At 40.8% G+C, this 72,089-nt stretch overlaps 1 protein-coding gene across 2 annotated transcripts; it reads left to right on the top strand.

Annotated features, from left to right (window-relative positions):
• Positions 1–24,285: 24,285 nt before the first annotated feature.
• Positions 24,286–28,256, top strand: LOC137017744 (uncharacterized). 2 transcript variants are annotated; one of them, XM_067382333.1, is made up of 3 exons: positions 24,286–25,408; positions 25,621–26,479; positions 27,013–28,256. In XM_067382333.1, exons 2-3 carry the CDS (start codon positions 25,960–25,962, stop codon positions 27,093–27,095), a joined length of 603 nt encoding a protein of 200 aa, XP_067238434.1. In that variant the 5' UTR covers positions 24,286–25,408; positions 25,621–25,959; the 3' UTR covers positions 27,096–28,256. The 2 variants fall into 2 exon arrangements, with proteins under 2 accessions (XP_067238434.1, XP_067238424.1); XM_067382323.1 differs by having other exon boundaries at positions 25,621–28,256.
• The last annotated feature ends 43,833 nt before the right edge of the window (positions 28,257–72,089 follow it).

The raw sequence follows: 72,089 nt of genomic DNA, 5'->3' as shown, positions 1-72,089 counted from the left end.
AGAGAGAGTGCGTATATTGCATTGACCCTATTGGTAAAATATTATTTTTTCTCATTGAGACGAAGAGGATGTCCACATACAAAAGCCCCTGTGACGGAATGCGACAGCCCCGAAATATCTGTTCAAACAACCGGGTCAAACGATCATTCACTCCCGGAGGTCACGGGTCAACAGCCAGATGGACAAACACAAACAACATTACATTCATCCTAATATCCGAAGGTCACAGGTCAATGACATCGGGGTCAAAGGTTGTGTTGACACAGCTGGACACTCAAGGTCATGTGGGGAGGGGGGACGACATGGGTGGTCCGGAAGGGGGTGGTACCGGAAGCAATAAATCACTTTTTGACACATGCCCCAGGGTAATAACTACTTTTGGGTCTGCCATGTGCTCCTCTGTTCCCTCCTCCTTGTTTGTTACCACGCCCTTTGGTCTAGTCCTTGTTTAGTCCTTGTTTGTTATTAGTGTTCTCACCTGTTCCCTGCTCCCTTTCTTGTTGAGTCCTCGTTAGTCTAAAGCCGAGTTCAGACTGCACGATTTTAGCCCCGATTTTGGCTTGCCGACAGGTTTTGAGAAATCGCCGACAAATGCCCGAAATCACAGGCAAATCGGTGCTCGTTCACGCGAGTGACAATCACGCAGTGTGAATGAGCAAAGACGCGATCTGATAGAATCGCCGACGAGTCGACGACACCCGTGAGATATTTGGCATGCTAAATATCTGGACCTGTCGGCGATTCAAAATCCTGCAGTGTGAAAAGTGTTCTGACTGAAAACTACATCGGCGATGACTGACAGCCAATGAGAGAGCAAGATACAGAGCAGCGTGGAGTTCGGGGAGGAGTTATAGACCACAATATCAGCAAGCATGGCTTCATTCACATAAACATTACAATTCTATCAAACAGAAACAAAGCACAAACATTTGCTTGACCATCCGCAACAGCAGCACATTGAAAAGTTATGTATTTAGCTCCAACTGTCATTGCAGAACACACTATCCTTGTACTTTGCGTCTCCCCAAACATTTCCTCCATATTCTTCTTTTCTTTGTATTGTTTTCGCTGCAAATCAGCGCACAGGCAATTCGTATTTCAAGCTTCATGCGGGCTACTATTTTTAATAATAATCCCACTGTGTGTCTCAATCAGCTCCCTAGTTCAGTAGTCAGGGCACTGATCAGGGTATCAGCCACATTCACTTTCATTATGTACTGATTCACTACCTAGGGAGCTAGGGAGCTGATTGAGACGCAGGGCCAGTCTCACGTGAGAACTCTGGTCTTGCGCGCGTTGTTTCCTTGTCAGGTCTCACGTGTGTTTGGTTGTGAAACGTTGTTTGCGTGCCAGACAGAGTTGTCGGCGATTCTTCCTATTGTAAAGTCACGCAGTGTGAAACCTTCTTTCGCCGATCCATCGTGCAGTATGAACGCAGCAGCGACTGAATGCTGGCCAAGATAGTCATGCAGTGTGAAAAGAGCAGTGACCCGACTACTTTGAAAATCGTGCAGTCTGAACTCGACATAAGTGTTGTCACCTGTTCCTCGTGTTCTTTGCCTCCTTTATATTGTGCACTCTTTCCCTCATGTCTTTGCCAGTTCGTTAAACTTTGTGCCTGTAATCTAGTCTTTTGTTCACCTAAGCTCATAGCGTTTTGTGTAGAAGATTCTCGTATCCATTTTGTCATCGTTGTCTTTCTTGTTTCAGACCATCTAACCACCTGTCTTGTCTAGCCCTGGTAGTGTCTCTGGTGTCCCCCTGTCCTGTCCAACACACTCTGAGGATCCCTGTGGCTGCTATATCTCTCCGCCAAGCAGCCAGACTGGTTCAGTGCCTGATCGTATCTGATGGTTCAAGCTACTTATGCTGGTTGATCCTGTCTGGCTCCCGCTACTGCTTTGGGCCTCATACTGCGCACATGCCAATGTTCACTGGCCTGCTCACTACCTGGGCTGTTCTCAGTGGCTGTTCCCTCAGCGTGCTCGTCTTTGTGTCTCACCCCCTTCCTACCGTTAGGACTGTGTTCACCTCCTCACCCTCTATATTCCAAGTCTGTCAATAAACCTGTAAAACTCATCCTGCGTTTGAGTCCTCCCTCACAGATCCCTGACAGAACGAACTGGCCAGTATAAGACTCAGCAGGATGAGCATCAGAGTCCTACCACCTGCTAACGCCCGGGAGAGAGTGGCTCGTCAGCAAGGTTTGACTCGTCTTCGCCAACAAGGTTGGGAGATAGGATGCTTCGCCCAGACGTTCTGGACTATGTCTAGGGGGCTAGATTACAATGACGCAGCTCTCAAAGACATCTTTAACGCCTGCTTAGATGATCCCCTACCTGCATGGGAGATGGATTCTCTCAGAGTTCTAGATTTCTGGAGTTTCACCAGCTATCTTCGTCATCGCAGCCCACGGAGAGTGTCTAGTCGTCTAGTATCTGCCTGCAGCAATTCTCCTGCCCTTCCTTGTCTGTCACGTCAAGTCTTTGATCCTCCTCTGACTTCTACCAAGAAGCTAAGGTTCAGAAAGAGAGTGACTGAGTCCACCACATCTACCTCAGAGACTCGTCCAATCACCTCTGAGCGAGTCAAGTCTACCACTGTCATCCCCCAAGCAATCAAGTCTGTTCCAGTCATTTCTGAATTAACTAGATCTGATTCTACCATTCCTGAATCAGTCACATCCGCTTCCGTTATTCAGGAGCCAGTCAAGACAAGCACCGTCATCTCTCAATACATCAGGTCAGTTCCAGTATCTTCCCAATCTGAGTCAACCCCTATTCAAGAAACTGTAACGTCTACTTCTGCTGCCCGAGAGCCAGAGAAGTCTACCACTGTCATCTCTCAGTCAAAATTTGTTTCTGTCATTTCTGAGCCTGCTGTACCCGCTTTTGTCATTGCTGAGTCCATGGGGTTAACTACTATGCCGTCTGTGTTGGCCGAGTCAGTTACAGATACTACAGAGGCGGTCAAGCACATAACATTGACCCCTCAAGAGCAGAGGAGCGGAGAGGCCATAGTTATTCAGTCTAATACCCTTCCTTCTAAAGCCCCAAACACAGCAGTTTCTGAAGCATCTAGTCTAGTGGAATCAATTTCAAGACCGCTTGGCATTCTTGTCACACCGGAAGTGGGTGTTCTAGCCAGCCATGTCCTGTCCAGGAACATCCCTTGTGTGACTCCAGAGCCAGTCAAATCAAATGCTGCCTTTTCTCAGGTTACTAGATCAGCCACTCCTGAGTCTGCTGAACTAACTACTGATTTCCCTGTATCTGCCAAGAGTTTTTCTGTTATTCCTGAGCCTGTCAAATCAAGTGTTGTCCCTCAGTCAATTAAGCCTGTTCTTACTGAGTTTGCTGAGTCAGCTTCATTCACTGCTGAGTCTACAGAGGTCACTGCTGTTTCGCCTGAGGTGGCCAAGTTAACTGCAGATACTACAGAGGCGATCACTACAGAGGTCACTGCTGTTTCGCCTGAGGTGGCCAAGTTAGCTACAGATACTACAGAGGCGATCAGGCACACACCATCGACCCGTCACAAACGGAAGAGAAAGACCCATGCAAGGCAGTCTACTTTTCCCCAATCTCAAGCCTCAAGTCCAGTGGTCGAGAATACTCAAGTCTGAGTGCCCAGAACCGTGAGGTCCTGGAGGACCCTATTATGATGGTCTCAGATCCAGTGGTCCCTGAGGTATCAGGTCCAGTGACTTTTTCTAAGCCACCTGTCAGTCAATTCATGCCCTCCAAGACCGTTTCTACCAGTGCTGTCATGTTTACAGAAGTCTCTTGTCAGTCAATGTCTGCTATTACCGCCAAGGAGGCCATTCCCAAGTTGCCTGTAGTCATTGCTGCAGAGGCCTTTTCTGAATGTCTTACAAGTCTCATGTCCATAGTAAAGATTCCTGTTGTGTCCACGGTAAAGATTCCTGTTGTGTCCACAGTAGATATTCCTGTTGTATCCACAAAGGATGAAATTCCAGGAGGAATTCCTGAGTCTGCTCCTGAGAGAGCAGTCCCAACGCCCGCTCTGTTGAGAGCAATTCCTCAGCCTGCTTTAGATGTGGTTTTTCCTGAGCTCGCTGCAAAGAAAGCTGTTCCCGAGTCCACTCCCAAGGGAGATTCAGTCCCAGAGCCCACTCCAGAAGGAGCAGCCCCAGAGCCCGCTCAGATGAGAGCAGTTCCTGAGCCCGCTGCAGAGAGGGCTGTCCCTGAGCCCAGTGCTGAGAAAGCTGTTCACGAGTCCGCTCCCAAGGGAGAATCAGTCCCAGAGCCCACTCCAGAAAGAGCAGCCCCAGAGCCCGCTCAGATGAGAGCAGTTCCTGAGCCTGCTGCTGGGAAAGCGTTCACCAAGCCCGCTCCAGAGAGAGCATTCACTGAGCCCGCTCCAGCTCCAGAGAGAGCGTTCACCGAGCCCGCTCCAGAGAGAGCATTCACTGAGCCTGCTTCAGCTCCAGAGAGAGCAATCACAGTACCCATTACAATTCCAGAGAGCGCGTTCACCGAGCCCGCTCCAGCCCCAGAGAGAGCGTTCACCCAGACCACTCAAGAGAGAGCGTTCACCGAGCTTGCCCCAGCTCCAGAGAGCGCAATCACAGTACCGATTACAGTTCCAGAGAGAGCGTTCACCGAGCCCGCTCCAGCTCCAGAGAGAGCGTTCACCGAGCCCGCTCCAGCTCCATAGAGAGCGTTCACCGAGCCCGCTCCAGCTCCAGAGAGAGCGTTCACCCAGACCACTCAAGAGAAAACATTCACCTTCCCTGTCACTTCAGCCATTGCCCCTGATTCTGCCACTGTCTCCAAACCCAGTTGGAGGTCCAGACCAGTGAGGCCAGTCCCCGTTTCAAGGAGTGCTCCCAGTCAAGTTTTCAACCCTCCCACCCCACCCTCTGTATTTGCTGGTTGTTTTGGCTCTCCTAAGCCAGCACCACCCTGGTCAACCAAGAACTTTGTGCCCAGTGCCGTTCCCACCCGCCCCTTCCCACCCTCTGTGTTCCCTGGCCAGTTTGGATCCTCCAGTTTTGTTCCCCACCCACCCACCCACCCTCCCAGTTGGTACCTCCTTGGGCCCCTTTACCCTGTGTGGATGCCTGGAGGAGGGGTACTGTCAGGGTTCTGCCCTGACAGCCCTGTCTGTTTTGTCTTTGTTTAATGTGTCCATGTTTATGTTGTGTCTGAGCACATGGCTTTGTCTGTGTTTGTGTCTGCCATGTGCTCCTCTGTTCCCTCCTCCTTGTTTGTTACCACGCCCTTTGGTCTAGTCCTTGTTTAGTCCTTGTTTGTTATTAGTGTTCTCACCTGTTCCCTGCTCCCTTTCTTGTTGAGTCCTCGTTAGTCTAAGTGTTGTCACCTGTTCCTCGTGTTCTTTGCCTCCTTTATATTGTGCCTCTAATCTAGTCTTTTGTTCACCTAAGCTCATAGCTTTTTTTTTTTGTAGAAGATTCTCGTATCCATTTTGTCATCGTTGTCTGTCTTGTTTCAGACCATCTAACCACCTGTCTTGTCTAGCCCTGGTAGTGTCTCTGGTCTCCCCCTGTCCTGTCCAACACACTCTGAGGATCCCTGTGGCTGCTATATCTCTCCGCCAAGCAGCCAGACTGGTTCAGTGCCTGATCGTATCTGATGGTTCAAGCTACTTATGCTGGTTGATCCTGTCCGGCTCCCGCTACTGCTTTGGGCCTCATACTGCGCACCTGCCAATGTTCACTGGCCTGCTTACTACCTGGGCTGTTCTCAGTGGCTGTTCCCTCAGCGTGCTCGTCTTTGTGTTTCACCCCCTTCCTACCGTTAGGACTGTGTTCACCTCCTCACCCTCTATATTCCAAGTCTGTCAATAAACCTGTAAAACTCATCCTGCGTTTGAGTCCTCCCTCACAGATCCCTGACAACAACACCCCAACATGAAAAGTGAGTCTTGCTGTTTTTCTGTTATACAGCTATTACACTTCAAACTTTTCTAACTATTACACTTGAAGTTGTGCATTTCATGGCACAGTCATAGATACACAGTTCTTTTGTGTTTGTCTTTAAGTAAATTAATTATAGTTGATAAGTAGTTTTAAGTGTAAGGTGGGATAATTCAAGCCCTTTTTTATTCTGTCAACACCAATAATTTGACACCAGTGTTTTTCGGTGGCTGTCCTTTAAATCTGATCCAGAAAACAGACATTTTGTTCTATGTCTATACCATTTGTTATTCTTTTTATGAAAACGTGATAAGTAGTTTTTGTCCTCGGCACCAAAATACTAAAATGTTCTAACATATCATAAATGCTAATAGTTATAACTAGCAAATGCAAAATATAATTTACAAATAGAGATAATTTACAGTTGTATGTGAAACAAACTCAGTCTCAGTCAGTTGGATTCTTGTTTCTATTGAACATTGTTATTGTACCGCATGTTTAACAATGCTGGTGTTCTCGGCCTCATCAAACTTCACACAAGTCACAAGATTTTTCCCAGCAGTCAGTTGACTCTGAAACCAGCTCAAATATTAGGATGTAACAGTTTGGAGACATTTGTGTTTATTATGCTTCTTCGATTTGTTTGCACTTTTCCTGAAACACACTGCTTTCGAAATTGTTTACCAATTTTTAATATCAACATTTTCAGCATATTGCTGTGTGCTTGTATTGTTTGTGTGTGTGTGTGTGTGTGTGTCTGCTTTCCTTACACATGGCAAAACAACTTTGAAAAACAGTTTTTTTTTCCTTGAATCTGGTGTAATGTTAGTGAACTCTAGGTGTTCTTAGCTTGTTTGTCCATGTACGTTCCCCATGAATTTGCTTGACTTAATAAAATAATGGTTTGAATCTTCGTCTTCGTCATCCAAGTTTTTAAATAGCGCTGAAATAGATTTTTTTGGGGCGGTATGTGGATACTGAATATAGCACAAGGAACTCTGAAATATGTTATCTTGTAAAACACATGTATTGTTTTTAAAAACGCTGTAAAACAATTGTATGAAGACCTCTTTCTATCAGCAACCCCTGACTGCTGAAGGTGTCACATCCTTGGAGCATTACATCCTTGGATGTTTCACACCTACAGCCCCTATCTCCTGAATTTGGCATTTAAATAAGTTTTAAGATAAAGTAACTAAAACACAGAGACATTCTACAGCTCTAGCATTACAACGGCTACTCCAAAAACTCTTAAAACATCTGTGATGTCTGTAACACCGACAAGAAGTTCTGTTGAAAAGGATCAGTTTCATATAGATGTCCCAATCTCTGTGTTCATTGCTATGTTTGTTTTTGTTTAATAAAACTGTGATCGGATCTAATGTCCCTGACTTCTAAGAATCTCTATTTTATAGAAATAATAATGGTTTATTCAGATTGCAGAATACTGTTTAAAAGTGTATATTTTGAAAAACACTAAAATTACCAATATGCAGTGTTATATTCAATATGTACAGTGCATTTTAATTTTTCTCAAAACAATTTAATATGTCAATGTTACTAAAAGTCTTAAACTGAACATCTTTCCATTATCTTCAGTATAGATGTTAACTTAAAGTTGCCATAGAACGAAATTCCATCCTATCTACATGTTGTGGATCTTATTTTGAACAATTCATTAGCGCTGGTTTTGTTTTGATCATTTTATTTAGTTTTTTAATCAAAATATCATAAGTAGATTGAATGAGTGAGTAAACTTCTCTCTGGTGATGTATGCAGGACTTTTACATTTTGCTATTTCTGTTGCACATTGTGTCGTAAATTTTATATCATTATTTATGACTTCCTGACGACAAACCCCCATACACCCTGCACAACAGGGGGCAAGGGTGGTCCCCAATTGGCTGTCCTGATAAGTTCTACAGAGAGCTCAGTTATCGAAAGAAATCTGGGTTTCCTAACCGATCTGTGTGAGGGAGCTGGTGCTGCAACCTATAGACAACTGTACCAACGTGGACTGCTGTGCTACTGCAAACATCTCTTTGAGCAAAATTTGAGGGAACATTGTCTGGTTGTTACATAGACCGCCAAAATCAATTTCAACATTCCTGTTTGTCTGAGCCTGACGCTTCTTCGACTCACACTTAAATCCAAAACCTAAACTTCAAACCGTGAATGCAGAAGACCTACGTTTAAGGACTGACTCACGGGAGATTCCAGGAACTATTAGAATCTTTCAACAATGAATAGGGGACAAAGTTTATACCATCCACCAAGTTGAGTTCTGAAAAATCCATCTTCAATGCAGAGGATTTCTGAAATGTCTACGCAAAAGCTGATTGAGAACGACCCACCTTTGAGTTCTGATGAGGCTGTGCACCAACACCCTGCATGCCAGTGTGCCACGGGCAATGAGTGCCCTCTAAAAGGGATCTTGGACTGTATGTTTAAAGATTATTTCAGAGGACAGATGGTTAGCTTGATGCACCAGATCATCGATGCTGCATTTGATTCGAATAAGGACTGTGAGGGGGATACCAAACGTGTAACAAATCTCAAAAATGAGATGGATGTAGTAAGAGACCTGGCAAATTCATGGTATTCTGATGTGACGAGTATGTGTGTTTATACCAAAGAGCCAATCTGTTTAATAATAAGAAAAGTTCTGGATGTGATGTCTGGATGTACTGAAGAGTTAGGAGTTACTGTGATTCTCTGTATGTGTACAATTGTTACAGATGTTTGTGTCTCACTGCGTTCAAACAATGCTGTTGATACTACCATCGGCGAAATTGTCGAGACGCTGGTCAATTACACCCTAGGCCGAAACATGATAGCCTGCCAAGATTTTCTTTTATGGTTAGACCACTTGTAATTTCATGATTACAGTTTTACTTATGTATGTAATGTCATTCTTCAAACTTCAATGTATACAGTAGGTGGACAACCAAAATGGGTATTACCGCCGCGCATACCGCCGCCGCAGGGCCGCGGCGTTAACTGAAATTCAGTCGCGTGTAAAAGACTACCGCCAGGTGGCGCAAAGGGATGGATTGGAAAGTGACTGTAATGATAAAATGTCGGTTTGTAAACGGAGATGAAAGGACGAAGTAAAACAACAACATTACAGTATAACCTTTTAACATCCTTAAAAACCATTAGAAATTTTAAAGTGAGAGTTAATTTCAAAACGTGGGATAGTCTTAGGCTACTCTATGCATCAAAAATTAAAAGAAAGACCTTTACACAAAGTCTTACTGCATGGTATTGTCATTAAACAGTCATTAGGCATATATATATATATATATATATATACATATATATATATATATTATATATGCTATGTAATGTTTAGTGATTTTGATGTCGCAGACTAAAATACCGGCAGGAATAAATATTTAGGCAAATTTACTAATTAAAACCAAAGGTGTTCATCTGTGATTGTACATCAAGAGCAAGGACACGTTGTGTGCATTTTTTGTTTTGTTTTGTGCTTTTACCAGACCGAAACGCTCGATTGTCTGTGTGAAAACTGCGCGTGTGCACGAGCGCCAAGAGAACTGATAACAGCAGCAACGAGCACTGGCCATTATTTCAGAAACAACACGTTCCAGCGGATAGATCGCCTCGTATTTAACAAAGACCTAACAGTTATATCTTATCGAATTGAGATATTTCTTTCTATTTAGGTACAATTATTGCTGAGTTTAAGTTCACTTTTGAGACGTTTCAGATTCTCGCAGAGAGACAGCTGAAAGCGCACCCTGTTTGTTTTATTTTATTTTATTATTCAAAAGTACAAGGTTGTGTTGTTATTGTGAGCGTACACAAATAAAAGTAGACCATTCGTAGTCTTGCATCAATCTGTAAGCTATCGCCCAAAATGACGGAAGGCTTGTTTTTGTTTCAGCTGTCATGAGGAAAAAATCCACCAGAACGCGCCGGCGCTTTCGTCAGCCAGAGGGATAAAAATGTAGCCAATTTAGTTTCATATTTATATTTAAATATTGGACTATTGACTATTATTTTTAAATTAATAAATTCCACCTATGTTCATTATGAAAAGGGAATAGCATGACGGATGCGCAATGTCGGAAGACAAATGCAACGGGTCAGACGTAAGTTTGACCACTTAATTAAGTTTTGTTTTATAGTAAGTCTTTCTTTAAAGTGAATTTCGTTTTGTAGAAATTGTATCTTAATTTCAATCAATGTTTCATCAACCAATTGCCTATATTTAATAAATAGGAAGAAAACCAAACGTAGGGTGTGGAATGGAAACGAAACCATGAATAGGAACCTTTGAAACCTTTGAATAAGGCTGAAGCAATATACGTCTTTCTGTTTTAATTAAATTTATTTATTACTTTATTACATGTCTTTATTACTTAAATAATTGATAAGATGTTTTTGGTCGAACAATATATTTTAGCTGGTCTACTTAGACACCAAATTGCGTAGTGGCTTATTGTGCAAACTTTTTTTTTCCTACCACACGCCAAACTCATAACATTTCTTGCAGATTTAAAAAACAAACAAACAAAAAAACACGACGCTCCGGCTTTTACAAAATCCCTCCTCGCTCCAGTCAAAACTTTGCACATACTCTGCTCGGCAGCAGCAGACGCTGGCAAACGCGTGGGGGGAGGGTCGATCCCATTCGGAACTTCTGGAGTGGAGCGTGAAACGCAAAACACTGCAAATCTCCATAATACAAACAAATAAAGAAACTTACTGCAAATACTCATAACAGAGTATAACAATTGTGTATTTCGTCAGCTTATTTCATATGATCAGATCAGGATGTTAAAATTAACAAAAAGCTCTAAGATTGCAAAAAGGTCTGTCACGCGCATAGCTTAGGCTAATATTTTGAGTCTCCCGCCCTCTGGATTAATGGCTTTGGTGACAAACATTTTAAACAAAGCGCCCTTCCCCCATCTCAAACTTGTCAAGCACTGTTGGGCGAGTGCTTTTTATACACACAAGATAATGTAAAAAAATATACATTGATATATAAATGGAACACAATCGGTTTGTTGTTTTTGTTTGTTTTTCTTTAACATTTTTATTTTATTTGGATGGCAGATTATGTACAGTTATTGTTCTAATAATATACGGAACCATAATGTTACATATCTTGGTCAATTCTTTCGAGCTGCTTTACAGCTTAACCACAGTTTGCAACATCAGCAGTTACTGAAATGAACTGAATCAACACAGATCTGCTGATATAAATAAATAGGTCTAAATAAATAGCAAAAAACAAGATTGGGTTTGTACGGTTCATCTGAACTATAATTTAATGATTTATGTTATGTTATAGAAGTACAAATAACAGATGCCTATATGTTTTGCACAAAGTATTTAATAAAGAATCTTAAACTTCCAATGTTAAACATGTTCTCGTCATTTTGCTCTTAACTGCAGTCGAAATACAAATAGGCCTATATTGTGTAGTCCATTGTGTAGAGTCAGATTAGGCGCAAACTCTACAGCAGGAACTTTTTATCTTAATAGCCTAGCACTTGTTGAATAACAAAATGTTGATTATTGGGATAACGTTTTTTTTTTTTTTTTTTTCATAATTGTGTAGGCCTAGCTATGGCATGACATTTCTTTTTGTAATGATTATGAGCATGTTAATGGATACAAACTGCCCAATTGCAGTTTGTCAGATTGTTACATAGCTATAGTTGAAACATTAACACATTAAAATCGTCTGATAATCATACAGTAGTTAACATGAACCCATTGTAAGCGATGTATTACCATTACATCATGGGCGTACGGGACACCCCCCACCCTATGAAGGGCCCCGGCGCAGATTATTTACTATTTAGCCTTTGCTTTTTTTAGAACTAAACTCAATTGACTAAAGATAAAAATAAAGCATCCAACTGAAGCCCAAAAATGCAAGCAGAATACCATAGAAACTAGTGCTAAATTACCACAAAAGGGGGAAAAATTCACTGTTGTTTCCATCGCCGTTTGTAAGGTAGCCAAGACAACAGCAAGCTTTGATGCGCTGTGCTGTGTTACTGTTAGCGGTCCTGTGCCGAGACAAATATATTCGGTCTTTGCTGAGATATTATTATTATTATTATATTCCCCAAACGTAAATAGCATATAAGTCTAGAGTTAGGCTATTTCTTTATTCTTTTACTGTAAATACATGAATTTAGTTTTTAAATTTGTGTCTAACTTAGAATTTAGAGCAGCTAAAATATTTTGTTAGACCAAAACATCTTATCAATTAATTAAGTAACAAAGACATGTATTTAAGAAATTTAATAAAAACAGAAAGACTTCTATTGCTTCAGCCTTTTTCAAAGGCCGCGGAAACATGGTTTTGTTTCCATTCCACTCCTGACGCTCATGGTTTTCTTCCTAATTAAATATAGGCAATTGGTTGATGAAACATTGATTGAAATTAAGATACAATTTCTACAAAACGAAATTCGTTTTAAAGAAAGACTTACTATGAAACAAAACTTAATGAAGTGGTCGAACTTATGTCTGACCCGCTGCATTTGTCTCCCAACATTGCGCATCCGTCATGCTATTCACTTTTCATAATCAACATTGGTGACATCTTTAAAAAAAAAAAAAAAAAAAATACGCTATAGCCCTTATATTTAAATAGGAATATGAAACTAAATTGGTTACATTTTTATCCCTCTGGTCGACGAAAGCACCGGCGCGTTCTGGTGGATTTTCTCCTCATGACAGAAACAACTTAAAACAGGCCTTCCGTCACTTTTGGCGATAGCCTACAGATTAGTACAAGAATACAAATGGTCTACTTTTATTTGTGCGCTCACGATAACAACAAAACCTTGTGCTTTAGTACAATAAAATAAATAAAAACAGGGTGAGCTTTTAGCTGTCTCTCTGCAAGAAACTGAAACGTCTCAAAAGTGAACTTAAACTCAGCGAATAATTACCTAAAAAGAAATAAATATCTCAATTCGATAATAAATTCGTAGGTCTGTGTTAAATGAGAGGTGATCTATCCGCTGGAATGTGTTGTTTCTGAATTTGATATTTGATATTTTAAGGAATAGAATAGGCTACACTCCTGCATTTAAATGCGGCTGCAGGAGTTGCAGTTGTTTTATTAATCCTTCCATTCTTTTTAGTTTCAATGATTTAGCTAAATCGTGCCTTAATAATGGGAGCGAAATTATTCAGTGACTCACGTTTTACTAAAATAAAGGGATATAATTCATGAAACACGCAACAATTTATTAATCACTGTCCAAACAGATAGGCTATATTTTTCCTAAGTAGTTATCTGTCAAATAGGCTAAAGGACAGGTAAACGAATAACAAAGTATGTGCGAGTCAAAAATCCATGCTGTTTTATTAAAGGAGTTTAAAATATAAATAAAACATGTATTTGTGATAAATATAGGCCTAATATGTGACAAAACTTACATTTTGCATAAAGATAAATGTGCTTTGATGCATTTGTTGGATAACATGTGGTCAAAGCGCCACTCAGCGGTCAAAAGCTGCAAATGCACTTTGCGACGCGGCGGCGGCAGCAGGCGTTGCGGTAGAAACAACGTTTTGGATGGCCACCTACTGTATTCAACAATGTTGAAATAAAAGTTTGAATCACCACGTTATTTTATGACCATGTCTGAGCTCATTAAAAAAAAAGAGTATTACACAACTTGCAATCCTGATTCTATATGTGGTAAAAAAACAAAATAAAATGATCAAAACAAAACAAACAAAACAAGCGCTTATGAATTGTTCACAATAAGATCCATAACATGTAGATAGGATGGAATTTCATTCTATGGAAACTTTAAGTTAACATCTATACTGAAGATAATGGTAAGATCGTCTTGTCAACAGAACTTCTTGTCGGTGTTACACACATCACAGATGTTTTAAGAGTTTTTGGAGTAGCCGTTGTAATGCTAGAGCTGTAGAATGTCTCTGTGTTTTAGTTACTTTATCTTAAAACTTATTTAAATGCCAAATTCAGGAGATAGGGGCTGTAGGTGTGAAACATCCAAGAATGTAATGCTCCAAGGATGTGACACCTTCAGCAGTCAGGGGTCGCTGATAGAAAGAGGTCTTCATACAATTGTTTTACAGCATTTTTAAAAACAATACTTAGATGTTCACTAACATTACACCAGATTCAAGGAAAAAAACTGTTTTTCAAAGTTGTTTTGCCATGTGTAAGGAAAGCAGACACACACACACACACACACACACACACACACACACACACACACACACACACACACAAAAACAATACAAGCACAAAGCAATACGCTGAAAATGTTGATATTAAAAATTGGTAAACAATTTCGAAAGCAGTCTGTTTCAGGAAAAGTGCAAACAAATCGAAGAAGCATAATAAACACAAATATCTCCAAACTGTTACATCCTAATATTTGAGCTGGTTTCAGAATCAATTGACTGCTGGGAAAAACCTTGTGACTTGTGTGAAGTTTGATGAGGCAGAGAACACCAGCATTGTTAAACATGCGGTACAATAACAATGTTCAATAGAAACAAGAATCCAACTGACTGAGACTGAGTTTGTTTCACATACAACTGTAAATTATCTCAGTAAAAACAGTTCACTTGCATTTGCTAGTTATAACTATTAACATTTATGATATGTTAGAACATTTTAGTATTTTGGTGCTGAGGACAAAAACTGCTTATCACGTTTTCATAAAAAGAATAACAAATGGTATAGACATAGAACACAATGTATGTTTTCTGGATCAGATTTAAAGGACAGCCACCGAAAAACACTGGTGTCAAATTATTGGTGTTGACAGAATAAAAAAGGGCTTGAATTATCCCACCTTTCACTTAAAACTACTACTTATCAACTATAATTAATTTACTTAAAGACAAACACAAAAGAACTGTGTATCTATGACTGTACCATGAAATGCACAGCTTCAAGTGTAATGGTTAGAAAAGTTTGAAGTGTAATAGCTGTATAACAGAAAAAACAGCAAGACTCACTTTTCATGTTGGGGTGTTGTGTCTTGTCATAGACAGACCAGAAAGATGACCTAAAAGAAATATCATTTGTTTAGTCTTAAGCAGTGTCATGTCAAAGAACTAGAAGAAGCCGTTTAATTCTCTTTATGATGTATTCAATAGTGTTTTCATTAACTCCTATGAACATGTTTGACCACATTCTGAGAGTAGTCTTTACAAACTGTACAAACATACAAAAACAAAGAAACAAAATTTAAATAACATCATTGACTAGTGGAAAAATGTCATTTACAAAACAACATAAACTTTCACAATATACCAGGAGAGAGGATTTCTGTATTCTTTATAGCTAATTGTTTTTTTCCTAATATGCCTTACACAAGTTCATAGTAAATTAGTCTCTTGAATGTACTTTTATGCAAATATAATACCTGTACAAAGATTGTTTGATTTTATATATATCCTTTACAAGGACATGTAACTTTATGGTTCTTAATGTGTTTGCAGCATAGCCCCTCTAACAAATTTGACAGAAGAGCACAAATGCACAAAGATTTTTAGCACATACAATAGCTTTATTTGAGACAGAGAAGATGGTGATAATAGTCGAAAACATACTATAATCTTTCACCTCAAGCGGGATGTTGAAAGAAATTATTCTGCAGACATTAAACAACTTAGGAAAATAATTTGAAATGCTGGTTTGTCAAATAAGAAAGTTCAGTCATACCGGTATATATAAAAGGTTTCATCACACATGCTTTCCCATGTGGGGAAAAGCACTTACACTGGTTTGTCTTCACCTAAAACAAAAACACATCCCAACCAATACAATGTGAATAGTTTTATCTGCTATCTGAACAAGATGACTAAATTTAGTGGAGTAATAAAAACGTCATTTACAAAACCAGATTTACAAACTTGTAACAACCTTAGAAATCGCTCACAAATGGCTTTTTCAGTTTTCTGTATTTATTATAAATGGTATGTTTATATGGTATGTCTTGTATGTTGTACCCTTTTCTTAGTGATTTGACACTTGAATTTACATGGTGATTTGTGCATATATTTTTAAATTTTATCTTTGAGTTTTACCAGAGTGTAAAATGCTGTTGAACAACCTCAAACTTTAATGAATATCCAGCTTTCAGGGCGTTGCTTAGTGTAAGTGATAGTGTACTTAATTGTAAAACAGCAAGACTTACTTTTCGTGTTGATGCTTCATATCATAGATAGCTGGAAAGCACTAAAAGAAACATCAATTTAATCAAACACTCTCAAGCAGAAAGATGATCACTTAAATTCTTCATTTTTATTCCTATTCTGAATGTTGACAGCAAAAAACAAAACACAGTCTAACAAACATAATATGAACAGTGTCATCTGCTATCTGAACAAGATGACTAAAACTAGGAGAGTAATAAAAATTTGCAAAACTACATTTACAAATTTTTACAACTGCTCACGAATGTGTTTCTGTATTTTTATTATAACTATACTTTTCAATGTGTGCTGTACCCTGTATTAGTGATTTCCTCTTTTTTGGAAAGAGGAACTAATAAACATACTAAGCTACTTTCTTTATTTTGTGCTGGATGTTGAAGTTAAAAAAGTGTTAGTAAAAAACAAACAAACAAACTAAACTTTAAAAGCAACATGAAACCGTAATATCCCTATTGAAAATGTTGTATAATTGAGTTATATAATAACATGTTGAAGCATACTTTCAGTTTTTTGAAAATGACTTTCATAGTATTTTCTATTAGTATAAAGTCTGGATCACCCAACACAAAGTTTTGTGTTCCCGACCTCAAAAAGATCACACCTAGATTAGTTTTCTTGAGCCTTGCAAGTTTGTACTATATGCTTAAAACTTAATGATCAACATGATTCCCTTGTGGTTGTTAAACACCTCAGGTAAATCATTTTAAATGTAGTTTTGTCAAAAGAAAAAAGGTTCATCCATACATTTAAAAAAGTTTTCTAAGTGGGAATTATGTATTTGTCACAAACAAATTCAAACTCGTGAAATTTTTTTTACTCGTGTGAGGAAACCAGTCGGCTACATTAGTAATAAAAATGCTGGTCATCAGACTGTTTTAAAAGAAATTAAAGAATAAAATAAAGTAAAAGTTTTGTTTAAACATGCCTTGCTTTTAATGGCAAACAGATGTATAAATGTTTAAATGATTAAAATCACTTATGTCTTAACTCAAAAATTTGAAGTAAATGTGTATTTGTTCTTTTGCAACACGCGCACACACACACACACACACACACACACACAGAGAAAAATACCTGTTTATTTGGGGTCAAAGACGATGGTAATAGTTGAAACATTCTACACTCATCTCTTTAATTTTGTGCTGTGTTGAAGTTAAAAAAGTGATAGTAAAAAAAAAAAACTAAACTTGACAACATGAAAACATAATATTCCTATTGAAAATGTTGTATAATTGAGAATATTGTATAATTACATGTTTAAGCATACTCACAGCTTTCTTTTAGTATGAATCTTGATCACTCAACACAAACTTCTGTGTTCTGCCCTCACAAAGATAACACCTAGTTTTTGCTCATGTGAGGAAACCACTCAGCTACATTAGTTATAAAAATGCTGGTCATCAGACTGTTTTAAAAGAAATTAAAGAATAAAATAAAAGTAAAAAGTTTAAAGAAAATAATGTCAACATGTCTTGCTTTTGTGGCAAACAAATTTATAAATATTTAAACTATATTATGTATATTAAAAATTGTGTGTCTTATTTTACTGTATTTGTATGTATTTGTTCTTTTGCAACACACAGATGTGCGCACACGCACACACACACATAAACACACACACACACACACACACACTAACTATTAAAACTAAAACATTTAAAATGTATCAAAAGTAAAGACACATTCAGATCTGAAGAAGACTTCAGATGCCTCAACCCCTGTGGAGATATGACCCCAACCCCCTGCAAGGACCCCCAAACTCTGGATCAACATGCACCAGTAATTTTTCTATATATCCTAATTATTTGTTAACATATTCTCATAACTTCAGTGAGCACATTGTTTCTGCCATAATTTAATACATTGTTTAAATTAATAAATTGTTAGCTAACTGGGTGATTTGTATATACATTTCTGAAATTGCACAACTTGCACACTCTGATACCAGATTATTGAAACGTTGACATGCACTCCCTGTAAAGCTGCTTTGAAACAATGCATATTGTGAAAAGCACTATACAAATAAATGTGAATTAAATTGAATAATGTTATGTAGACTAAAATAGGCATAAGATGTTTTTGAGTGAGAACCCAGCGAATCACCAGAAAGGTTTTGATGAAGACATCTATGTCGTAAAACCATTAATACAAACACAGAGGATCCCCCCACCGGTGTTGACTCAGAATCACCTTCACTGTGAGTTAAATAAATGTTTTTCATTCTTTTGTCTTTTTAACATAGATCATATCGGTGAGTTTGGAAACATAGATACAGATGCTCCAGAAAGAACATCTCCTAAACAACACCTATTCTGGGGTGTGTGGGTAATGAGGACTCTTTGGCTTGATGAATATTTCTGATTCTTTGTCTTAGGAACTAACATTAATCTATAGTTTTGGTATTACTGATCATCCTATGGTGCCAACACGCGCACACACACACACACACACACACACACACACACACACACACACACACACACACACACACACACACACACACACACACACACACACACACACACACACACACACAGTTGTTCTGAAAAAGAACATGCCCAGACATGTAATTTTAAATAAATAGAGCCAGTGTGGTGTAGGGGTAATACATCCTTAATGTCTTGACTCAGATATTCTGACTCAATTAACATATACCCCATTGACCCCAAACAGCACTGATTTTAACACTGAGGTGTGAAATTTACTAGGGTGACTTCCACCCCACAATCAAAGGAAAAACATGGCAACCATCAGTTCCCAACAGACTGAAAGGAGCCAGATACCCAGGATTCACCAAAGTGTCATAAAAATGCCAAATCTGGGGCTGAGATACAACCACCATACATTTACCCATATATCTAACTATAAATCAAACTCACCCTATATCTCATTGACACTCTTGACCTGCCAATCAGGGGACAACAGCTATAAATTCAGCCATAAAAAACAACCATTGACATCCACTGTCCAGTCAGCTTGACTGACAACACACAGAAATTTGGGTCATAAATTAAGCCATAAATTAGGGTAATAAATCATCATTCTGACACAGTGTATATGATACTCTACTTACGAGCATATACAGCTGATTGAGTGTTTAAACCACAAGCGGCACGTTAATTAGAACGGCAAACTGATATTGATACAGATGTCATAATGTGGAAATTAATTCAGGGACGGAAAACGAGAAGGATTTTAACTGTGCTTTTATGGGGTTGAGCCGATGGGGAGGAAAGTCCGAGCTGGCTGGGATTGAATCTGCGCTGCGGCGGGGCTCAGGCTTGCTGAAGGCCTGCTGCGGCGGCCTGATGCTGGAACAAGGCCCCTTCCTTCGCAGGAAGAGGCGGCATTGCCCGAGACTCGAGCTTGGTGCTCGACTGCCTTGTGGTCCATTTCTTTATGGCAGAAATGATAGAATGGGCAGGACCAGGAAATGCACGGAAGGAGATCGCGGATGTTTCGACCGCAGTGACGAGAGTTGGCCTTGGCGTCTTGGCATGCGGGGACCCGTTTGTTTGGGCTGACAATAATTACATAATTGTAATTACATAATTGTGAGTCGATAATCGCAATTGCAAGATAGAAAGACAGAATTGTGTGATATAAACTTGCAATTGTATGTTATAAAGTCACAAAAACTGATTTTTGTATAGACTTTATAGACAGACAGATTGAGAGTGACTCTTGAAGGACCAGCGCCACATGCTCTTGTACCATTGTTTGAAGAATTTATCTTCCAGAATCTGGCAGTATGTTTTGGAAGATCATTATCTCTGCAAGATGGACTTTTCAGGATAGAATATGGGAAATATGTGTGGGTAAATGAGATGTAAAGGGAATATAAGAAACAAAACAAAACAAAGTCAATTAGGGACAAACCGTTTTGACAGCTCTGACAGTAATCTGTGGTCACGGTCCAAGTAGTTTCAGGGAACAGAGCACAGATTGCTCGGAGTCAGATTTGTCCCTGAAACTGATCGTGTATAAGCGGGCAGATGCTAAAATTATAATTGGAAGGGGAAAGAGTCCCAAAAAAAAAAAAAAAAAATTGTTTCCTGAATTTTGGAATAGCCTGCAGAGCACAGATTGCTCCAAGTATAGATTGCTCAGACCTAACCGATTGGGGTTGAACTGAAGAGCAGTTCAAACAATCGGATCTGTGGAGACGTCCACAGATTACAGACGCGCGTCGAAAAGAAATCCACAGAAGTTGGGAGGGTCAAGATGGGGAAATCCCAGAGCAAGCTTGCAAAATCGGGGAGGACAGGGGGTGTAGTGGAATATGACACTCCTGTGTTTTCTCAGATGAGGAAAATGTATGGACGTACATGTTTGAGGGATATAGACAAATTGGTCAAATACCATGATTTCCCACCAGAGGGAACACTGAGTGTAACACGACTCACAATGATTAAAACTGATATAGAAGCAAAAGATGAAGTGAAAGCGGGTTGTTGTAAAAAAAAGCATGTATGCGTAAACTGTGTTCAGACAGTGAACTATTGGCTGCAGGAAGCAGAGAAAAGAGAGAGAAGAACTTTACAGAAGCAGTTAGTACAACCAGTAGAGATGGAAATGCAAAATGAAGAAAAAATAGAAAAAGGAAAAGATACGAAAAAATGTGAGGAGATAGGGAAAAATGCAGGGTCGGATGAGGCAGAAAACAGAGAAACAGAAAGAGATTTGAGAAGGGAAGTGGGGGTGATGCTCAAAGAACACTTGAATACTTTTCATCCATCTAACCCCTTTTATTCTGTTCCTTTGTCTCCATCTGCCCCTCCACCGAGTTATCAACACCCACCACTCGTCCCAACATGTATGCAGTGCCTGACCTGGGTCCCCGATGACGATGGCTCCACCCAAAGGCGGCTGAACTCAAGTGAGAGACCAAGAGCAACAATAAAGCCCCTCCGGGAAGATTCTGAAGACCCAGACATGATCCCCGAAACACCAACCGACATCGCCGAAAGCAGACAGCAGTCCAATAGAATAATGACAAGACAAAGGGTAAAATCTGAAAATGTGAGCATTTCTATTCCAACAGACAATATCAAGGCCCCCATGCTAGAAGTATCAGGGCCAGAGGAACCGGTGCTTTTGTACAGACCCTGGACTTTGACTGAAATGAAGCAGGCCATGGAACACCTGCCAAATCCGGAAGAAGCAAGTGACAGGTTTGCAGTAGAACTTGGTATGTTTTGCAGAGAATTCAGTCCGACAACGGATGAACTGAAACGCATGATGGCCCTGAAATTGGGCCCGATGAACTGGTACAAAGTTAAAGGGCAGCTGCGCAGGGCAGACTGTCGAAGAGAACACCGTGACTGGGATCATGGAGAGAATGCAGAATACCGAGAAGTGGTACTGAAACTGGCTACAGCTGTTAAAGAGGCATTTCCCGTGCGCATCGGGATAACGAAGATTAACGGCTGCATGCAGGAAAAAGGTGAGAGTGTACGTGCTTTCTATCATAGACTGGTTGAACTGTTTAACAAACACGGCGGCATACCAGAGCCAATGGTAAGGGGTGCTGAGCCCGATGTTTGGTAATGTTATATGTGTAACTGGTTCACAAAGGGTCTGCGAGAAGAGATCATGAAGCGAGTGAAGGTCAGCCTGATCGGCTGGGCAGAGGCACGCCTGGCTGAGCTGCTGAGATACGTGCTGCATGCGGAAACCCAGCTGGAGGAGGACAAGGCGGAAGCTGCACTGCGCGCGGCAGAGGACGAGCGGTCTGCAACAGTGAAACGAGAGAAAGCACGAGCCAAGGCCGACAAGGACTTCCAACTGGCCATGGTTAATGTGGTAAGAAGAATTGGGGGAATGTCTGGGGGCAGAGATGAAAGCAGAGACCGAAAAGGACGAAACGGGAATAAAGGAGGGGGCCGAAAAAGCGAGTGGAGGTGCTACATCTGTGAGTCAAACGATCATGCAATCTATGAATGCCCAAAGTGCCGAGTGTGCAAACAGGCCGGCCATTGGGGTGAAGATTGCCCACAACTCAAAGAAAACCAACGTGCATGAGCCGTGGGGGAGAGCGGAGAGAGAGAGCAGGCAAGGGGGACCCAGGGAAAGCATCCAACTGCATCAGATAAGGGAAGTGAATATTTACTAACCACACACATTTACACATACACTGATATCTGTTCTGCTCTCTGCAATGAAGACAATGCTTGCAATTCTGCTCTTTGCAATGAAGAAAATGCTTGCAATTCTGTTTCTGTGTTTAAGAAAAATGAGGATGTTAATGAACAATTACTTTTGTACAATACCAAATGACTCAAGAGATCACCCAGATATACTTTGATTATTAAAGGTACACCAGTTAGATTCCTAGTAGATTCTGGGGCAGCAAGGTCCGTGCTATGACCATGTGACTTACCATATAAACCTAAATTGTCAAATAATATACATGAGTCCATTTCGGCTACTGGTCATACAACATTTGAAACCTTTACAGAACCTTTGACCTGCGAAACAGAAAGGGGAAGGGTGTTTGAGCACGCCTTTCTGTTTTCAAAAGTATGCCCAACGCCACTATTGGCAAGGGATTTAATCTGTCACCTGCAATTAAGTTTGGTTCCTACCTCCTTAGGTATTGAGGTGACAGAGGGGGAGGAGTGTTGTATGAAAATTGAGGCCGAATGGGCTTATGAATGGCACATAACAAATTCTCTCTGGGCTCGAAAAGTATGTGACTTGGCAAAAAATCGAACAAAATCGTTTGATACAGATCATATGTTGCCTGACAATTTGCATTGTATGTCACATGTCATAGCAGAAAGAGACGAACATTATGAAAAAGATTGGTTTCAGGGAGAGGAAGAAGAGACATTGAAATGTTCTAAAATATTTTGGACAGATAAAGTGTGTGCGCTCTCAGTAGAGCTCACAGAGAAACAACACTCAGTTTATCTCATGACTGGCCAGTCGGCGCCCCATATCTCACTCGTGAAGGCCGCGGGGGGAGATGAGAAGAAGTAGGGCTGTTTATAAGAAAATGTGTTGAAACAACTGATTGGGTAAAGAAAGATGAGAACGTGAGTTTCAGTGAAAACTTAAATGCATTCATGTGTAACTTTGAGGGGAAAATTAGGGTGAAAAGAGTCATAGTACCAATTGAAAAACAAAGCAAGGGAAATCATCGCACAGCACCTAACCGTGTTGAAGAAATACATCCAGTTTTGGCTGAAGTGCCTGAAAGCCTGTGGGCAAAACATAAGTATGATGTAGGTTTGATAAAAAATTGTGAACCAGTGGTCATTGTTCCAAAGTCAGATTACAGACCATGTCAACAACAGTATCCTTTAAAAAAGGAAGCTATACTGGGAATTACCCCAGTTTTTGAATCATTATTGAAGGAAGGGGTTATTGTACCGTGCAATGATTCTCCTGTACGCACTCCTTTCTTTCCTGTAAAGAAGATTAGGGACAAAGGTCAACCCACTGAATGGCGGTTTGTGCAAGACTTGCAAGCAGTCAATTCAGCAGTCAGACAAAGGGCTCCCTTGGTAGCAAATCCTTATACAATTTTGTCACAGATACCACAAAATGCTGAATATTTTTCTGTTGTGGATCTGGCTAATGCTTATTTCAGCGTGCCAGTTGATAAAGACAGTACATTTTGGTTTGCATTCAATTTTAATGGGAAGGGGTATAAATTTAATCGATTGTGCCAGGGCTTTGCAGAGAGCCCGACTATCTATAATGAGGCACTCAGGAAAAGTTTGGAGCCATTACGTTTGACTGAAGGGACTGCTTTGCTACAATATGTGGATGATTTGTTGATTTGTGCAAAAGATGAGGCTACATGTGTGGCTGACACAGTCACCCTCCTGAAGCATTTGGCGCAGGAGGGTCACAAGGTCAGCAAATCAAAACTGCAGTTTGCAAAGAAACAAGTAACCTTTTTGGGACATGTAATTTCACAAAGTAGTAAATCACTGTCAGAAAAAAGGGTGCAAGCAATAAGAGACGTACCAAAACCAATCACCAAAAAGCACATGTTGTCATTTTTGGGAATGTGTTCGTATTGTCGAACATTCATCCCCAACTATGCAATATATGAACAACCCTTAAGAGCCTTAACAGTAGGAAAGGGACTAAGATCATGTGACAAGGTCGAATGGACCAAACAGGCAGAAGATGCCTTTGAATTTTTGAAGTGCCAATTGGGTCAAACTCCCACTTTGGGAATTCCGGAACCAACAAAACCCTTTATTCAGATGGTTGACGAGAAAAATGGATATATGACTTCTGTTCTCTTGCAGTATCACGGAGACAAACTTCGACCTGTGGCATATTTTTCAAGCAAATCAGATCCCGTTGCAGCCGGACTGCCACACTGCCTGAGGGCCGTGGCGGCAGCAGAGAAGGCCGTGATGGCGTCTAGGGAGTTCATGGGGTATGCTAACCTAACCTTGATGGTGCCGCACGAGTGCCACACGGTGTCTCCATGATCCTGCAAGAACAGAAAACATCGCATTTATCAACTGCTAGATGGTTGAGGTATCATACTATCTTGCTTGATATGCCAAACGTTGTAGTTAAGCGTTGTACGACATTGAATCCTGCCACCCTCCTCCCAACAGAGGAGGATGGGGAGGAGCATCACTGTTGTCTAACAGCTCTTGAACAAGTGTGTACACCACGTCCAGATCTTTCTGATGAACCAATTGATAATTGTGACAATGTCCTGTTTGTGGATGGGTCTGCGTTTAAAGATCCACAAACAGGGAAGAATCGAGTTGGGTACGCAATCACGACTGAATTTGAACTTATGGCATCCGGCGCACTGCCATCAAATTACTCTGCCCAAGCAGCAGAACTTGTTGCTCTGACCGAAGCGTGCAAACTCATGACAGACAAATGCGTTACAATTTACACAGACTCACGGTATGCGTTTGGGGTGGCTCACGACTTCGAGGCTCTGTGGAAACACAGAAAATTTCTAAAGTCTGATGGGCGTCCGATATTAAATGCTCCATTGGTGGCTGCTCTCTTGGAGGCCATTATGCTGCCCAAGAGACTAGCTATCTGTAAGTGCGCAGCACAGAAATCTGATAACACATCTGTATCAACAGGAAATAGACTGGCTGACGCAGAAGCGAAGGCTGCGGCCTCGTCTGGTGAGACAAAGGAGGCGACATGTGTCCTGGTACCAATGATAAATAAATAACAATGATGATTCTCTTTCGTTACAGAGTATGCAAAAATTCGCAACAGGGGCAGAAAGGAATCAGTGGAAACGAGCTGGCTGTACGCTGACAGAAGGAGTGTGGAAGAGCAGTGATGGCAAGCCTTGTTTACCCCGACACTTTTACCCCCATTATGCAAAAGCATTGCATGGGAAAGACCATTCATCAAAAATGATAATGGTAGCAAAAAATGAAAGAATTATGGTACACTAGGGTAAACAACTGCTGCCATCTACAGAACTGTGTGAACATGACATGATAAGCTATTGTAAAGAATTGTCTTCTTTGCTGTCTAATGTCTGTGTTCAGGTGAAAGCTGCACAGGGGAAAGTGGCAGAGACCACCCTCCATAACATCAGGCCAGGTGACTATGTCGTTGTGTGAGACCTAAGGAGGAAGAGTTGGAGGGCGAAAAGGTGGCTAGGGCCGTTCCAGGTGCTTCTGACGACCCACACGGCTGTGAAAGTAGCAGAAAGGGCCACTTGGATCCATGCCAGCCACTGTAGGAAAGTGCCAACCCCGTCTCGAGAGGAGGATCAAGAGGAGTAGCACAGTGTAAATTAAACTAGAGACAACCCCCCCACATCAAGAGAAGAAAGTTCAGGTCGAGGTGATCTAAGCCAATATAAACACCACAATAAAAGTCACATGTCAATTTCTGCTCAGGTCCTGTATAAACATCAAGTGCCACTATCAGCTCAGGAGCAAGGACACGGCAGAAATGTTGTGCTGAAGCAGCCAGTATACAAGCTCGAGCCAACGGTGAGAACACAAGCTGCAGTGATTCTGAAAAGGTGGGAGTTGAGGAGGATCCAGGAAATGCTGATAACAGATCCAAGCATCATAGCTGTGTGCTCAAGTGGAGCAGTGAGGTACCATTCAGAGTTCAGGAGAGAGTGGAGGGGTTATACAACACTCATTGCACAATCAGTGGAGGGGTGGCGCCCCTATATAGACCGAGAGACAAAAGCAGTAAGCGCTGCTAAGACCAACCTACGTCACACCTCCGACAACGACACATTCATTCGACGGACAAAGAGATCAACGACAGTGCTGGTGACACCCATGCAAGGTTTGACAGAAAACATCTTCACCATTATAGAAGGAACATCTGTGCGGTTCGACTGCAACCCCTTTGAAAAGAACTGTCCAGGATGCGGAAATCAAGGTACGACAAGTTATGCACCAACATATGTCTGTAAAGATCCATGTAAATGGGCCGATGTGAAAGCCTACACCGACCCCCTCAGCTACGGAACGGACGAGAGATTTCAAGTGATCAAACATAATAGACACGGTAACAACAAAGACGGTATGAGAGTATTGATAACGGCTGTAAAATTGTCAGACCAAGGCAAGTACTTCTGTGCTATTGACAAAGGGGGTACAGACTGGTATGAAGCACTCAGCATTATTGTACGAGAACGACCACCTGTGAAACCAAACATCAGACCCATTTTCAAACCAGCCTCAATGGAAGAACTAGCATGGATGGGGCGTGACGGAACAGCAAAGGGGGGTGTGCAGAGAGCAGCTGAAAAGTGTCATGGAAACAGAGCATGTACTCTGGCTTTGCTGCAGAAACGAGAACTAGAGATAAACACCAGTTGTTGGCTTTGCTTACAAATGACCCATGCATGGGAAGCAATCCCATTGACTGTTAATACCATAAAAGACACCACTTGTTTGATTCCATTGCAGATGACTCAGGTGTTGGAAGTGGCAGCAGACATAGAAACGGGAAGAGTACCGCTGATAAGCCCGAACCCCCTCTGCACTGTTAAATACGGACATGACAAACCGAAAGTTCCACTACCAGCACTGTGAGTGACACACAGGCGAGGAGAAGTATTGCAGAGTGAGAATTGATGTGAATGAAAGAAAGGAAAACGTCTGTACAGCGATCATCAACGGAGTGACGAGAAACTTCTCCTGTCATTTCAACGAGCTACAGGAAACTTCTCCTGCTGCGGTATGGGTATGTGGTGACAGAGCTTATCATTATTTGCCCAAGGAAATGTGGAAAGGATGTTGTTATCCAGCATTGGTACATGTGGGTACATCAGTTTATTTGCCACATGACGAGTCAGCACGAAAAGGACGGAAGAGAAGAGAAATTAACCTTTTGCCAGAGACTTTGCCAGAGCATTACAAGGGGTATGTGTTATCTAATCCATGGACATCACCGGGGGCAAATTTTGGGTGGTCACTATTATTGGGAGCGGGGACAGCTGTTTCAATTAACAAGATCAATGGGTTAGCATGGACTGTGTTAGCAATGGCAAATGAAACTGAACTTGCTCTGACGATGGTAAATACTGAAATGAAAGAAATCAGAAGTGCTGTTATACAGAACAGGTTGGCTCTTGACCTTCTTACTGCAGAAAAAGGTGGGGTGTGTCGACTTTTGGGGACATCATGTTGTTTTCATATTCCAGATTTCAGTGATAACATTACTGATGTGGTTGCCCATATGAGAAGAGCAGGTAAATAATAGTTGGATGAAATGGTTTGATTCTCTGGGAGGAGGATGGATGCACTGGGTATTGTACACTGTTTTACCAGTAGGGGCAATTGTGCTGATACTGCTAATGTGTCTACCATGTATCTACAAATGTCTGTCATGTGTTGTTCAAAGATTGATGATGTCAAAACAAGCACACCAACTAGTGAAGCTACCTGTGTATACAGATGACATGTTTTTGGAGTGGTCAGAAAGAAAAAAACGATGTAACTGAAACCAAATCTGATGAGTCGAGTGTTTAAAGGAGTTGATTAAAGTAAGACTAAAGGTAAACAAGAAACATTATATTGATTATGATTTGAATTCATGGAAAATGCCCATTCTTTAACTATTCTATTTTAGCTTGCTAAAATTACAGGGTCTGTCCCCACAAAAACAAGCCTTAAGCATTATTTCTGACTTCCTTCACAAATTCAAGAGAGTGACCTTTTGTGTGAAAATCTGAGAAGAAGAGCATGAAAGTGATGTAATAACTTGAATTTGCTATATATATATATATATATATATATATATATATATATATATATATATATATATATATATATATATGTGTGTGTTAACCATATGTAAGGGAAAAATATAATCATCGAAATGAATTATCACTGAATGATAAAGAGGAGGAATTGTTGTGGAAATTTTAAAATTTTCAGTATTTCTTATATTTCTGAATGATTATTTGAAGTGATTGTATGTAAGTCTGACATAGACTGTACCTGGGAAGTATTGGGAAATGTATGTCTGGGGTGGGTTAGACTTTAACTTACAGAGCTATAAGCAGGCCTGGGAAAAAGAACATCTTTGAATTACATTGTAAGAACAGAGAGGCCTGAATGTTTAGACATGGGAGGGAGAGTTTAACCTTGAGGAGTTAAGAAGAGGTATAAATGTGCCCAGGACGGGGAATGTGTTATTCTTACACTCTGTGGTTTCCAAGTGAAGCTATTATGATTGTTTGAATCTTTCTTGCAAGAAATAAAACGTTAAAAGACTCTTGGGTCTGAGTTTGTTTCTTACACAGTGAGCTGCACCGAGTTTTGCCACAACAAGTCACTGCCTAAATGAACAAACATGGTGTGATGTATGATTCAAGCCTACACGACAAGTCAGATTTGTTGACTGGACACCCAACAAGGCACATGTTTTGAGTTATAATTTATTTGAAAACCTCTAACCCTTAAAGAATGAGCAATAGTTAATAGTGCCGTAGCAAGCACCATTAAGTATGACAAATCTGCTCAGTGTTCTCTTTCATCTTGGAGGTATTTAAAGCCATTTATTTCATTGAACACTATTAATAGAGTTTTGTATGAGAAATTTAGCATTTGATCGGTTTAAACACCTCCTTGATCTGCTGCAAATTACTGCAAGGATGTCTGATGACAGAAATGTCATACTTAAATGTCAGAGTGTTTAGCTGTTATAGAGTAAACTGACCAAACAAAGGGCCTGAACATTTATCTTGCCAACACTGCTGCAATCTTTACACTTCCATTAGGCAAATACAATACCATCTGATCACTCACTGTTCTACTTTGTTCCATGTGATTTCCTTGTGTGTAAGAGTGTGTTCAGGACTGCACAAATGAATTTGTGATCCTTGGGCATCACCCTGACTGCTGCTGAAACTGTTCATGGCTTTTTTTCTGTGTGGATATCGGCTTCTGTGTTCCATGATTTGAGCCCACCATTTCCACCCTTTATTTGCACAGACTGCCTGAATTGTTTGTCATTGATTCAGATACCTGTAAAATGCAGAAATCTGATGATCAACAGAAAACATACACTACCATTTAAAAGGTTTTTTTTTTCTTTAAAGAAATTAATACTTTTATTCAGCAAGGATGCATTAAATTGATAAAGTGACAGTAAAGACATTTAAAATGTCACAGAAAAGTCTGTTCTTTTTCTTTCTTTCTTTTTTTAAAGAATCCTGAAAAAAATTGTATCTGTCACATCCTGTCAGTTCCGGACTCCAATTCCCATCATCCTCCCTGCCAATCACATGCACACACCCCTGTCCAATCACCAGTTGCCACATACACCTGCAGCACATTACATGGACTATAAAGCACACACACACACACACCACCTGGTTGCTAGGTCTTGTTTTCCCAAGAGTTGCATTACCAAGCGTTATATCCTGTCTGCCTGTCCTGTGTTACCGTTCCTGCCTCTCTCCTTTGTTTGTTGACCCGTTGCTGCCTGTCCTGACCATTGCCTGCACCCTGACTACGATTCTGCCTGTTCCTTGTTGTTCCCGTTTGCTCCCGTTTGACCCTGCCTGTATGACAACGCTCACTGTAAATAAAGCTTTGCATTTGGATCCCTACCTGAGTCCTGCCTTCGTTACAGAAGACCTAGCCAACCAAGATCCAGCAGCTTTTCTGAGCATGTCCAGCCTCAGCATGGACCCGGCATGGTGTCTCGTCAGCCTGCATCAAGGTAACAGTACTCTCGAGGCACATATCCAGAAATTTTTGGAGATTGCCAATTTATCTGATCTGCCGGACCACGCCCTCATTGACTTCTTTACCTATGGTTTAAACGAACCATTAAAGAACTGCTTGCTTACCAATGGTCCCCGAGGGTCGCTCACGGAATTTCTGGACTTTGCCCTGTTCACTTTTTACTGTGGGTATCGCAGAGGAATGCGACACCACGGTGAATCACGTCATGGCGGCCACTAAAGAGAACACTCACAAAATGGCGGCTACCACAACAACATCACATCACGTCTCCGCTGATCGCCCAGAGCAACGTCACGCCTTCACTGATCGCCCAGAGCAATGTCACGTCGCCGCTGATCGCCCAGAGCAACGTCACGTCTCTGGATCAGTCAGAAAGCAGCTAGGATTGCGTTCTGACTGTGGCTGATACACCGCTGATTTCAGCGCAAGCTCGCATTCCCAAGCATCAACCGGCCGCTTCGCACTCAAGCCCGCCGGTTGCTTCGCACTCAAGCCCGGCGGCCGCTTCGCTCTCAAGCCCGGAGGCCGCTTCGCACGCAAGCCAGCCAGCCGCTTTGCTCTCAAGCTCGCCGGTTGCAACGCTCTCAAGCTCGCCGGTTGCAACGCTCTCAAGCTCGCCGGTTGCAACGCTCTCAAGCTCGCCGGTTGCTATGGACTCTTGTTCGCCGATTGCAATGGACTTAAGCGCCCTGGACACGATGGACGAAATGGCTGCTTTGCCAGTGCCCACGGGCAAGATGGTCGCCCCTTCGGTGTCTGTAAATTCAGAGCCCGCTCCAGCCAGTAAGTCCGCTCCAGAATCCGCTCCAGTCAGTGAGTCTGCTCCAGTCCCGCATGCGCTTCCTGTCAGTCCCGTCATGGCCAGAAGGACTGTGTTCGCGTTCTATGTTCTGGCTGTTTTGCGGGCCTGGAGAATGCACTCAGGCTCCTTTGACCATGGACCAGTCTGCCAGCCCGAGCCCGCTGCCGTCCCGGAGCAGCCCGAGCCCGCTGCCGTCCCGGAGCTGTCCACTCTCCCTGACACGGCCACGGAGGCCGTCATCGAGCTGCCCGCTCTCCCTGATACGGCCACAGAGCACCCTTGGTCGGCCCTGCCACCACCGCCCAGGCCATTTGTCTGACCCACAGTGGTCATTAATGGACTCTGTGTTGCCGTGGCCGCCTGAGCCACCTGACCTGCCGTGGCTGCCTGAGCCACCTGACCCGCCGTGGCTTTCTGACACTCCTGACCCACCGTGGTCGCCCGTGGCACCTGACCCGCCGTGGCCGCTCGTGGCACCTGACCCACCGAGGCCGCCCAAGGCTCCTGACCCGCTGTGGTGCCTAGAGTTCCTGGACCTGCCCTGGAGACCTCCATACCCGTCTGCACATCCAGTATCTCCTGCCTGTAGTTCTCCAGGGCACCCACCCCCCCTCCCCAGTTGTGCCATCTACGGCGCGAGGACGCGCCTTCCGGGAGGGGGACATTCTGTCACACCCTGTCAGTTCCGGACTCCAATTCCCATCATCCTCCCTGCCAGTCACATGCACACACCCCTGTCCAATCACCAGTTGCCACATACACCTGCAGCACATTACATGGACTATAAAGCACACACACACACACACCACCTTGTTGCTAGGTCTTGTTTTCCCAAGAGTTGCACTACCAAGCGTTATATCCTGTCTGCCTGTCCTGTGTTACCGTTCCTGCCTGTCTCCTGTTTGTTGACCCGTTGCTGCCTGTCCTGACCATTGCCTGCACCCTGACTACGATTCTGCCTGTTCCTTGTTGTTCCCGTTTGTTCCCGTTTGACCCTGCCTGTATGACAACGCTCACTGTAAATAAAGCTTTGCATTTGGATCCCTACCTGAGTCCCGCCTTCGTTACAGTATCACAGTTTCCACAAAAATATTAAGCAGCACAATAGTTTTTTGATAATAGTAGTAAATGTGTCTTGAGCAGCAAATCAGCATATTATGATTTCTGAAGGATCATGTGACACTGAAGACTGGAGTAATGATGATGAAAATTCAGCTTTGCATCTCAGGAATAAAATACATTTTAAAATATATTAAAATAGAAAACAATTATTTTAAATTATAATAAAAATTATAATTCATCATTTTTTTATTTGTTTCATTTTTCATGTTTTTGATCAAACAAATACGTCCTTGGTGAGAAGAAGGGACTTCTTTCAAAAACATTTAAAAAAATCTTAACATAGCACAATAGTAATTGCAACACTGTGTGGAATTACAAATTTAAGAATCTGTTTAAAATCTGCAGATCCTACATCCTGACCATTTGGCAGGACAAGCTCAAGATACAGCAGTGCTTTTGTCTCTATGATAATGTAAAGGTATAGGTGATACTGCCAGTCTGATTGGAATAGCACCTATGCATTTGAATGACACAGTTATGCTGATTAGACCATGGCTGGGAAATGTAAGCAATGATCTGATTCCTGTACTGCATTTGCATCCTTTGTTTAGATTGTCCACACCTCTACTCTATGTATCCCTCCCCCTTGAATGTATATGAACTACCAAGTCACTGCTTTAGTTAGGTTTTGGATGACCACAGCGACGCACAGTGTGTTTCTCAATAAAGAGTAACTTCTGCTTCAAGAGATCCCAAAGTCTCCTGGTCTATGCTTCTGAGATTTCCAACAGTTTTGGTGCCGTGACCCGGATAGAGCTTCTCACCTCAATCCAGATTGGAACTTCAAGCACAACAGAGATCTGATCCAAAAGAAGATCCAGGCTGAATTTTCCTGTACACCCAAGGGTTGGTGAGTGATACTCTATCCAAAAGAACCATTAAGACCAGTTGTTATCCTCTGCGCCGTCAGAGAAGAGTTAACAGACAGCTGTAGGGTTTGGTTAACTAAGTTATCCTCTAAAAATGTTCTTTTAGAGATGAAGTCTATCCTCTGTTTAGGCAGGGAAGTTTAGCATCACATGCTAATAATTAGGTATCCTCTGTTCAGGCAGGGAAGAATTAGTGTAAAGTGCTAATAATTTGTGTTGTCCTCTGTTTTATCAGGGAAGGTGGTGTGTTAACAGAATAGCCATCCTCTACTTTGCTAGAGAAGAAGGTTCATCCTCTGTTAATTCAGGGAAGGTTACAGTTGTTACAGTGTGTTAGCAGGTTAGTTCTACTCTGCTCACCAGAGAAGGTTGAATACATTACGATGTGTATTAACTAGGTTAACCTCTGCTCTGTCAGGGAAGTGTTGAAGTGTATTGTTGTACCAGAAAGACATTACACAATGTTGAGAAAGAACGCTAGACTTATTCCAACAACTGAGAAAGGAGGACTAGCTACTCCTTTATGGACAGATAGTGAGTTCAAATCAGTGTTAGGAAAGCACATGGACTCAATAGTGACTGAGTCAGTCAGATTGGATTTGACAAAGAAATTTGGGATTCATCCAGAAAAAGTTTGGTCCATTGAAGAATGCAAAAAGGTACTTGGTGCTTGTATTTGGAAGAAAAATATGAAGGGCATTATCTGCTGCCACAAAGAACTTACTCTATCCATTGCACAAGAACAAATCCAACATATTGCTAAGTTAGAAGAGCAGAACAAACAGTTGCACACTAGAGTGTCTCGTCTCACTCAGAAGTTGGGCCTTAACAAAGCTTCAACCAAATGTGACTCAAAAGACCAACAGTCAGATGAAAGCTATCCTGACTTACAGTCTTTCTGTAGACTAGAGGGCAATAGCAATACTGGATTCATGGATAAAGATGTAAAAGCAGTTGAAGTGTGTGGAGTGAGACAAAAGGCTCAGAGTAGGGCAAAAGGGGTTGACACAGTTCCATCTGTAACCCCCATACTGCAGTTACAAGCAGTCAGTACCGCTATAGGTCCTGAAGACATAGAAAGAATTGCTGAGAATTTGCCATCAGTGCATAGAAATTTTTCTGAGTTTAGGACAGAGTTGTCCAGAAAAATGAAGCTCTATGATATGTCCCTAGCTGAAGTCACACAGCTAATGTCACAAATCCTGAAAGAGTCAGAATTCAATGATTTTGAAAGTGCTGTAAATAATTCTGAGTTTCAGCATTCCAGCAAAGGCGAATTGAGAGAAGGAGTTCTGAGAGTGTTACAGAACCTTGTTGGACCAAAGGTAGACTGGTCAAAGATCACTAGTTGTGTACAGAAGGATGAAACTGTAATTGAGTACACTGAAAGATTTTGTCAGTCAGCGGCAGCATACAGTGGAATAGTTGACACTCCAGAGAAGGTGTTAGAGGATAATGGACCACTGGTCCGCATGTGGTTTGATGGGCTTTCATCAGAATACAGAAATGCATTGCCTTTCTTAGACCTCACATGGTCCAATGGAACCCTGCAAAAAAACTTGGATAGGTTAGATATTTGGGAAAGAGACTCAGATGTCAAGACAAGAGGAGAGATTGCAGCAGCATCCTTTAAGGTCAACACAGAGAATCGACAGAAACGTAAATGTCCTAAGAGAGAAGGCAGATGTCATTACTGTGGTAAACCTGGACATTGGATGAAAGAGTGTAGGAAAAACAAAAAGACATTAAAAGAAATGAACAGCTTTACTCAGCTCCTACTCAGTCTACTTGCTACACTGAAACTGCCCCTCCCCTCTTCTCCAAACTCTTGGAGCAGCAGCTTGCTGACATGCTAACCATTTGGGCTGTGAGTGCTTAATTTCCCCAGTCATTTACAAGAAAGCTTAAAGACTCATTCTGAACAAAAGAAAGTTGACTATCACTTCCACCATTTGGGGACACAGGTTAAGTACACTCACAGCCTTAAATGTTATGCTACAGCACACTCCATTCACTTGTCCATCCTCAATGGGGTATGATGTCTGCTATGACTGATGTTTCAATGGAAGATGGAGATGTAGCACCTTAAATTTGGAAACTAACTACAGGGAGAGAATAGGACACACAGACCAGTGAGGAGCCCAGGGAAGAACCGAAGTGCATAAGGCCTTGGGGGCTAAACCCTGTGGTGAAGACTTCCTCATAGGTTTCCCCCTCTCTCAGTTTATCCCCACCTTACTGGTCTATAGGTGTCAAATTGATTAAGACTAGGTTAAGAAAAAGAAGAACAAAACCACTATACGATCACTAGAAGTTTATGTTGATCAGAGTTAGACAGAAAAACTATAGGATCATCAGAGGTCTAACGTACTACAGTCTATGCATGAATACTGCTGGTCTGCTTTTTCTTTGTTTTCTTGTGTGCAGGTATGTGTATATGCCATGACGTCTCAAGCAGCACCTGGTGTAAAGCATCACCTCAGATAACCATGAACAACCTTCATGATGACGGAGTCATCTGAGCAACTCGGAGTTGCACAACGACAAAGAATCATCTTGGGACAAACATGGAAATGGACTCTACAGGGAACAGACTCCACAGCTATTCAGGCACCATGGACTTTTAGGACTTCCACGCTTATGCTACATGGTTTTTCTGTGTCATCATGTAGTTAATACAACATGTTACCACCCTGCGTTGTATATGTGTGTCAACAGTATACTCAAGTTAAAGAACAACACTTATGTAAATGTTGGACACGACACAGAATAAGATGTATGTGCCTGTAACTGTTACAAGTTGCATGACTGGAAGATGGAACTTATGTTAACAAACATATGTTATAGAAGGGATTTAAGAAGGTTTAAATTTGTATTATGTGAGAGTTATTAGAACTCTCAAAGGGGGAACTGTGGAATTACAAATTTAAGAATCTGTTTAAAATCTGCAGATCCTACATCCTGACCATTTGGCAGGACAAGCTCAAGATACAGCAGTGCTTTTGTCTCTATGATAATGTAAAGGTATAGGTGATACTGCCAGACTGATTGGATTAGCACCTATGCATTTGAATGACACAGTTATGCTGATTAGACCATGGCTGGGAAATGTAAGCAATGATCTGATTCCTGTACTGCATTTGCATCCTTTGTTTAGATTGTCCACACCTCTACTCTATGTATCCCTCCCCCTTGAATGTATATGAACTACCAAGTCACTGCTTTAGTTAGGTTTTGGATGACCACAGCGACGCACAGCGTGTTTCTCAATAAAGAGTAACTTCTGCTTCAAGAGATCCCAAAGTCTCCTGGTCTATGCTTCTGAGATTTCCAACAACTGCTTCAGGAAACATCGGAGCATAATGAATCAGCATGTCGAATCAGCTGTTCGGAGCACCAAAGTCAAGTGATTTCAGCAGTTTTGCTGTTTGACATGATCCAAATCATAATTCGATACGCTGATTCATAATGCTCCGAAGCTTCATGAAGCAGTGTTTTGAAATCGGTCATCACAAAATAAGTAATTATTTAGTTTTTTTTTTGGCGCACCAAAATTATTCTCTTCGCTTTATAATATTAATATTGAACCACTGTACTCAGATGAACTGATTTAGATGTGTTTTTAGTACCTTTATGGATCTTGAGAGAGGAAATGTCATTGCTGGCTTTGGAGGTCTCACTGAGCCATCAGATTTCAACTAAAATATCTTAATTTGTGTTCTGAAGATTAGCGAAGGTCTTATGGGTGTGGAACGGCATGAGGGTAAGTAATAAATGACAGAATTTTGCTTGCTTAAACTGTATTGTGTTTAGTTAGTTTGCGGTAAAATATGTGCAAAACTGCAAAAGTGTTCAAGATTTCTGCCACAGACAGGCTTACACATGCAATGCCCATGTGTGCACGTGAGAGAGAAAACAAAAAAGAGAAAGTGCATGCTAGCAGGTTGGTTTGCACATTGTGACATTTGCACAGTATTGCAACATGCAGTCATTTTGTCACAAAACACAGAGCACATAAAGATGTCAGATTCCACCTGTCATGTGGAAAATTGACAAGAACAACACAAAAACCCGATGGGGAGCAGAAATAAAAAATAATGTTCATACGACTCTCAGAGCCAACCAGACGGCAGGACACAATTATGGCTGTCCAATAATGAGCTAGTCAGCATGAGTTAGCATCAAGAAGAAAAAGAAGCAAATCTGACTTATCTATTTAATTACCACACACTTCTGATGTGTTTGTGTGAAAGACAGAAAGATGGTTGAGGGTTTATTTGTTTATTAAGACATCCATTATCACTCACACATTTGTTTTTGTGAATTGTGGGGACATTCCATAGGCGTAATGGTTTTTATACTATACAAACCATATTTTCTCTCCCCCTACACTACTCCTACCCCTAAACCTACCCATGACAGAAAACTGTGCACATTTTTACTTTCTCAAAAAAAAACTAATTCTGTATGATTTATAAGCCTTTCGAAAAATGGGGACATATGGTAATTTCATCATAATTCACCCTCTCCTTGTAATACCTATGTCATACCCATGTCATTATACAAATTTGTGTCCTGATATGTCACAAAAACGCATGCACGCACACACACACACACACACACACACACACACACACACACACACACACACACACACACACACTTATTACTGAGTGGGTTTAATTTATATTATAGTGCTTAGTCCAGGTTATGAGATAATGCAATTAGCAACTCTTGCTAAGGCAATTACTCAAGTCATAACTAGAGAGGATTCTTCTGACTTGAGTAACAGGATTGTGCAAAATTCATATATTCGTGGATTTGAATTGTAATAGAACTGGCCACACTCCACAGGTTGAATTGAAATTTGAATAATGAAACAAAAGTTAAAATTATTAAAAGTTAAAAAGGCTTTTTCAAATCCAAAACTTTTAAACATTTAAAGTTTGAAAAGTTGTTAGTTTCTATCAAAAGAGACAGTAAAGACTTCTGTTCGATGTATTTCAAATATATCCTGTTCTGAATTTTCTATTTATCAAGGAATCCTGAAAATAATGCACAAGTATTATAGAATTTCTGAAGGATGTGACACTGAAGACTGGAGTAATGATGCTGAAAATTCGGCTTTGCATCACAAACACCTTGCATTGTAATTATATTTAATATCAATGATAATCCCATTGTGTTGAAACCCAGCTCTATAGATTTGCACAAAATCAACTGTCATTCACAAAGTTCTACATATCTCTGCTAGTGTGTTCAGTGAATATTTTGGCTTATTAAGCAGCTACTACTGACTGAGCGTGTGCAGAATTCGCAGACGATCCCCTAAAATCAGAGCAGAAAATATGAAAGGTCTGCAGATTCCTTCGTAGCCTGCTTATCACACAGAGAGAAAACAGTTAGTGGACACCGAGTGGAAGAAAGCAGACATGAACTGGTTCCAGTGAAACTGCAGACTAATACACAAAAAGAAACAGAGGGAGGGAGGGAGAGCAAACAGAAAGGCAGACAGAGGGAGAGATTAACTGGTGAATGGTGACCTTGCCAGCTGGTGGTTGAAGGAGCTGCTCACACACACTCGCATATTCGGATATAGCTCTCTGGAGTGCACGGGCTGTCAGGTTGGCACCATGATGCAGTGGAGGAGGGGCCATAGGATGTAGAGTTCATACCATTCCCTAAACATCCCATCCAACACAAACACTCCATATGCTTACTCAAAATCCCTCAGGCTGGGTGTACCGCCATTCACAACTGGCCTGGCATGGACAGGCCTAAATCACATCTGATCGCTGACCACCACACAGTCAGTCCAGACTTAACAGCAGATCTCACACTCCCATCAACAAATCTGCTTCAAACATTTGCTTGGTCTTCATCCAGAAAGCCATGATGCACACTGTAAAAATGTTTTCATCATTATAACAACAACATCTGTTTTTATCTATTTAATTTGTCACAATAATTTGTTATGTGCAAATTGTGCATTCAATTTTATGAAGTTGAATTTGAGTTTAAAGTTTTTTTGAACATTTGTTTCACAATTTATTTATTTAAAGTGTCCAGATAAAGTGCAACGATTACATAACGCTGCAAGTTGCAACCAGTGTTGGGTAAGTTACGCTAAACAAGTAATTAATTACTAGCTATATTACTACTTCAACTGTGTAATTAGATTACTGTACTAATTACCCTCTCTAAAAGGTATTGCATTACTTATTACTACTTTCTAAATCCTATATCAGCTTCGACCAGTTGAAAAATACAAGGACAGACAATACAAGGATACTGACCAAAGTATTTAAAGGGAAAAGTAAAAAACACACAATTTAACATTAGATGTTAAATTTTGATGTTAAATCCACTATTGTTTTATATAGAATTGTTCTATTCTATACAGTATTTGAAGGGTTAGTTCACCCCAAAATGAAAATAATGTCATTTATTACTCACCCTCATGCCATTCCACACCCATAAGACCTTTGTTCATCTTCTGAACACAAATTAAGATATTTTTGTTGAAATCCGATGGCTCAGTGAGGCCTGCATAGCCAGCAATGACATTTCCTCTCTCAAGATCCATAAATGTACTAAAAAATATATATTTAAATCAGCTCATGTGAGTACAGTGGTTCAATATTAATATTATAAAGCAACAAGAATATTTTTGGTGTGCCAAAAAAACAAAATGACGACTTATATAGTGATGGCTGATTTCAAAACACTGCTTCATGAAGCTTCGGAGCGTTATGAATCAGCATGTTGAATCATGATTCGGATCACGTGTCAAACCGCCAAACTGCTGAAATCACGTGACTTTGCCGCTCCGAACTGCTGATTCATAAGTCAAGTCAAGTCATCTTTATTTATATAGCAATTTTTACAATGTAGATTGTGTCAAAGCAGCTTTACATTAATAACTGGTACATTATTTTGGCTGCAAGCCAAAGGCGACAGCGGCAAGGAACCTAAACTCCAACAGGTGACATCAGGTGGCAAACAAGTGGCAGATAGGTGTTAAAATGCAGAAAAAAACCTTGGGAGAAACCAGGCTTAGTCGGGGGGCCAGTTCTCCTCTGGCGAACAGTGCTTTGTTACGACTCAGGTTGCTATCATAAGTCCGATAGGATCGCAACCTTCAAAAGTATTTCAGTTCCATCCAGTTGAGGATCGTATTCATCACGCTGGTATGGACGGTGAGGAGCTGTGCCACTGGTTGTCATTTTGATGAGGTCTTCACAGTGGATGATCTAGTTGACTCAATCTCTGCTGATACTTCAGGGCTGCGTTGTGGTCGTGTCAAGGCACAGGTCCTTGGTCTCACCTGGATACGGCCCGGATCCGGTTGACTACGGTAAACCTCGGGACAGAAAGACTAATATTAGCGTAGATGCCATTGTTCTTCTGATGTAACGAGTACATCTGGTGTTATAGGAAGTGTTCCCGGTTCCGGCTGACCTAATGTATGCAGCCTAAGAATCCTCTAACAGATTTGAAAATATAAATCGATAATGTGTTATGTGTATGCCAGGTTAAAGAGATGCGTTTTTAGTCTAGATTTAAACTGACAGAGTGTGTCTGCTTCCCGAACAATGCTAGGAAGATTGTTTCAGAGTTTAGGTGCCAAATAGGAGAAGGATCTTCTGCCTGCGGTTGATTTTGATATTCTAGGTATTATCAGCTGGCCTGAATTCTGAGATCGCAATAGACGTGAAGGACTATAATTCTTTAAGAGCTTGCTCAGGTACAGGGGAGCTAAACCATTTAGTGCTTTGTAAGTGATTAGCAAGACATTAACCCTTGTGCGTTCTTCGTTTGGGAAGTATACTCAGGGTCTTCGGGGTCTCCACAGACCCCAGGCAACAAAATTTGGTAACAAAATACTTGTTTTTTTTTAAACAAATGTAATTTTACTCTGTTTATTAATGTTTTTATTCCATGTTTGTACAGTTTTTGGAGGATTTATCATATTTTTTTAAATTTATATAAATAAATTTAATATATATATATATATATATATATATATATATATATTTTTTTTTTTTTTTTTTTTTTTTAAATAGGTTTTTATACAAAAACAGCTTTTTATGTAAAATTAACTTTATAAAAGACCCACATTTCTAAATTTAATTCATGGGGATAACATGGATAATTTGACATGGTTTAGTATAAGATTTTTGCCCATCTTTTGGAAAATGCAGTTTCAAAAGTAAAAAAAATAACACATATAGTGGAGCTCTGCAGCCATCTACTGGTTAAAGTGATATTTATTTTTACCTTTAAAACTGCATTTTCCAAAAGATGGGCAAAAATCTTACACTAAATCATGTCAAATTATTCATGTTATCCCCATGAATGAAAGTTAGAAATGTGGGTCTTTTATAAAGTGAATTTTACATAAAACGCTGTTTTTGTATATATATATATATATAAAAAAAATTATTTATGTATTTATGTATTTATTTATTTATATACATAAATTTAAAAGATATGAGAAATCCTCCAAAAACTGTTTTTTAAAAAACAATTATTTTATAACAAAATTACATTTTGTTGCCTGGGGTCTATGGAGACCCCGAAGACCCTGAGTGTGCCATTTTTTTTTTTTTTTTTTTACACTAACATAAAAACAAGCTATCACTCCAATTATTTTCTTTGTAGATCTAGAAAGTGTTAACAACTGTACAAAGTTTCATGTCATTTGGACAAAGAGAACATTATTTTTTATTTGAGCAAACGTTGTTGGGGTCTAAAAAGACCCCAAAGACCCTATAAAGGTTAAAATCTACACAATGTTTAACAGGAAGTCAATGCAGTGTTGACAGAACTGGGCTAATATGGTCATACTTCCTAGTTACAGTAATCTAGCATTGAGGTCATGAACGCATGAACTAACTGTTCTGCCTTTTTTATTGAGAGCATATGTGACCTGATCCAGCAAAATGAGTCACAGTGACCCAAATTTCAAAATTGAGATTTTGGTATCAATGGAAAGATGAGACAATAAGCTTTAAAATGATATCCTAGTCAAAGTCATACCTTGAATGGCTTTAAAGATGTACCCATTTTAATTATGGTCGTCTGCCCTCTTTTTCCAATTGAAAACCTGAGAAAATCGCTTTTAAAAGTTTTTTGCCCATTTTTTTGTTGATATCTTTCAAAATCCATTGCATTTAAAGGGATAAACTATTAATTTTACAGCTTAATTTGACCAAAGACATATATATATATATATATATATATATATATATATATATATATATATATATATATTTATATATATATATATATATATATATATGCTATTAAACCAGGCTGAAGCTCAAATTATTTTAAAGTATTTATTTGAATTAACCCTTTAAGACCTGAAGGCTTTTTTAGAGTTTTTTTTTTTTTCTTTTTTCTGAGCGACACACACAAAAGTAAAGACTCATAACTCCAAAACTGTAGCAAGGAGAGTCAAAAGGTAGGTATCATTTGATAGAAAACATTTTAAAATTTAAGAAAATATAAATTACATTACATTTGGACATTATCTTGCTGAGAAACAGCTGATAAAAGACAAAAAATATATATCATTTTTTAAAAATAATTTTTATTTTTTTATTTGACGGAATAACTCAGGAACACAATAAGAACGCTAAAAAATTCTTTTTTGGTTATGCTCTCCTATATGTGAGCTGCATCTGTTTCAAATTTCGTGGTGATATTATAAAGAATAGTTTGAAAAATTGTTGTTAATTTTTTCCGCAGCCAGGTGGCGCCAACGGGCGGTAAACTCCGGTTTAGAGGCACTTCTCAGCACTCGTTAGGAGTTTTTCAGAATGGTTAGATGCATTAAAAAGATGAGATTCTAAGCTTTAAAATGATATCTATTATTTGTTATTCCACATTGGAAAACGAACATGGATGGGTCCGGGAACATTGGATACACACTGCATCCCGGAGAGATGAGAGATATGTTTTTAGCCAAGTATGTTAAATCATTTCGTGAGTAATATCTTGTGATCAATGCAATATATTATATTGATTTTGGATTCATTTTAATCTTGAGAATCTGCTTTAAATATTGATGTGGCATTTTTATGATCTGTGCATTTTTAATGAGGTTATGAGCACGTGAAATATACATACTCAGTTAGCGGCTGTGCTGTTTTTGTTGTAAACGCATATTACTCAGACTCATTAGAGGGTGAAAACAACACAACAGAAGCATGTTGGAGGCTTGATATGAAAGTTTAAAGTCTTTGGTTTTGTATGCAAAAATAATTTTTGTGGTACCTATATGGATTAAATTTTTTTTGGCTTTTAAAGAGAGACACGCAAATGGGAGTTTAAGGCGCGCTAGTCTGACAGGAGGATGGCTGGACCGATCACGTGCCTGTCAGTCGAAACAGGGCTTCCCATTGTTAAAAATCAGCGTTTAGGTCAGTGTGTTTACATTTCTAAGCTTTTTGATTGGTTCTATACAACATGTAACACCATATTTGTAGAGCAGAGATAGTGACGTTTCAGGGGATACCGGGAAATGCTCATAAGTGACGAGAGGAGTTGAGAAGTTCATTTCCAGCGAATTTAGTAAAACCATGTCAAATTTAATAGCCATTTAAATACCTTTACTCAATTATCTGGACTACGAAACTTTGGGAGATTATTTTTGAAAGTCTGTTCTTTTAAATTACCTTAAAAAAAAAAAAACGATTTTTTTATTGTTTTTCCACATTATCGGCCCATATCTTAAAATAGAACGTTGCGACTTCCGACTCATTTCGCCAGATAGGGTCATTTATGTCATAATTTATATATATTTTAAGATGGAAGAATGCGGCTTTACAGATGCTAGTAACATGGCCTTCAAATGAAAGATTGGTGTCAAAGAGCGCACCCAGGTTCCTAACTGATGACAAAGACTTTAACAGAGCAGCCATCAAGTGTTAGACAGTATTCTAGGTTATTATGTGAAGAAGTTTTTGGTCCAAAAATTAGAATCTCTGTTTTTTTCTGAATTTAGTAGAAGGAAATTAGTGGTCATCCAAATTTTTATATCAGCTATGAATTCCGTTAATATTGTGAATTGATAAGTTTCGTCAGGACACAAAGAAATAGAGCTGAGTATCATCAGCGTAACAGTGAAAACGTCTTGGGTAACGAGTGTAACCCTTGTTCCCTGAGTAAGGGAACGAGACGCTACGTCAGTGACGTGATGGGAATCCTCTGCATTTTTGTGTTCGTGAAGCACTATTGTATCTAACCAATGAGAGAACGCGACGTCAGAGGCGGGTGACGTCACGGACCGGAACCTATAAAGCATGCCCGGAAACAAAGAACGCTAGCTTCTGTGATATGTCTGAAGTAAGCGCTCCAGGCATGCTGGAGGTACGGCAACGTGACGTAGCGTCTCGTTCCCTTACTCAGGGAACAAGGGTTACACTCGTAACCCAAGACGCTCCCTTTCGTGGGAACTATCGACGCTACGTCAGTGAAGTGATGGGAACGCTGTCCCAACTACGCCGTGCCTCAGAGTGCCTGGCTACTATCTTGTAACACCAAAGCACCCGGAGTTCTACTCACATTAAGATTATAAAATCTGATGAAGGTGTGCTGGGATGACCATTCAGCAGCGCCACAAATATCAGCCAAGGAAACTCCTGACATATGAGCTCTTGAAGCAGCCATACCTCTAGTTGAGTGTGCCCTGACATCGAAAGGGCACGGGTGCCCTAGGGCTTTATAAGTCAATGTGATGGCCTCAACCACCCATTTACTCATCCTCTGCTTGGATGCTGGGCCCCCTCGACTCGGGGACCCGTAACATACAAATAGTTGGTCTGATTTTCTCCACAGGGCAGCTCTGTGAACATATGCATCCAATGCCCTCACAGGGCACAGCAGATTAAGTTTTTCCTGATCCGGTTTAGTGAACGGAGGGGGATAAAAAGCCTCCAAAACGATAGGACCTGGGACCCTAGTGGGGACCTTAGGTATGTAACCAGGCCTTGTATGCAGAAAAGCCTTAACCATGCCTGGTGCAAACTCTAAACATGATGGTAAAACCGAAAGAGCTTGAAGGTCACCTATCCTTTTCAAGGATGAAATGGCCAGTAAAAACACAGTCTTCAATGTGAGCATTTTATCTGACACATCTTCCAAAGGTTCAAAGGGCGCCTCAGCCAACCCTTGTAACACAATGGCTAAATCCCAGGTCGGAGATTTTGGGCGTACTGAAGGCCTCAACCTTAGTGCGCCACAAAGGAAGCGAACGACTAAGGGGTCTCGACCTACCGAGACACCACCCATAGGAACATGATAGGCTGAAATAGCAGCAACATACACTTTTAGTGTGGAATGAGTTAACCCTTCTGAAAGCTTTTCTTGAAGGAATTGAAGCACACAGCTGATAGACGAATGGACTGGGTCCAACCTATGATGACTACACCATGTAGAGAACACCTTCCACTTATACATATAAAGCTTCCTTGTAGATGGAGCTCTGGACTGAAGGATGGTCTCCACAACCTCGGTTGGGAGACCAGATTCTATGAGCCTTGCCCCCTCAGAGGCCAGGCCCACAGTTTCCACATTCCTGGACGGCGATGTAAGATCATGCTGCCCGCTTGGGACAGGAGATCCTGTCTGACTGAAAGCTCCAGAGGAGAGCCGTGATGAAGCGATACTAGGTCCGCAAACCATATTCTCGTTGGCCAGAAAGGAGCCACCAATATTAAGTCCACCCCTTCCTGACGGACTTTGTCCAGAACTCCCGGGAGCAGAGAGACTGGGGGAAAAGCATACAGGCATCGCCTCGGCCACGTCTGTATCATGGCATCCAACCCCAGGGGAGCTGGATGCCTCAGAGAGTACCACAGAGGACATTGAGTTGACTCCTCTGTGGCAAAGAGATCGACTTCCACTTGACCGAATGTTTTCCATATAAGCTCCACTACCTCAGAGTGAAGCTTCCATTCCCCCGGACTCGCGCTCTGCCTCGACAGAGCATCCGCCCCATATTCAAATACCCCGGAATATACGCCGCCCTCAGCGAGAGTAATTTCCCTTGGGTCCACAGGAGGATGTGACTGATTAATTTGCATAGTGGACGAGACCGCAAACCCCCTTGGTGATTTATGTAGGAGACCACCGTAGTGTTGTCTGTCTGAATCAACACATGGTGGCCCCTCAGGTCGGGGAGGAAGTGCTTCAGAGCCTGAAACTCTGCCAGCATCTCAAGCCGATTTATGTGCCAAGAGACCTGGTGTACCTCCCAAAGTACCTCCTTGAGCTGAGCGACCACTCATGATCGCTCCCCAGCCCGTGAGGGACGCATCTGTCGTAAGCATTACGCGACAACATGAAGTTCCCAACACGGGTCCCTGGGACAGGAACCAAGGCTTTTTCCACATGACCAGAGCACGAAGGCATCGCCGCGTGACTTTGATCATGCGAAAAGGATTTCCCCTCGGAGAAAACCCCTTGGTCCTGAGCCACCACTGTAAGGGTCTCATGTGCAGAAGGCCAAAAGTGATAACTTTGGACGCAGCTGCCATCAGACCCAACAGTCTCTGAAACTGTTTTACAGTGAGTGACTGGCCTAACTTCACCCCATTCATGGCCCCGAGCGGGAGACAATTGCGCCCGCATCGTGATCGAATCCCAGATTACCCCGAGATAGTTGGCAACCTGTCTCGGAACCAGCACACTTTTCTTGGCATTGAGCCTCAGCCCAAGCTTCTTCATGTGCGACAGCACAACATCTCGATGTTGAGCTGCCAGACGTTCTGTTTGAGCTAAAATCAACCAATCGTTGATATAGTTCAGCACGCGGATGCCCTGGAGTCTCAGAGGAGCCAAGGCTGCATCCACACACTTCGTGAACGTGCGGGGTGATAAAGATAGGCTGAAGGGGAGAACCTTGTATTGGTATGCTTCGCCCCGAAAGCAAACCTGAGGAACTTCCTGTGAGAAGGATGGATGGATATGTGAAAATATGCGTCCTTCAGATCTATCGCCACAAACCATTCCTCAGATCTGATCTGTGGAATAATCTGTTTGAGTGTAAGCATTTTGAACTTCAACTTCTTTACAGATCGATTTAGTAGATGTAGATCTGTGATCGGACGCAACCCCCCATCCTTCTTTGGAACAATGAAGTAGCGGCTGTAAAAGCCCGACATTTTGCTGGGAGAGGGAACCTGTTCTATAGCCCCTTTTTGCAAAAGTGTCGTAACCTCTTGTTCCATTACCAGAGACTGCTCTGGAGCTACCACTGTGTGAATCACTCCACTGAACCTGGGCGGACGAGAACCGAACTGAATTCTGTAACCCTGTTCTACCATGAGCAGCACCCATTTCGAAATATTCGGAAGACGTTTCCATTCCCCCAAAAATTCTACTAAGGGAACCAGCCTCTCGAGACTGGTCTCTGGTGTTTTTTTGAGCACTTGGCTCGTTTATCTGATGCGGCGCACCGGCAGATAAGCGAATCACGTGCTGGCCGATCCTCCCCGAAGGATTGACGGGGACTGCTGCGCCCTGTCGCACACTGGGTGGCAGGGTTGGCACAACAGCCCCCTGAGGGTACCGATGGGGAACGATAGATATTAATCGTCAAACCCCTTCGGAGGGGACTGCCCTCAGAAACCCTGACCCATGAACGTCAGGATTTCTTTTGGGAAGCCTTCCGGGAAATAATGACGGTCCTCAGATCTGCCCTACCCCCAGAAGGCTTCTGCTGTACAGCGCGCACCGGTCCCCAAGCTTACGCCTGTTTCACACATAATCCGTCTGCAGTGCGTGTGCGGTCCGTATGCAGTGCGTATGTGTTGCTGAAGCAGGAAGCGGCCATTGTGCTTTCACACAGCACACGTTTGCAGTGCGTAATGTTATATTCATTACGCTTATATATTTACAGTTGCTGGAGTAGTTTAGTACACGTAAACATGACACAAAGATTTGAAAACTTACTGTCGACACAAACAGCCGACGAAACTGCTTCCCATGCCTTTTCCTTCGCATTCAAATCTTTGTACAATACATTCTGCGGGTCATACAGAATTTTATGTTTTTCCACCTCAACGATAAGACGAGTGTCATCCATGTCACCTTGTTTTTGAATAGGTCCGCCTGTCACGTCATTGCCTGCTGGGATGCGAGTTTCCCTCCAACGGGGAAAAACATATCTGATCGCATTATGCAAGTAAACACTGTTCATTTTTTTTTTTTAAATAAAATAATTGTTTTGAAATGATACAACTGAACTGTGAAATTGAAATGTTTCCTTTTGGCATGAATATAACTTGTTGCTGGCATGGCGTTAAATCATAAAAAAAAAAAAATTCTTTATGTAATGTACTAAATGTACAAAATAGTTTAAATGTGCATAATTTCTTTTTTTCTCTTTTTTTTTTTTACAATTTCAGGTCAATCCATGCTCATTTTGCCCACACACAATCTGCTGTGCTGCACTTGCAGCACAGCAAAAATAGACTCGGTACGTAAACGATTGCTGCACTGCTGCAGACGCACCGCTCCTGGAACGCAATGACGGACCGCAACCGCGTGCAGTGTGAACGCTCTAATCCGTTAACACGGGTGCGTAAAAAAATACGCAACGCATACGCACTGCAGACGGATTATGTGTGAAACAGGCGTTAGTCTTTTGCTGGGACCTGTGTCCCGAGGAGCCGGCTGTCGGCTGTGGCTGCTCCCGCCCAGCAGCCTCAGGGGGATGACATTTTCGGGGGAGGAATCTTTGGAACGCCGCTTTCTGTTGTTTTGCTTTCTCGAACCTGTCGACGACAGTTGTAACTGCGTCACTGAACAGGCCCTCAGAGGAAAGTGGCGCATCCATAAGTATATGTTTGTCTTTATCCTTGATGTCTGCAAGATTGAGCCACAGATGTCTCTCTGTGGCCACCAGGGCTGCCATAGAGCGGCCTACTGACTTGGCCGTCTCCTTGGTGGCACGGAGAGCTAAATCTGTGGCTTTCCTCAACTCTTGCATGGTTTCAAAAGTAGCCTCCCCAGTCTTGTCAATCTCCCCCAGCAGATCAGCTTGGTATGCCTGCAGTATGGACATTGTGTGCAGACATGCCGCAGCCTGACCCGCTGCCGAATAAGCCTTGCCCACCAGATTCAATGTTTGCTTTAGTGGTCTGGTGGGCAACGTCGGGGATTTCAGGGACGATGCAGACTCGGGCGAGAGATAGCTCGCAAGCATCTCCTCAACCCGAGGCATCGCCCCATAACTGTGTTGCTTCAGCCCCGTGATATTGCTGTACATTGTCGTTTGTGGGCTGAAGACACGGTACTGCACGGGTCTATTCCACGACCTCCACACCGAGGTGTCGAACAGCAGTCCCCGACGCTGGGGTAGTGACCTAGCTGGGAGGAAGCGTTCATCTAACTTGCTTTTTATTTTTGGAACGCTTTCCTCCGTGGGCCAGCTTATTTTCAGTTTTTCCACTGCCCGGGTCACTACCTCAATAAGCTCCTCATGGGGTGGAGATGAGGGTGACGGTCCCTCATCTCCACCCTCGACACCTTCAACATTAACCTCCTCGGAGGAAGATATATTCAGTGTCGGTGCCTCCCTTTGGGGGGAAGAAACCGCAGCGCGTGCTTCCACCACCAACGGAGAGACACTAGATCTAGCAGGTAAGGGGAGCAATAAGGCAGAGCCCGTCTCTCCCCCCTCTACTAGATCCATTTGTGAACCCCACGAGTGCAGCCTTCGCTGTGCCTCGGCAGCAGCGGGACCAGACCCGCGGGGAACACTCGCCGCAGCGCCCTCCGCAAAGAGCGCTCGGTGTGAGCGCAGCGTCCTGAGAGTGAGCCTCTCACAGTGCACACAGACAGCCCCCTCAAGAGCTGCCTGTGTGTGCTCAACTCCCAGGCATCTCACACACATCTCGTGTGTATCCCCCACCACGATGAATCGCGGGCAAGGAGGTGCATACTTAGTGAAACGCTGGCTTTCTTCTGTCATTTTATATATGTGTATGTGTCTTATTTCACTTGCTTTTGGAAACTCTTGTCCTCAGACGAAGAAATCACTTTTGGCGAGATGGTAGACAAACAACAGTAAATAAGACAGACAAGATACAAATAGCGCTTACTGAAGACAACAGAAGCTAGCGTTCTTTGCTTCCGGGCATGCTTTATAGGTTCCGGTCCGTGACGTCACCCGCCTCTGACGTTGCGTTCTCTCATTGGTTAGATACAATAGTGCTTCACGAACACAAAAATGAGGATTCCCATCACGTCACTGACGTAGCGTCGATAGTTCCCACGAAAGGGAACTAACGCCATGCTTCCTAATGATATCTCCCAAGGGTAGCATGTACAGAGTGAAAAGCAATGGTCCCAGTACTGAGCCTTGCGGTACTCCATGTGATCGATATTACATTTCTTCGTTTACTACTACAAACGGTCAGATAAGTATGATTTGAACCATGACAATGCAATTCCACTAATGCCAACATAATTTTCGAGTCTATTTAAAAGAATATTGTGATCAAAAGTGTCAAATGAAGCACTAAGATCCAGTAACAGTAATAGAGAGATGCAACCACGATCTGATGATAAGAGCAAATCATTAGTAACTCTAATGAGAGCAGTCTCAGTACTATGGTATGTTCTAAATCCTGACTGGAAATCCACACAGATACTTTGGGATTTCTTTCTAAAAAAGGAACATAGTTGTGATGATACTGCCTTTTCTAGTATTTTTGACAGAAAAGTGAGATTTGAGATCGACCTGTAATTGACTAATTTTCTAGGATCATGTTGTGGTTTTTTAATAAGACATTTAATAATAGCCAGCTTAAAAGTTTTTGGTATGAGTCCTAGTGATAAAGATGAATTGACGATATTAAGAAGAGGATCTATGATCTCTGGAAGCATCTGTTTCAATAGCTTAGTCGGTATAGGGTCTAACATACATGTTGTTGACGTTGATGATTTGACAAGTTTAGACAATTCTTCCTCTCCTAAAGCAGTAAATGAATTGAATTTTTCCTCAGGGACACTACAATGCACTGTCTGACGCGATACTGTAGTAGACAGTTGCATGGTTATAATTTTTTCTCTAATATTATCAATCTTGCAAGTACAGAAGTTCATAAAGTCATTACTGCTGTGCTCTTTGGAAACATCAGAAATTTAAGCTTTATTTCTTGTTAAAGGTGCCTTAGAACCAGTTTTTACAAAATGTAATATAAGTCCAAGGTGTCCCCTGAATGTGTCTGTGAAGTTTCAGCTCAAAATACCCCATAGATTTTTTTAAATATTTTTTTTTAACTGCCTAATATCATTAACTATGCACTGATTCAGGCTGCGGCCCCTTTAAATCACACGCTCCCTGCCCCCCGAGCTCTCAACTATAATACAGTGCATTTACAAAGTTCACACAGCTAATATAACCCTCAAATGGATCTTTACAAGATGTTCGTCATGCATACTGCATGCATGCGTCGGATCATGTGAGTATTGTATTTATTTGGATGTTTACATTTGATTCTGAATGAGTTTGAGGCTGTGCTTCGTGGCTAAAGCTAACATTACACACTATTGGAGAGATTTATAAAGAATGAAGTTGTGTTTATGCATTATACAGACTGCAAGTGTTTAAAAATGAAAATAGCGATGGCTCTCTTGTCTCCATGAATACAGTAAGAAACAATGGTAACTTTAACCACATTTAGCAGTAAATTAGCAACATGCTAACAAAAAAATTATAAAGACAATTTACAAATATCACTAAAAAAATCATGTAATCATGGATCATGTAATGAAGGGTCGGCAGAGTGTGGATCCATTTGCAGCTTTTATTAAAAGGGGTTACAAAGCAGACAGGGCAAAGGCAGAGGCATAAACAGGGACAGGCAAAGGTTGTGGCAGGCGCCAGACAAACAGAGTCAAGGGACAGGCAAGGATCAGGGCCGGCGGCAATACAAACACAGTCCAGGAAACAGGCAAAGATCAGGGCAGATGGCAATGGGTCACAAGAGATAAACAGTCTAAACGATAACAGGTAACAGTCCACAGGAAAACGCTCAGTAATGATCACCTCGGCAAATCAAGACTTCGCGATGTATGTGTGTGTCTGTGTCTTAGGCTACGTCCACACGAAGCCGGAGCTTACCCTAAACCGATCTTTTTTTTTTCCTCGTCTCAAAAAATATCTGCGTCCACACGAAACCACTGAAACGACTCAAAACGATGTAGTATACATGCCAGACCATTATGTGGCGCTGTAATTCTGCCGCAGAAATGCACTTAAAGCAGCGAAGAAGACTTGGAGCATGCGCATAAACCTTGCGCGCTGAATACAAACTTTAGCAAAGCTTAGAAATAATACTTTATTTTGGTTCAGTAGCTTCTGCAGCACGAACACAAGCATGTAGAGTCTGCTATTGCTGTTGTTGGTACTGTTTTGTAGTGTTAGCGCGTCTGACTAGGGTCGACACGTGGGGTGATGACATCATCGTTTCAGAAAATATACGGATTGCCCCGTCCACACGACAACGCCAAGCCGGCGTTTTCAAATTTTTCCACTCTGGGACCCGGTTTCAAAAAATACCGGTTTCACCTTTCGAAAACGCCGGATCCGTGTGGACGAAACGCCTATCCGATAAAAAATTTGTGCGGTTTCACTGAAACCCGTCTCCGTGTGGACGGGGCCTTAAATAGTGTGAATGTGATGCGGTGCAGGTGTGTGCGCAATCAGTCCCAGGAAGGAGGGCCCATGGGAATTGTAGTCCGAATGGTAACTGCTCAGTATTCCGTTGATGGCTCCCTCCGGTGGTCCGGAGGAGGAGCCAAGGGAGCCACATTCGTGACAGATCATGTCAGTTATTATTGCTCCATCTGCAATTTTTCGCAGTTGTTCTTGCTTGCTTACCTAGTCTGATGATTCAGCTGTGCACAGCTCCAGACATTAATACTGACTGCCCTTGTGTAATGCCTTGAACATGGGCTGACATATGCAAATAATTGGGGTCATACATATTAATGATCCCGGCTGTTACGTAACAGTTGGTGTTATTTTGAGATTTGCCTGTTCTTCGGAGGTCTTTTAAACAAATGAGATTTATACAAGGAGGAGGAAACAATGGTGTTTGAGACTCACTGTCTCACATGCCATTTCCATGTACTGAACTCTTGTTATTCAACTATGCCAAGGTAAATTCAATTTTAGATTCTAGGGCACCTTTAATTTAGTCACTGTATCAAATAAATACTTAGGGTTGTGTTTATTTTCTTCTGAAAGTTTTGAAAAGTAGGCAGATCTAGCAGATTTTAAGGACTTTCTGTACTCAATCATTCTCTCTCTCCATGAAATGCGAAATACTTCTAGTTTTGTTTTCTTCCAGCTGCGCTCCATTTTTCTGGCTGCTACCTTTAGGGCCAGAGTGTGCTCATTGTACCATGGTGTTAGATTACTTTCCTTAATCTTTTTTGAACGCAACTGAGTCTAATGTGCTGGAAAAGAGGTAATAGTTTCTGTTGCAACATCGAGGTAGATGGTAGAAGTGATGGTTCTATTATATTTATGGCAGGGAGGGAGTTTAGCCGCCTTGACTAAATGTAGTATACACGAGACTAGATAATGATCTGAGATGTCGTCACTCTGCTGCAGAATTTCAACAGCATCAATATCGATTCCATGTGACAATATTAGATCTAAAGTATGATTACGACAATGAGTGGGTCCTGACACGTGTTGTCTAACACCAATAGAGTTTAGAACAGTGGTTCCCAACCTGTGGTCCGCGGCCCACTAGGGGGCCGCAGTGATCCTCCAGGTGGGCCGCGAGATAAATTAAAATTAATTTAAATATATTACTATAATTCCTTAATTCAGTTATTAATACGTTACATTTAATACATTAAATTATTATTATTTTTTTAAATACATAAACCACGCACTCTCTCGTACGTATTCTGTGATTGTTTCGGTTCAGCCCAGATCATTTCTCATCGTGCTGCTGTGAAATACAGACTGAACGGTGGCTGAAAACGCAAACTCTCTCAGTTGGAAAAAGAAAACCTTTTTAGCGACACAGATTTTGATGGATGACGATTGTAATGAAGGTAAAGACAATTACAGTGACATACAGCAGTCATACGTTAGGTATGCGCAAGTCCGCAATTATTGATGCGCAAACAAACCATGCATGTGCGCTCTCGACTGCATGAACACAGTTCAATATAGCCGCGTAGTTGTCCAAATTAATGTACTCTGAGTGTTTTATAACGGATGCTCGCCGTTGAAGATGCTTCATTGAGCCCCTCCTCAGTGGACAGCAAGCCAAATTAGCTAACATAATACCCTAAAGATTATATGGGCAAACGAACTTGTTAACTAATGGTTTAAATCGATCTTGAGTTTCTTCTTTAAAGAACTAATAACATGGGGTTGAAAAATAATAACAGCAAAGACGTTAGATAGAAGAAGAGTAGAAACAAACAAGCAATATGCATAACGCGGCCGCGGGTAAAAAACGGAAAGAAAAGGGTGGGGCTGAGAAGGCGAGAGAAAAAAAATTGCGTAATTTAGATACTGAAGCCGCTAAATGTCGCAAAATAACTAAAATATTTAGCAGCACAGCCAGCAGCAGCACCTCGCAGTTAAATATTAGCAGCAGTGAAGAAGTGAGCCAGACAGCTATGCAGCAACATGCCACCAGTGATGATGATGAGGGACAGAAAGATAAGCTGGTTACACAGGCAGATCCAGGGCAAGAAAGTATGGAACATGAAAGGAGAAAGAGAGTTACTGGCTAGGGGTGATGTTAGGAAGTGATATTCAGGTTGCTACATTTTTAATGATTACAGTAGTTAAAACAGCTAAACTTCAACATTTTAGCTGTAAAATGCCACATGCAGTAGCTAATACTAAGAAATATTGAAGATTTTGAATACAGAAGCTACATTTGTAATGGTGTATTTTCATTTACATGTGGTATTATTATTTGTGAAGAATAATTACTAATTAAGATTATTAAGTAATAAATTAATTTTAAGACAGCATGGAATAGAGTGTATAATATTCTGTTATAACAGCATATTATATAATTTATTCCATATGCTATCTTGGAATAAAACCTGTTTTTTTTTTTGTTTTTGTTTTTTTAATCCATTCCATCATTTGTTTATTCAGGTTGAGCTTAGACCAAGAGCAGAGAAAGACACCCACTCCAGCTCAACTTTAAATTACTTTAAGCGCCCCAAGCCAGATAGTCACAGCATAGAGGTTTTTTTTTTCATACCACCCTCAGAAGAAGACAAAATAACTGACAGTACAGAGAGTGTTTAAACACAAAGATGGCACAGACAGAAAATGGCTTACATACTGTGAAGAGAACCATACCCTGTATGTAAAATGTGCAGAGCAGTGGGTCCCGAGGACTGGAGTTGAGAACCACTGCTCTAGATGACCACAACACTGACCACGGCAACTTCCTAGAGCTCATCATTCTTCTAGGGAAATATGATGTATGTTTGAAGGAACATCTCAAGGAGCGCATAGAAACAAGTAAAAAGATGCACCAGTCACAGGCTAGGGGTCGCGGTGCTGCTGTAACATTTTTATCCAAAACCACTGTGAACACTGTAATTTCTACAGTGAAGTGTCTAATTCAGGAGACCATTGCAAAAGAGGTTGCTGAAAGTGTGATATTCTTTGTGCAGATAGATACGACCCAAGACATTACGTCCCATGAGCAATGCTCTGTAATTCTGAGATATGTTACAGATGCAATTCAGGAAAGGCTTCTTGCAGTGGTTAAGTGTGAGGCATCCACTGGTCAATATTTTGTCCAGATGCTGACAGATGTGATGGAACATTTTAATCTGGACATCAGTAACTGTGTCAGTAATGCTACAGATGGGGCATCAAACATGCAAGGCCAGTACAGAGGCTTCTCCACACTCCTGTCATCCAAAGCTCCAAACCAGGTACGTGTTTGGTGCTATGCACATGTGCTGAACCTAGTTCTGGCTGACACAACTGAAATGGCCATATCCAGTGGGTCGCTCTTCTCCCTCATGAATGACATTGCTGTGTTCATTCGTGAATCGTATCAAAGAATGAATGTGTGGGAGCAAAGAAGCCAGGATACTCGACACAGACGTCTCTCTACTATTGGAGAGAAAAGGTGGTGGTCCAAAGATGTAGCCTTGAAGAGGATCTTTGGGTCATTTGGAAAACCAGACCAGGCTTTATACATTGATGTCCTCATGACACTCAGCGTCTTTCAAGGTCAGGCCAATGTAAAAACTGCAGTGCGTGTCAAAGCTAGAGGATTCTTAGAGGCTCTGATGAGGTATGACACAGTGTTAACTGCTCAGCTTTTCCTGCGGATATTTGAGGTCACAACACTGCTGTCAAAAAACCTACAGTCAAGTGGACTAGATATCTTAACTGCACACAGGATGGTAATGGCAACTCAAGATACCATGAAGAACATGGCAAGAGATTTTAAGTCAGTTAAGCAAGCTGCTGATACCTTTGTCCAGTGGGCAAATGCACAACTCATGGTGAAAGAGGACTGTGAGCTTGAATTGGAGGTAGAACTTCCACAGAAAAGGAAGAGGAAAAGGAAGATGATGGCTGGAGAAATGACAACAAGTGATGAGACTCTCACAGATGCAAACAGAGCCTATGAAGTTGAGGTCCATAACCAGATTATGGATACAATCACAGAGAGCATCCACAGGCGTTTTCTGACCCATGCTACACTCTATGCCGACTTGGCTCTTCTTGGTCCGAGAAACTTTGCTGAAGTGTCATCAGGTACTCTGCCTGATTCTGCATTTCAAGAACTAAGCAAATGCTTGCTCAGGTTTGACAGCAGAGCAACAGCTGTAAATTTGCAGTCTGAGTTAAAGTGTCTGGCAGCTCAGTGGCCACAGCTTAAAATGTCTGCACTTGAAGAGTACAAAGTCAGGATGGTAGGAGGTAGCTGTGATGATGACGAAGAAGACACAGATGTACTAAACAAACAGTGCAAATCTTGTAAGGAATGCCCAGTCTGTTGCTATTGTTGGAAATCTCAGAAGCATAGACCAGGAGACTTTGGGATCTCTTGAAGCAGAAGTTACTCTTTATTGAGAAACACGCTGTGCGTCGCTGTGGTCATCCAAAATCTAACTAAAGCAGTGACTTTGTAGTTCATAAACATTCAAGGGGGAGGGATACATAGAGTAGAGGTGTGGACAATCTAAACAAAGGATGCAAATGCAGTACAGGAATCAGATCATTGCTTACATTTCCCAGCCATGATCTAATCAGCATAACTGAGTCATTCAAATGCATAGGTGCTAATCCAATCAGTCTGGCAGTATCACCTATACCTTTACATTATCATAGACACAAAAGCACTGCTGTATCTTGAGCTTGTCCTGCCAAATGGTCAGGATGTAGGATCTGCAGATTTTAAACAGATTCTTAAATTTGTAATTCCACAGTTCCCCCTTTGAGAGTTCTAATAACTCTCACATAATACAAATTTAAACCTTCTTAAATCCCTTCTATAACATATGTTTGTTAACATAAGTTCCATCTTCCAGTCATGCAACTTGTAACAGTTACAGGCACATACATCTTATTCTGTGTCGTGTCCAACATTTACATAAGTGTTGTTCTTTAACTTGAGTATACTGTTGACACACATATACAACGCAGGGTGGTAACATGTTGTATTAACTACATGATGACACAGAAAAACCATGTAGCATAAGCGTGGAAGTCCTAAAAGTCCATGGCGCCTGAATATCTGTGGAGTCTGTTCCCGGGAGAGTCCATTTCCATGTTTGTCCCAAGATGATTATTTGTCGTCGTGCAACTCTGAGTTGCTCAGATGACTCCGTTATCATGAAGGTTGTTCATGGTTATCTGAGGTGATGCTTTACACCAAGTGTTGCTTTAGACGTCATGGCATATACACATACCTGCACACAAGAAAACAAAGAAAAAGCAGACCAGCAGTATTCATGCATAGACTTTAGTACGTTACACCTCTGATGATCCTATAGTTTTTCTGTCTAACTCTGATCATCATAAACTTCTAGTGATCGTATAGTGGTTTTGTTCTTCTTTTTCTTAACCTAGTCTTAATCAATTTGACACACATAGATCAGTAAGGTGGGGATAAACTGAGAGAGGGGGAAACCTATGAGGAAGTCTTCACCACAGGGTTTAGCCCCCGATGCCTTATGCACTTCGGTTCTTCCCTGGGCTCCTCACTGGTCTGTGTGTCCTATTCTCTCCCTGTAGTTAGTTTCCAAATTTAAGGTGCTACATCTCCATCTTCCATTGAAACATCAGTCATAGCAGACATCATAACCCATTGAGGATGGACAAGTGAATGGAGTGTGCGGTAGCATAACATTTAAGGCTGTGAGTGTACTTAACCTGTGTCCCCAAATGGTGGAAGTGATAGTCAACTTTCTTTTGTTCAGAATGAGTCTTTAAGCTTTCTTGTAAATGACTGGGGAAATTAAGCACTCACAGCCCAAATGGTTAACATGTCAGCAAGCTGCTGCTCCAAGAGTTTGGAGAAGAGGGGAGGGGCAGTTTCAATGTAGCAAGTAGACTGAGTAGGAGCTGAGTAAAGCTGTTAATTTCTTTTAATGTCTTTTTGTTTTTCCTACACTCTTTCATCCAATGTCCAGGTTTACCACAGTAATGACATCTGCCTTCTCTCTTAGGACATTTACGATTCTGTCGATTCTCTGTGTTGACCTTAAAAGATGCTGCTGCAATCTTTACTCTTGTCTTAACATCTGAGTCTCTTTCCCAAATAGCTAACCTATCCAAGTTGTTTTGCAGGGTTCCATTGGACCATGTGAGGTCTAAGAAAGGCAATGCATTTCTGTATTCTGATGAAAGCCCATCAAACCACATGCGGACCAGTGGTCCATTATCCTCTAACACCTTCTCTGGAGTGTCAACTATTCCACTGTATGCTGCCGCTGACTGACAAAATCTTTCAGTGTACTCACTTACAGTTTCATCCTTCTGTACACAACTAGTGATCTTTGACCAGTCTACCTTTGGTCCAACAAGGTTCTGTAACACTCTCAGAACTCCTTCTCTCAATTCGCCTTTGCTGGAATGCTGAAACTCAGAACTATTTACAGCACTTTCAAAATCATTGAATTCTGACTCTTTCAGGATTTGTGACATTAGCTGTGTGACTTCAGCTAGGGACATATCATAGAGCTTCATTTTTCTGGACAACTCTGTCCTAAACTCAGAAAAATTTCTATGCACTGATGGCAAATTCTCAGCAATTCTTTCTATGTCTTCAGGACCAATAGCGGTACTGACTGCTTGTAACTGCAGTATGGGGGTTACAGATGGAACTGTGTCAACCCCTTTTGCCCTACTCTGAGCCTTTTGTCTCACTCCACACACTTCAACTGCTTTTACATCTTTATCCATGAATCCAGTATTGCTATTGCCCTCTAGTCTACAGAAAGACTGTAAGTCAGGATAGCTTTCATCTGACTGTTGGTCTTTTGAGTCACATTTGGTTGAGGCTTTGTTAAGGCCCAACTTCTGAGTGAGACGAGACACTCTAGTGTGCAACTGTTTGTTCTGCTCTTCTAACTTAGCAATATGTTGGATTTGTTCTTGTGCAATAGATAGAGTAAATTCTTTGTGGCAGCAGATAATGCCCTTCATATTTTTCTTCCGAATACAAGCACCAAGTACCTTTTTGCATTCTTCAATGGACCAAACTTTTTCTGGATGAATCCCAAATTTCTTTGTCAAATCCAATCTGACTGACTCAGTCACTATTGAGTCCATGTGCTTTCCTAACACTGATTTGAACTCACTATCTGTCCATAAAGGAGTAGCTAGTCCTCCTTTCTCAGTTGTTGGAATAAGTCTAGCGTTCTTTCTCAACATTGTGTAATGTCTTTCTGGTACAACAATACACTTCAACACTTCCCTGACAGAGCAGAGGTTAACCTAGTTAATACACATCGTAATGTATTCAACCTTCTCTGGTGAGCATAGTAGAACCAACCTGCTAACACACTGTAACAACTGTAACCTTCCCTGAATTAACAGAGGATGAACCTTCTTCTCTAGCAAAGTAGAGGATGGCTATTCTGTTAACACACCACCTTCCCTGATAAAACAGAGGACAACACAAATTATTAGCACTTTACACTAATTCTTCCCTGCCTGAACAGAGGATACCTAATTATTAGCATGTGATGCTAAACTTCCCTGCCTAAACAGAGGATAAACTTCATCTCTAAAAGAACATTTTTAGAGGATAACTTAGTTAACCAAACCCTACAGCTGTCTGTTAACTCTTCTCTGACGGACCAGAGGATAACACATTTGTACTGGTCTTAATGGTTCTTTTGGATAGAGTATCACTCACCAATCCTTGGGTGCACAGGAAAATTCAGCCTGGATCTTCTTTTGGATCAGATCTTTGTTGTGCTTGAAGTTTCAATCTGGATTGAGGTGAGAAGCTCTATCCGGGTCACGGCACCAAAACTGTTGGAAATCTCAGAAGCATAGACCAGGAGACTTTGGGATCTCTTGAAGCAGAAGTTACTCTTTATTGAGAAACACGCTGTGCGTCGCTGTGGTCATCCAAAATCTAACTAAAGCAGTGACTTTGTAGTTCATAAACATTCAAGGGGGAGGGATACATAGAGTAGAGGTGTGGACAAGCTAAACAAAGGATGCAAATGCAGTACAGGAATCAGATCATTGCTTACATTTCCCAGCCATGATCTAATCAGCATAACTGTGTCATTCAAATGCATAGGTGCTAATCCAATCAAATTCTGAAACGCTACAACCTCTTCACAGATGCCTATCATATCCTTGGCTGGGGATACAGGTACCTCCTTACTCTGCTTGTGAGAGTAGCCTGTGAGAGAAGTTTCTCTGTTCTCAAACACATAAAAAGTCGAATAAGAAGCACACAGTCACAAGAACACCTGGAAGCATTCAACCTTATGACCACAGAGAAAGACATCCTCATGTCCCTTGATAATGACTTGGTCATAGACAGAGTTGCAGAAAAAAGCGACCTGTTGAAGAAAATCTTTATCCCCCAACATTGAGCAAAATGCCATTGCTGGATTGTTTTTTTTTTTTTTGTGAGTATTCAAGTTAAACTGTATATTAAAACCTCTTTACTTTGTGATTTATCATATAACTCATACAGTACTATGTGTTGTGTGTTTCAGATACCTGTTTTGTATTGGTTCAGCCTGGGTGTGTCTCATACGTCCTGAAAAGTGAAGCCGCGGGCTCTTTGATCGCCCCCTGGTGGCTGGATGCAGTACAAGTCATAAACCCGCCCTCTCAATGCAAACTAATGGCACTTGTCAAAATAACAAAAAATTAATTACACATACAATAAAAATTTCCGAAAGATGGTTTTGGTCATTTAAGGTAGTTGTTATCATGCTGATATATATTCAATAGTTCATTTTTGTGATCAGTTTGATTTTTGCAAGCAATTTGGTGCTATAGAAACGGGGCGTGTCGTCACGATTTACAGTTGATTGACAGCTTCTCTGAGGACTGTCGGAGCTTTGAGGGGAGATTGAAGTAACTATTATTTTTCGATTTCTGTCTTATTTCTGACTGACAAAAGTTGTTGTTCAGCAGTAAACTGTCCTAACCGACCTACAGATCTGATGGATCACTGAGTTTTTTTCGGTCACGTTAAATGTGGGCTTTATAAGCTAAATGTTATTAGCCAAGATAACACGGCTAATGTTAGCCATGACGGAAAAAGCAAGTGATCATAATCTGGCAGTTACTAATTATCTTTATGGGTATAAAATAATAATTATCAGGACAAAACTAATCCTACTCTGGTTAATTAAAGAGCACTGTCTAACGTTACAGCAATCGATCTGCTGTAGAGTTAGTTCAACTTTACCGAGGTTTCAAAAATATTATTGCTCTAGAAACAGAATATTTTTTCACAAGTATAATTTTAATTTGTGTATAATTAATTTATTTAAAATACATCATTTACGATATGTTGTTTTGACCTAGTTATGAGTAATTTAGTTTAAAACTGAACAATGTGCATTAATAAACATTCAAATAAATGTAAATCCCTTATTGCCAGATGTAATTAGCATCGTTTAAGCCAAATGAAAAAGGGAGGAGGAAAAGAAAAATATAATAAACAAAAGATAATAAAACAAATAGGTGATCTGATCTTGGTGACGCAGACGTCTGGGTGGAAGTTTGATACCGCGACTCCGCCTCCGCCTCCTGGTTTCACTGACGAGTCTTTCTGCGCATGCCCAGGTTCCAACATGTCAACGCCCATCATCGTCCGTTTTACCTTCAGTTCATTACAATGGAAGGAAGCGGCGTCGCGTCGTCCATCTTTTTTTACAGTCTATGGTTCAGCCAGAGGGACTGCAGTGTGTTGAGACCTCCATTTCTATGTGAGTATTCAAGTTAATCTAGAATAATATGCCTTTAACACAACATCTAGTCAACATCAGTGCTATTGCTATAATTTGGATGGTATAGTATCATGAGCCACAATTAAAGTCTTGTGACACTCATGCCAGGCGTTATTGTTGTTGTTGTCGAGTTTCTGCATGCCGATTGCTTTGGGCCGGGCCTAGTCAAAGTCCAGGGCCGTTTTTTAGTCCCAGTCCGTCCCTGTCTACATGGATATTAAAATCACCAACAACAAGGACTTTATCTGCAGCTAGTACTAACTCCGATAGAAAATCAGCAAATTCTTTGATAAAGTCTGTATGGTGTCCTGGTGGCTTGTATACAGTATCCAGCACAAATGTCAACTTACATGTTATGTAAAGTACCATCACTTCGAAGGAATTATATTTGAAAGACTTTTTAGCCAAGTTTCTGTCAAACACAGTACATCTAGATTATTGTCTGTGATAATATCATTTACAATAAGTGATTTTGAATAAAGGAATCTAATATTTAACAACCCAAGTTTTATAATAATGATAAACAAATGATCTCTATTTTTTATTTGTTGAACATCAATTACATTTTTACCATTAAATGGGTTTGGAAGTTTTTTGTTTTTACTACGGGGTACAGACACAGTCTCTAATATCTAGGTGTAAGAGTTTCTATGTGTTGGGAATTATCTGACTTCTGTAACGTGAGGCAGCTAGCAGACGGTCAGTTTAGCCAGTCTGTCTGCTTCCTGACTTGGGCCCCAATTCTCTGAAGCTTCAAGACGCAGAGTTTAGAAATCAGCCATCACCATAATTGTTTTTTTTACACTATTGTTTTTTCGGTGCACCAAAAATATTCTTGTCGCTTTATAATATTAATATTGAACCACTGTACTCACATGAACTGATTTAAATATGTTTTAAGTACCTTTATGGATCTTGAGAGAGGAAATGTCATTGCTGGCTATGGAGGCCTCACTGAGCCATCGGATTTCAACAAAAATATCTTAATTTGTGTTCTGAAGATTAACAAAGGTCTTACAGGTGTGGAAAGGCATGAGGGTGAGTAATAAATGACATTATTTTTTTATGTTTGGGTGAACTAACCCTTTAATGCAATTACATCAGAAGTAATGTAGGCCTAATTAAATTACAGAAAAATTAAGAATAACTACTTACATTACACCCAACATTGGTTGAAACTGTCAGTGTTTTGCTTGTTATTTTCTGTTTTGGCCTCTAGAGGTCCTCATGGTGCTCTCATGCCCAGCTTACTCTGCTTGTAATTAGTGTTATTAGGGTCACATGTGTCTTGTTCAGCTTATTCTGCATCTCAACTTCTCCAATAACTTGGATGGGCGATGTCGGTCCTGGAGTGCAGAGTGTAGTTTCAACCCTATTCAAACACACCTGAACCAGCTAATCAGTGTCTTCAGGATTATTAATGCTACAGACAGGTGAGTTTTTTTTTTTTTTTTTTTTTTTTTTTTAAATCAGGGTTTGGATCTAAACTCTGCAGGACAGTGGCACTCCAGAACTGATGTTGCCTATCTCTGATCTATAATTTTGTTTTTAAAGCTATATTTAAAACATAAATCTTATAGTTTTGTGCAATTATGTAGTTATGTAAATAAACACAATACAGTAAGTGTGTGAATAAATCACTGCATATCGAATCCATCTGGTTTCTGTAACTATCTCCTCTGTAACACTATTGTAGTCAATGCAAAAATGATACATTCAGTCTTAAAATTAATTTACCTGGTTACCTATGATTGTTTAACAACAACAATTAAGAAGTATATTAGCTACAGTAGCCTTAGCATATTAGCATCATGAGCCAAGTACAAACACGATTCCAAAAAAGTTGGGACTGTACAAATTGTGAATAAAAAAGGAATGCAATAATTTACAAATCTCATAAACTTATCTATATTCTATTGTGAATAAAATATAACATATCAAATGTTGAAAGTGAGACATTTTGAAATGTCATGGCAAATATTGGCTCATTTTGGGTTTAATGAGAGCTACACATTCCAAAAAGGTTGGGACAGGTAGCAATAAGAGGCCGGAAAAGTTAAATGTACATATAAGGAACAGCTGGAGGCCAATTTGCAACTTATTAGGTCAATTGGCAACATGACTGGGTATAAAAAGAGCCTCTGAGAGTGGCAGTGTCTCTCAGAAGTAGAGATGGGCAGAGGATCACCAATTCCCCCAATGCTGCGGCGAAAAATAGTGGAGCAATATCAGGAAGGAGTTTCTCAGAGAAAAATTGCAAAGAGTTTGAAGTTATCATCATCTACAGTGCATAATATCATCCAAAGATTCAGAGAATCTGGAACAATCTCTGTGCGTAAGGGTCAAGGCCGGAAAAACATACTGAATGCCCGTGATCTTCAGGCCCTTAGATGGCACTGCATCACATACAGGAATGCTACTGTAATGGAAATCACAACATGGGCTCAGGAATACTTCCAGAAAACATTGTCGGTGAACACAATCCACCGTGCCATTCGCCATTGCTGGCTAAAGCCAGCAAAGCCATGTCTAAACGATCCAGAAGCGCAGGTGTTTTCTCTGGGCCAAGGCTCATTTAAAATGGACTGTGGCAAAGTGGAAAACTGTTCTGTGGTCAGATGAATCAAAATTTGAAGTTCTTTTTGGAAAACTGGGACGCCATGTCATCCGGACTAAAGAGGACAAGGACAACCCAAGTTGTTATCAGCGCTCAGTTCAGAAGCCTGCATCTCTGATGGTATGGGGTTGCATGAGTGCATGTGGCATGGGCAGCTTACACATCTGGAAAAGCACCATCAATGCTGAAAGGTATATCCAAGTTTCTAGAACAACATATGCTCCCATCCAGATGTCGTCTCTTTCAGGGAAGACCTTGCATTTTCCAACATGACAATGCCAGACCACATACTGCATCAATTACAACATCATGGCTGCGTAGAAGGTTCCGGGTACTGAAATGGCCAGCCTGCAGTCCAGATCTTTCACCCATAGAAAACATTTGGTGCATCATAAAGAGGAAGATGCAACAAAGAAGACCTAAGACAGTTGAGCAACTAGAAGCCTGTATTAGACAATAATGGGACAACATTTCTATTCCTAAACTTGGAGCAACTTGTCTCCTCAGTCCCCAGACATTTGCAGACATGGCCTTGTCCCAACTTTTGAGATGTGTTGATGCCATGAAATTTAAAATCAACTTATTTTTCCCTTAAAATTATACATTTTCTCAGTTTAAATATTTGATATGTCATCTATGTTGTGTTCTGAATAAAATATTGAAATTTGAAACTTCCTTATCATTGCATTCTGTGTTTATTCACAGTTTGTACAGTGTCCCAACTTTTTTGGAATTAGGTTTGTAATATTTTAACACCAAATACCATATATTATGAACTAGGGCTGACCGATATATCGCATGCGATTGTCACGCGCATTTCGTCAGTAAAGCCGGTTCCCTGATTGCCACTAAATCGCCATTACCTGCTTTCAAATGGAGCGGCATTTAATAGACAGAACCGTAGATAACTGACAAGCCACGCAATATTGCGTTCATTATCGAAGGCTATTCATCTGCGATATGAGCGCGATATTGCGTGGCTTGTCAGTGATCTACAGCTCTGTCTATTAAATGCCGCTCCATTTGAAAGCAGGTGATGGCGATTTAGTGGCAATCAGAGAACCGGCTTTACTGACGAAATGCGCGTGACAATCGCATGCGATATACCGGTCAGCCATATTATGAACAAAGATTAACAATCATAACAAGACTGCACATTAAAAAGAGTATCTCATGTATCTCAAAAAGAGGAATTATTTGTCCATAGTTCAGATAACTTTACAGCTTGTAAAGTTTCAAATTAAACTGTTATGTTCCCATGCATGAGTGTGAGCATCAGTAGCCATGAATCACATTGAAGTGATGTCATCTCCCTCTCTTCGATTGATTGGCTAGAGGAGGAGCTGGTAATTTCGAACTATTGGACCAATGGTGATGCTTAAGCCTGGCCTAATTTACATGAAACTCAAACTACAACATTTTGAAAAGCAAGAGCAGAACATGGAAAGAAGAGCAAAGAGAAAAATAGCACAAGCGTACAAAAGAGTAAAATAGGAGCAGAAAATGAGAGAGCAAAGTACAAAGTAATAAAAGCAAGGAAAACAACTTTTAAGAACACAAACACAAGTTTAAGATTTGTGCAATATAATTTTTAATGTGTTTAAAGTTGATTCATGCTTGTTATTTTTTTAAATTCTGATCATTTTGCATTATTTTTTAAAGGTACCCTAGATTCAAAAATTGAATTTACCTCGGCATAGTTGAATAACAAAAGTTCAGTACATGGAAATAACATACAGTGAGTCTCAAACTCAATTGTTTACTCCTTCTTATATAAATCTCATTTGTTTATAAGACCTCCGAAGAACAGGCAAATCTCACCATAACACCGACTGTTACGTAACAGTCAGGGTGTACGCCCCCAATATTTGCATACGCCAGCCCATGATCGGGGCATTACACAAGGGCAGCCAGTATTAACGTCTGGATGTGCACAGCCGAATCATCAGACTAGGTAAGCAAGCAAGAACAATAGCGAAAAATGGCAAATGGAGCAGTAATAACTGACATGATCCATGATATCATGCGCAGATAGCAACATAGTGTGGCCCAGATCTGGCCCACATCCGGTACATGTGGATTACACACGGACCAGATGCGGGCTGGATCTGGGGTCTCATTTATAAAACTTTGCGTAGATTTCATCCTAAAAGTGTACGTATGCGCAAAAGCTAGATTCTGCGTACGCACAAAAAAATCTGATTTATAAAACCATGCGTACGCCAGAACCGGTGCACAAATCCCTTTATAAATCCCAGTCAGCGGAAGATTGTGCGTACGTGCATCTCCTCCCCGAAATAACCATATATGGCATTGGAACCATATATGGCATAGACATTGGAAAATATTAGATATGGACTATAAATGCCATTTGTGCCACACATTATATTGATAAAGATCATCCAATATCCTCTTTATGTTTTAGAATAAATATATCAAAATATCCATAAAAACAAAATTGTATAAAATCCTTCAGATAAAGGTTTTAGGATAGTTTATTCATTCATTTCCACTGGCCAGATAGTATTTTATTAGTTTTAAACAATTCAAATCAAATTTATACAGTTTTGCTGATGAGGTGAACATATCTTTTAGGAAGTTTATAGGCTATTTTTAGTGGAAACAGATCGGACTACTTATTTATTGCAGTGTAAATACAGTTGTCTGACTCGGCGCGTCACTGACAAAGTATTTTAAAAATAAAACATGCAAATCTTACCGTTTTCCTCAAATTATATGGTAATTGTTTGAAGATTCTTCACACGACATCAACACCTCCTGCAGCTGCGGTTATACAGTAAGATATTATCATCGGACCTATTCAAACTGCACAACGGACCATTTGACCACCGAATCCAGCAGTGTCTTCCATAATATCTAAGTTAAGTGTGCATCACTGATCGTCATTCTCGAAAAATTATTTTGTCGTAACATCTGCAGTTTAGTTTAAAGAGGAATTATTGTGCTCCCAGCGCTCCTCGCTATCATAAAACAGCGTGTCACTGGAAAGTGATCGAAAGTAGCACATCTACTATCTCAATTCATATCACTTTTGTCTCCAGAATGTGCGTACGCACGGCTCAAAGTTTGCTTAAAGGTGCGCACGTTCTCCCGTCAAGTTTGTTTTTATAGATCACAACCTTTGCGTGGGAACTGGCGTACGCACGTTTCCAGCCCCGTTTTGTGCGTACGCACGCTTTACAAATGAGACCCCTGGGCTGACACTATGTTGCTGTCAGGGTGATATTTTTAGTGGTGTTTGTAAATTGTCTTTCTAAATGTTTTGTTAGCATGTTGCTAATGTACTGTTAAATGTGGTTAAAGTTACCATTGTTTCTTACTGTATTCACGGAGACAAGACTATCGTTATTTTCATTTTTTAAACACTTGCAGTCTGTATAATTCATAAACACAACTTCATTCTTTATAAATCTCTCCAACAGTGTGTAATGTTAGCTTTAGCACAATCAAACTCATTCAGAATCAAATGTAAACATCCAAATAAAAACTATTCTTTAGCTGTGTGAACTTTTTTTATGTTGTTTAAGGCAAGCTCTTGAGGTGTGGAGCACGAGAATTAAAGGGGCCAAACACCCTGAATCAGCGCATTTATAATGATGCCCCAAAATAGGCCGTTAAAATAGTTAATAAAAAATTATGAAATGGATGGGGTATTTTGAGCTGAAACTTCACAGACACATTCAGGGGACACCTTAGACTTATATTACATCTTTTAAAAACATGTTCTTCGGCACCTTTAAGTTTGTGCTATATATTTTTACGTGTTTTTAGATTTTCGATTCACGCTTATTTTTTTAATCCGTGACCGCAATACTATTGGCGGGAATTTAACCCTAAAGGGATTTAGTAGTATGAAGAACAAATAGCCTATACAAAGATTGTGCATTGAGATTGATTTAAAACTCAAACTTTCTTTGATACAAAAACATACCCTGTGTGAGTTCTTGTTTTTAATGTTGATAATATTATACAAGCAATAATGCATTTTTCTCAAATATTCACACGATCGCAAATGTGACATTGATTTTATACAACAGTTCAACAAACGGAAGAGTAATATTACGTGCTTTTTAATCTTTTAATCTAAATTGCTATTACAATGCGTTTGCATCTCGCTAGCTTGTTAACTTGTCATCAGTCTCTTGCACGCTCCTTTTTCTTTTTTTACACGTTCATCAATCAGCTGTGGTAAGTCAGATCAGTCTACAAACACGGTGAGTCATGTCATCCTCTCTGTGATAAAATAAGGTTTGTAACTCTCAACTCAAAGAACCAAACAATGGGTTTTGTTTGTTTTTGATTCACTGTTTTGTCTCTCACATGTGTCAAATGGAAGGTGCACATTCTATTGTGACTCATGTTTGTCCATCTTAGCCTTTTGGGCCTGTAAAACAAGAAAAGGTGAATGAAATTAGACAAATAATGATTTGTTTGTTAATGGAAATTCTTTGTCTTACCTTCTTCCTGGAGCTTCCTAATAGGAGGGGCCCGCAAACAGGAAGCCGGATTTATACCATCCCAAAGGATGAGGAGTTCAAGCATTAAGAATGTTTTAAGGAAATTACATTTTATGCATGTCTTTTAAGATTCTCATTGGTTTTCATGGGGAAAATGGAGTTTGACAAAGAAGATGTGAATGTTTATATTTCAGTGTTGATGTTAAACATGATCTTATAAACAAACAATGTAAATTGTAATTGAAATGGCCCTGCCATTGGTATGTTTGAATTTGAGGGGAGGAGCCTTAAGTATAAAGAGTGTAATTGTTTGGACAAAGAGGGAGGAGAACTGAGTGTGACTGTTGTCCAGTAGCCAATGTATTTGATGTTTCTTATGTAAATATTATTTTGTTTTGTTTTTTGTTTTATTTCTTTATTTTTGTTTTTATAACCCTAGTTATTGGCGATTCTATTACACAGAATGAGAAAATAGAGACACCAGCCACCATTGTCACATGTTTGCCGGGAGCCAGAGCACCTGACAAAGCAAATTTAAAAGTGCTGGCTAATGCTAATCGTAAATACTCTTAAAATTATAATTCATGTCGGCACTAATGATGTTCGACTTTGCCAGTCGGAGATCACTAAAATTAACATTAAAGAGGTGTGTGAACTTGCATGTACAATGTCAGAAAAAGTAATTTGCTCTGGTCCCCTTCCTGTTCATCGGAGTGATGAGATAGTTAACAGATTATCATCACTCAATGGCTGGCTGTCTAAGTGGTGTCCACAGAATAATATAGGTTTCATAGACAATTGGAAAAGTTTTTGGGGCAGACCTGACCTGTTGAAAAGAGATGGTATTCATCCCTCCCGGGATGGTCCTGCTCTTCTCTCTAGTAATATGGCACATAGTCTTAGAGCTGATACATGACAAACTACAGCCCAGGTCAGGAAGCAGACAGACTGGCTAAACAGACCATCAGCTAGCTGTCTCACATAACAGAAGTCAGATAATTCCCAACACATAGAAACTCTTACACCTAGATATTATTACATAGAGACTGTGTCTGTACCCTGAACTAGTAAAAACAAAAAAACTTCCAAACCCATTTAAGGGTAAAAAGAGATAATACTGATAAACAAATGATAAAGCTTGGGTTGTTAAATATTAGATCCCTTTCTTCAAGAGCACTTATTGTAAATGATATTATCACAGACAATAATCTAGATGTGCTGTGTTTGACAGAAACTTGGCTAAAACCGGACGATAACATTACTTTAAATGAGTCTAGCCCTCAAGGTTACGATTATCGACACAATCTTTGTCAGAAAGGCAAAGGAGGAGGTGTTGCTGTAATTTATAAAGTAAGTTGTAAGTATTATTGTAAGTTGAAATCTGTGCTGGTACTGTATACAGGCCACCAGGACACCATACAGACTTTATCAAAGAATTTGCTAATTTTCTATTGGAGTTAGTACTAGCTGCAGATAAAGTCCTTGTTGTTGGTGATTTTAATATCCATGCAGATAATGAAAAAAACGCATTGGGATTGGCATTTACAGACATTCTAAACTCAATTGAGTTAGACAACATGTGTCAGGACCCACTTATTGTCGTAATCATACGTTAGATCTAATATTGTCACATGGAATCAATATTGATGCCGTTGAAATTCTGCAGCAAAGTGACAACATCTCAGATCACCATCTAGTCTCATGTATACTACATTTAGTCAAGGCTGCAAAACTGCCTCCCTACCATAAATATGGTAGAACCATCACTTCTACTATTAAAGATTGCTTTATAAATAATCTTCCTGATCAGTTTCATCACCTTAGCATACCAGACAGCTTAGAAGACCTCGATGTTGCAACAGAAACTATATCCTCTGTCTTTTCCAGCACATTAGACTCAGTTGCTCCTTTGTGCTTAAAAAAGATTAAGGAAATTAATCCAACACCGTGGTACAACAAGCACACTCGGGCCCAAAAGGGAGCTACCAGAAAAATGGAGCGAGGATGGAAGAAAACAAATCTAGAAGTTTTTCGCATTTTGTGGAGAGAGAGAATGATTGAGTACAGAAAGGCCTTAAAAACTGCTTGAACTGCCTATTTTTCAAATCTTTTAAAAGAAAATAAACACAACCCTAGATGTTAATTTAGCCACTGTATCAAATAAATAAGAAATAAAGCTTCAACTTCTGATGTTTCCAAACTGCACAGCAGTAATGACTTTATGAACTTCTTTACTTGCAAGATTGACAATATTAGAGAGAAAATTATAACCATGCAACTGTCTACTACAGTATCGCATCAGATAGTGCATTGTAATGTCCCTGAGGAAAAATTAAATTCATTCACTGCTTTAGGAGAGGAAGAATTGTCTAAACTTGTATCTCCCTCCAAAGCATACGCAGACACAAGTGGTTCTC

This window comes from Chanodichthys erythropterus, chromosome 1 (assembly GCF_024489055.1).
Source record: "Chanodichthys erythropterus isolate Z2021 chromosome 1, ASM2448905v1, whole genome shotgun sequence".
Taxonomy (NCBI): domain Eukaryota; kingdom Metazoa; phylum Chordata; class Actinopteri; order Cypriniformes; family Xenocyprididae; genus Chanodichthys; species Chanodichthys erythropterus.
Note: the sequence above shows the minus strand (reverse complement) of the source record. Positions and strands in the feature narration are given on the sequence as shown.

Coding starts and splice junctions, on each gene's coding strand:
- LOC137017744 (XM_067382323.1), top strand. CDS start 25,960: ATGTCAATTTCTGCTCAGGTCCTGTATAAACATCAAGTGCCACTATCA.